The 71,102-nt window shown below is 34.6% G+C and overlaps 6 protein-coding genes across 9 annotated transcripts; 2 read left to right on the top strand and 4 right to left on the bottom strand.

Annotated features, from left to right (window-relative positions):
• Window positions 1-5,024: 5,024 nt before the first annotated feature.
• LOC117913450 (heparanase-like protein 3) lies at window positions 5,025-8,056 on the top strand. 2 transcript variants are annotated; one of them, XM_034828433.1, is made up of 10 exons: window positions 5,025-5,261; window positions 5,443-5,479; window positions 5,583-5,766; window positions 5,908-6,056; window positions 6,357-6,587; window positions 6,718-6,907; window positions 6,999-7,124; window positions 7,199-7,298; window positions 7,380-7,640; window positions 7,724-7,805. In XM_034828433.1, the coding sequence occupies exons 1-10, from the start codon at window positions 5,061-5,063 to the stop codon at window positions 7,724-7,726; spliced, it is 1,482 nt and encodes a 493-aa protein (XP_034684324.1). In that variant the 5' UTR covers window positions 5,025-5,060; the 3' UTR covers window positions 7,727-7,805. The 2 variants fall into 2 exon arrangements, with proteins under 2 accessions (XP_034684324.1, XP_034684323.1); XM_034828432.1 differs by having other exon boundaries at window positions 7,380-8,056.
• A 9,608-nt stretch (window positions 8,057-17,664) lies between these two features.
• On the top strand, window positions 17,665-20,479 carry LOC117912445 (heparanase-like protein 3). The gene is made up of 9 exons (XM_034827019.1): window positions 17,665-17,892; window positions 18,099-18,135; window positions 18,231-18,414; window positions 18,558-18,706; window positions 18,987-19,217; window positions 19,350-19,539; window positions 19,643-19,768; window positions 19,842-19,941; window positions 20,023-20,479. Exons 1-9 carry the CDS (start codon window positions 17,692-17,694, stop codon window positions 20,395-20,397), a joined length of 1,593 nt encoding a protein of 530 aa, XP_034682910.1. The 5' UTR covers window positions 17,665-17,691; the 3' UTR covers window positions 20,398-20,479.
• Window positions 20,480-21,387: 908 nt separating this feature from the next.
• Window positions 21,388-36,073, bottom strand: LOC117912759 (cysteine--tRNA ligase, chloroplastic/mitochondrial). Of its 3 annotated transcripts, none has more exons than XM_034827456.1 (9): window positions 35,672-36,073; window positions 34,739-34,802; window positions 33,861-34,022; window positions 32,100-32,270; window positions 23,904-24,185; window positions 23,661-23,786; window positions 23,143-23,343; window positions 22,298-22,426; window positions 21,388-21,927 (listed from the first exon to the last, which is right to left on the bottom strand). In XM_034827456.1, exons 1-9 carry the CDS (start codon window positions 36,043-36,045, stop codon window positions 21,694-21,696), a joined length of 1,743 nt encoding a protein of 580 aa, XP_034683347.1. In that variant the 5' UTR covers window positions 36,046-36,073; the 3' UTR covers window positions 21,388-21,693. The 3 variants fall into 3 exon arrangements, with proteins under 3 accessions (XP_034683347.1, XP_034683348.1, XP_034683349.1); XM_034827457.1 differs by having other exon boundaries at window positions 22,325-22,426; window positions 35,672-36,070; XM_034827458.1 differs by having other exon boundaries at window positions 34,739-34,806; window positions 35,672-35,848.
• A 689-nt stretch (window positions 36,074-36,762) lies between these two features.
• On the bottom strand, window positions 36,763-47,456 carry LOC117913145 (hydroxyproline O-galactosyltransferase HPGT2-like). The gene is made up of 12 exons (XM_034828085.1): window positions 47,232-47,456; window positions 45,817-45,880; window positions 45,480-45,529; window positions 45,187-45,377; window positions 44,737-44,800; window positions 44,510-44,582; window positions 41,881-42,004; window positions 41,685-41,772; window positions 39,696-39,746; window positions 38,140-38,211; window positions 37,569-37,681; window positions 36,763-37,227 (listed from the first exon to the last, which is right to left on the bottom strand). The coding sequence occupies exons 1-12, from the start codon at window positions 47,336-47,338 to the stop codon at window positions 37,205-37,207; spliced, it is 1,020 nt and encodes a 339-aa protein (XP_034683976.1). The 5' UTR covers window positions 47,339-47,456; the 3' UTR covers window positions 36,763-37,204.
• A 7,504-nt stretch (window positions 47,457-54,960) lies between these two features.
• LOC117913481 (ER membrane protein complex subunit 7 homolog) lies at window positions 54,961-60,321 on the bottom strand. Its single transcript, XM_034828466.1, has 7 exons — window positions 60,180-60,321; window positions 59,844-59,887; window positions 59,103-59,211; window positions 57,939-58,002; window positions 57,729-57,845; window positions 57,511-57,619; window positions 54,961-55,378 (listed from the first exon to the last, which is right to left on the bottom strand). The coding sequence occupies exons 1-7, from the start codon at window positions 60,272-60,274 to the stop codon at window positions 55,284-55,286; spliced, it is 633 nt and encodes a 210-aa protein (XP_034684357.1). The 5' UTR covers window positions 60,275-60,321; the 3' UTR covers window positions 54,961-55,283.
• A 2,175-nt stretch (window positions 60,322-62,496) lies between these two features.
• On the bottom strand, window positions 62,497-69,986 carry LOC117911971 (uncharacterized transporter C405.03c). Its single transcript, XM_034826370.1, has 8 exons — window positions 69,639-69,986; window positions 66,804-67,205; window positions 65,107-65,324; window positions 64,353-64,423; window positions 64,168-64,269; window positions 63,845-63,962; window positions 63,623-63,758; window positions 62,497-62,857 (listed from the first exon to the last, which is right to left on the bottom strand). The coding sequence occupies exons 1-8, from the start codon at window positions 69,717-69,719 to the stop codon at window positions 62,795-62,797; spliced, it is 1,191 nt and encodes a 396-aa protein (XP_034682261.1). The 5' UTR covers window positions 69,720-69,986; the 3' UTR covers window positions 62,497-62,794.
• Between the last annotated feature and the right edge of the window lie 1,116 nt (window positions 69,987-71,102).

Genomic DNA, 71,102 nt, shown 5'->3' on the forward strand with positions numbered 1-71,102 from the left:
CAATTTTAATTAAATGTCAAAGTTTGAACATTACTATGCACTCAAGTCAAGTCAATTCTCATGAGTGAGGACTTTAACACTTAAGTCGCATCAAGTGTTGAAAATACAACACTGTGTAGTGTCAAGGTTATGACTTGTCTACATAAGCATTAACTGTAGTTCTAATTTTATTAAATATTAAAGTTTGAATATCACTATGCATCCCAATCAAGCTAGTACGTATGAGGAAGAAATTTAGCATTTAAGTCGCATCAAGTGTCGAAAGTGCAACACTGCGAAATGTCAAGGTTATGACTTATCTATATAGGTGTTATGTGTAGTTCCAATTTTAATTAAATGTTAAAGTTTGAACATTAGTATGCACCCAAATGAAGCCAATTCGCATCAAAAGGAACTTTAACACTTAAGCCACATCAAGTGTTGATAGTACAACACCATGTAGCATCAAGGTTATAACTTATCTACATAAATGTTAACTATAGTTCCAATTTTAATTAAATGATAAAGTTTTGACATCACCATGCATCCAAAACAAGCTAATTCATATGAGTGAGGACTTTAGCACTAAAGCAGCACCAAAGGGCTCTCAAATACACCCACATTTAGGGATATAATTCCTAATAAAAGGATATAAGCTCAACCTACAAGGTCAAGGTGGCTCTAAAAAGAATAGGGCAAACCAAAAAGGGTCCCTAACATAAGCAATCATACCCTTCAATAGTACACAACCTCTTACATGCCTCCAAAGAGACAGGGTACATCCATGTAAAGTGGTCATCACCTCCATACATGGACTACCTCACATCCCAAGGGTTTCCTAATGGCAAAGGCTTTCAAATCTCTTAACCAAAGACTCTTCCTTTGTCTCAAAGCAATTCCAATAATATGCAAGGAACAAGTGTTAATAACTTGGTAGGAGTAAGGACTTTTCTATGTCATTAAATAGCGTTTTTGTACTCGATACCTCCTCATCATAAAAAAATCCAATAATGGGTAGCCCAACGTTTCAATATAAATCCTAAAAGAAACGAGAAACCTCTCCAATGGAAGTATGTAAAGTGTTAGTATAAAGACACAAACGTTCACGGAAAGCTTTTATAACATAAGCGAGACAGTCGTAGTTGAATAAGAATGCAAAGATAGCTTCATAAAGCTTGCATCTCTTAAGAAATCCATCATGTCAACCTAACACCTCCTTTACCTATTCTCAATATCCTTCTATAAGGAACCTTCATATTCTACATTTTCATCACATATATGAGAGCTCAAAATTTTGAATTAATCATAAATTTCAATGGTAGTTAGGTGAGAAGAATTTAATAATTGGATGTCATAAACAAGTTTTACTTTGTTGAATTTTGTATTACTAATATTTTTAATCTCGCAAGTGACTACTCAGGACCAAAAAGAGATGTGTAATAGATCATTTATCACTAGTAGTAACAGGGTTTGGGGGTCGAAAAATGATTTATGTGCTAGCATAGTAGTTCCCTCATCAAAGTCTTCACTATCCTCCTCAAGAGTAGTCACAATATTTCCCTTGAAATGCTTGATGAACACCATTCTAAAATCAAACAGATAAATATGAAAGGAAATACATGGGTGTTAAATATGGTTCTAAAATTTAATCAAGTATTGCGAAGTTGGATACCACTATGCATCCAAGCTAAGCTCATTCATATGAGTAAGGACTTTAGCATTAAATCATATTGAATGCTGAAAGTACAATACCACATAGCATCAATGTATGACTTGTCTATATAAGTGTTGAGTGTAGTTCTAATTTTAATTAAATGTCAAAGTTTGAACATCACTATGCACCTAAGTCAAGCCAATTTGCATGAATGGAGACCTTAGCACTTATGCAAGTGTTGAAAGTACAATACCACATAACATCAAGGTTATGACTTGTCTACATAGGTGTTAAGTATAGTTCCAATTTTAATTAAATATTAAAGTTTGAACATCGTTATGCACCCAAGTCAAGCCAATTCACATGAGTGAGAACCTTAGCACTTAGGTTGTACCAAGTGTCAAAAGTACAACACCGCATAACATCAAGGTTATAACTTGTCTACTTAAGTGTTAAGTGTAATTTCAATTTTAATTAAATGTTAAAGTTTGAATGTCACTATATATGCATCCAAGTCAAGTCAATTAGCATGAGTGAAGACTTTAGCACTTAAACCGCATCAAGTGTTGAAAGTACAACACCACATAGTGTCAAGGTTATGGTTTCTCTATATAGGTGCTAAGTGTAGTTTCAATTTTAATTAAGTGTTAAAATTTGGACATCACCATATATCCAAGTCAAGCCAATTTGCATGGGTGAAGACTTTAGTAGTTAAGTGCCAAAAATGCAACATCACTCTGCATCAAGGTCATAACTTGATCATATCAGGGTCAAATTTTAAGTATTCAGAATTTTCTTTTATAGATATTTAAGTTTGTTAAAAATTCATCTTAAGTGTTGAAAGAAAATTCATCTCTTCAAACAATGAAGATCAACACATTTAGGAACAGTGAGCCTTTTTCTACCTTGAAAAAAAAAAGAGTCAAAAAGAAAAAAAAAACAAAAAGTTTGAAACTTGAAAAAAATAAAATAAAATAAAATAAACTCGTGTGTGTGTGTGTGTTTGTATATATATATATATAGCAGCCACATATCAATGCTTTATGCACCTCCATAGCTCTATGCTCCAAGTGTCTTTAGGGGTCAATGTACCATGCAACTCCATACTCCATGCTCCAAAAAGAAAAATGAAACAAGACTTTTCATAGAAGGCTAACTTTAAGACCCACATCGTACACATAATAAGGCATGTACATGATGTGTCTTGAAGTGGGGGCATTTGTAGACATCAAAATTTTTAGTGAATTAAATTATCACTAAATTGGTATTCAAAAATTGTGGCTTCCTAATTCAACAAAATTTGGGCTCCACAAGTGATTGGTCATGGTGAATTTTGAAAGACTATAAAATTTAGTCCTGAAAATAAAATCAAATCTTTCAATTAAAGTCAAAAGAGAATTAAAAATAAATATTCTTTGGTTAGTGAATTTCTTAAGGAAACAAATTTTTCAATTGAAGTTAAAAAGAATTAAAATAAATAAATATTCTCTTATTGGCAAATTTCCTTAATAAATGAGAAGAGTTGCTAAAATCAAGGAACCAAATTTTTTGAATTAAGTAATTAAATCTTTAGGGATTCCAAATTTAATTCTTTAATTTCGCCTATAAATAATGGTGACTTCCTTTAATGAAGAAGATCGATTGACAAAATGACTCTGCACAAGAAAAAAAAAAGTTTCACAAAAAATAAAAATAAAAGACTTCACAAAATCTACCTACAAATTCGAGAAATTGCAGAAGAACTAATCACGTGTTCCTCTCCTTTTGACAAAGTCATTCTTGGTCTTTGATTGACTTTAAAGACAAAGAAAACATTTTCATCATCGTTTGTTGGATTGTGATCAAAGCAAAAGAATCAAAGGGAAGAATATTCATTTGTAAATAATATCAACATTGAGATTTTTCCCCACAATTATTTAATTTTTAAAAAAAATATTTTCATTATTTTCCCTATTATTTTACTAATTTTGTAGGACTTTACGAAGTTTGTGAGTACAACAAGATTTCTGAGATATCCAAGAATCTCGATTAGTTGTTTCATTGACCAATTTTTTTGCCCCTAAGCTATGAATGGAATTACAAATATGATAATCACTATGTTTTCTAGCTCTTCCATGATCTTCTAGCTCTCACACCATGTAAAAGAATGCACATTCTTTGGTTATATATTGATAATAATTTTACTAAAAAATATTTTGTCTCATTCAAGTCATTAATCAACTAATTAATACCCAACATATATTTATAATAACTTATCATATTTGAAATATAACTCAAATTCATAATTAACTAAGACTTGTAAATAACATAAGAAGTCTAGATAAATAACAACTCTTAACACTTCTCAAATTCCTAAAGTTCTTCTAATTTAATTTTAAGTTGGATTAATATTTTCAACATGACCCATTTTTCTAATAAGAGTGTAAGTTCTTTTCCAATAGAAAAATGGAAGAATAAGCGCTGTTCCAATCTATATTGAAGTCAAACAGAAGAAACCTAGTAGTTTGGTAGCACATGTCTTCTTAGTGAGGGGACTAAGCCATTAATGAGCCAAATTAACAAACGTAGCCGGATCGAGGAGCTACTGGGGAAGGGTTGATATGGTGAAGCTTTTCATGTTTCGTTGATGTTGAATTCAACATTATATTAGATTATGAAAGTTGACATTTTCTTGATTATCTGTCACTTTCCTCCGATCCAAAGATGCATCTTAGATTATTTTATTTTATTTTTCAGGACATGGATTTGGCCTACTCCAAGACATTAACAAATAAATAAATAAATAAGCAAAATAGTGTAAATTCTAAACTGTTTGGAAGTGGAAATGAAGATGATCTTATAATTTTTTTTTTTTTTTTTTTTGGTCTTAAAAAATGAAAAAAAAAAAAAATCATCAATTTTGTTTCTTCCGACCATATTCAGTTATAGCTTAATTGCACCTTTAAAAAATCAACATTTATGTTGGTCTTAAACATAATTGTAAATCCTATAACCGGTAATGGCATAATTGCAAATCTTAAACATAACTTCCGACATAATTGCACCTTTAAAAAATCAACAATTATGCTGGTCTTAAACCCCATAAGCTTTCTTTGACATTGCAAATCCTAAATTGATTCTGACTGGCCTCAAATGGCAACGACAAAACTTAGGAGATATGCAATAACTGGTAATGACATAACTGGAGCTTTATCATCTAGGTAAGTAGGTTCTGATTAACACATTTGTTATCAGATAGAAATCAGAAATTATGTTTAAAAAACTGTTAAACTTTATTTTATTCTTACAAAAATGAGATGGGTCTCTACAAGAGTGTGAGATGAACATGACTTCTACAAAAAATAAAAATAAAAATAAAAAAAGACATTGTGGATGAGATATGGGTTGTGTGTTGACTCTTGTAGGGTTCTGTTTATGGGTGTGCTTGATGAGTCAGAGCTCAATCCCAGTGGCTTCGCAGAGAAGTGGAGGATCTGGAAATGTTGAAGAAGGCAGAGTTTTTATTAATGGAAGAGTTGCAATTGGAAGCACAGATGATGATTTTGTATGCGCCACTTTGGATTGGTGGCCTCCTGCTAAATGTGACTATGGAACTTGCAGTTGGGGTAGAGCTTCTCTTCTCAATCTGGTAAGTTAAGCTACTTCCATTTTCATTCGACCGCTTTTTTTTAACTACTTGGTATGCTACTGATTAGGTCGAAAAGAAATTCAAACAATACCAGAGTTACGTAGAAAGCATGATTGATCCATAACCTGGTAGCTAGGGGACTATTTTTTCATTTTTCTAATTGATGAATTTCTTTTTGTAGGACCTTACCAACAAAATTTTGTTCAATGCCATCAAAGGTGACCAAGATTTTCCATAGAACTCATTAACCCTTCAAATTGCTTAATTTGTATCTTTTAGTGGCTCAAGTTACAACTCTTAACTGGATGATATGTATTGCAGCTTTTTCTTCCTTAAAAATTAGGATGGGTGGCACCTTACAGGATAAAGTAATATACCAAAGAACCGGTGACCAACAACCCTGTGCTCAGTTTGTTAAAAATAGCTCTGAAATGTTTGGTTTCTCAGAAGGTTGCTTACCTATGTCGCGATGGGATGAGTTAAACCAGTTCTTCAGAGACGCTGGGTAAAATTTTCCCACCATATGTCCGCAGTCCAAACAAAAAGCAATGTCTTATCGAATGCATTTCTTTCCTTCTCTGAACAAGTTTCTGTTTATAAATGAAACATAACAACACACTATTCTCACCAAGTTTGATAAATATAGGGCTGTCGTGATTTTTGGATTGAATGCACTAAGTGGGAGGAGTATAGGCTTGGATGGTTTGGCTACAGGAGCTTGGAATTCCAGTGATGCAGAATCCCTTATTCAGTATACTGTCAACAAGGGCTACACCATTCATGGTTGGGAACTAGGTAAGAGCTCTTATATTGTCGTTCACAACAGATAACAAAGATTTTCACTTAATTTCTGAGAAAGGCAGTACCTATTTCTTTTACAAAACACTTGAATAACAAAACTGCTTGAAATAATCAAGACAATAGATGAACTAGAACTTTTGATATTCACTTAAAAAGCAAAAAAAAATGAAAAAAAACAAAGGAAAGGCGAACGAGAAGACAATGGAGTTTGGTCTAGAATACTATGGTTTATAAAATTTTCCTCCAGTTTCTTAAATAGAGTTTTGGGTTCTGAAACTTCTTGTTTCATCTCAGGAAATGAGCTGACTGGAAATGGAGTTGGAGCAGGAGTTCCAGCAGATCAATATGCATCTGACATAAACACTCTCCAAAGCATGGTGCAAAAGATTTATGCAAGTTATGAAGCTAAGCCACTGGTCATTGGGCCAGGAGGGTTCTTTGATGCAAGTTGGTACACAGAATTCATAGATAAAACACTCAAATCTCTTCAAGTAGTTACCCATCACATATATAATCTCGGTCCAGGTATGTTGTCAGTTCTTGTCATCTCGTTACACAATTTTTCACTGTAAGTCTAGAGCGCTTATATTCATACTGTGCAGCAGCTTCTATCCTGAGAATGAGGGTTAACCTTTTTTCCATTTCTGGTATATAGGGGTTGATGATCACCTTATTGATAAAATTCTTGATCCATCCTATCTTGATGGTGGTTCCAAACCATTCCAAGACCTCCAAAGCATTCTACAGAATTCTGCAACTTCAGCAACTGCTTGGGTTGGTGAAGCTGGAGGGGCTTACAACAGTGGCCATAATCTTGTCACTAATGCATTTGCTTTCAGTTTCTGGTAAGTTAGTACTGATGTTTTGAGATGGAAAGTTCTGACTTTTGGATACTTCCTTTTCAACATTGATCTAGTTTTCTCACTAACCAAACAGGTACCTGGATCAGCTTGGAATGGCATCATCTTATGGTACAAAGACATATTGTAGGCAAACCTTGATTGGAGGAAACTATGGCCTACTCAACACTACAACCTTTGTCCCAAATCCTGATTATTACAGGTTACTTTTTAATTCTAAATTAAGACTAAACATAGTATCACAAACATATTCTTGTTGATGTTATCCTCTTGCAGCGCTCTTCTTTGGCACCGTTTAATGGGAAGAAATGTTCTATCAACCAGCTTCAATGGTACAAAGAAAATACGCGCTTACGCTCACTGTTCCAAACAATCCGTAAGTAAAATCTACATTCAAATTCATCAGCAGAAGATAAATACTCTTCAGCGTTAATTCATCTGGTTTTCATCACTGCAGCCAGGAATCACATTGCTATTGATCAACCTAGACGGTAACACTACACTTCGAGTCCAAGTTTCAACTGAAAATGATGGTAACAACAGGACTTCGACTTTACAACGTAATAACCAAACTCAAAGATCAAATTTTTCAAGCACAAGAGAAGAATATCATTTGACAGCCAAAGATGGGAATTTACACAGCCAAACACTGCTTCTAAACGGGAAAGTTCTGACTGTAAATTCATCGGGCAGTATCCCTCCCTTGGAACCTATAAGTGTAAGCTCGTTGGATCCTATAACTGTTGCTCCTTTCTCTGTTGTGTTTGCTCGCTTCCCTCATGTCAATTACCCTGCCTGTAGTAGGAGTACCCAAATGGAAATGGATAAATTTGGTTTGTTGATTGAGCTACTACTATTTGGAGTACTACAGCCAATTATTTGCATATTTTTCTGAAGATGAAGACATGCTTGAAACATGTCAAAGTCTACATAAAGATAATGAATGAAGGGGTATAGAGGCCATGATGTTTATTCTATGAGATGATTCAATCAGGCTATGATGTTGCTTCTCATGTGACATGGCATGATGTCAAAATGGAATCCAAGCCATGTCCTTTTGTATTATTATGTTCATCACTTTCCTCTTTATTAAATATTTGAAAGCTTGTCCATCGTCCGCATAATTGTCTAGAAATTAAGGGTGAATAAGTAATCCAAATATATGTATCCTAATTTTAAAAAATTTATTTTGATTTTCTTATCCTAATTTTTAACATTTATTTGTATTTTCTTAGTTATCAATTAATTCAATTAAGCATATTATAAAATCAATCAATACAACGAACTTTAGATATACATGGAAAAACTATCTATTCAATCTCCTTAAACTTTGTAAATATAAAAAGGTACAATTTTATTTGATTCGGATGTATTTACTCCAAAGATCTTATATCGATCATTATTTATTTTTTCAAGTCTATAATATAGCATCTTACATTCCTTAGTATATCACCTTAACCTTGTATTGAGGTTGGCAAATCAATGCATTGCTATCTTTTCTATTGGAAGGACTTTCAAGACAAATTCTTGAAAGGTTTGAGAGTTATGAAGTTTTAAGGAAGAGCTATGACCATCTTAGCAATTTGTGCATCAACGCCATCAAAGTGCAAAGACTAGGTTTTGATAGAAAAATCCTCGATGGTTTAATTATTCGAAGTTTAGGAAAGGTGAATTTCCAGAAGAAAAAAAAAAGTACATTTTAAAACATAACAATTCTAAAATAGGGTGAAAACATGACCAAACATTCAAACTACCTAAAGAGGGTGTTGAACTCCATAGAGACATTTGAACATCTTTTTAAGCTATATTTGAACATTCATGGGACATTTGAACACTCCATGAGGGACATTTAAATGTTCAATCTCTAGTACATTTTTTTTTATATTTTCAAGACATTTTCTTTTCAAATTTCCTATTTAATTTTAAATACCCAATGTAATATCATACTACTCCAAACACATATTTACCTTAATCAAAACTGATGTTTGAGTAGCTTGAACTTAATAAAGGCAATTAAGACCTAAGACCATAAGATATGTCCAAACCATTATATAAATGGAACAAAATTGTCAACCACCAAAAATAGAGCACTAGCAATCTCCCCCTTTTGCTATTTGATGGGAAAACTAATATTATTGGTGAAGAATTTGAAGACTAACTATGGAGGAACATAGACTCAATTCATTCTATGATACTCCGTTTACAATGAAAGAAAGCATAAATAAATAGCCTACAGATATGAGACAATTCCGGACTGGTACACTATCACCGGACGGAATTTCCCTTACATGGAAAGAGAATAAACTCTTACATGGAAAGTGAATAAACTATCACATGGAAAGAGAATAAACTCTTACATGGAAAGTGAATAAACTACCTTGCTAGAATTACTCCTAAATCAATTATAATAAAGGCTATATATTACACTAATTTAGGGAAGTAAACAAAGGGTGCTAAATATGGGGAGGAACGCACAGGATGGAAGGTGACATGGGCTTGATTTCCAACACTCCCCCTCAAGCCGCGTTGTAGATGTTGATCATTCCAAGTTTTCCTGTCAGATCTTCGAAGTTAACTCGAGCAAGAGCTTTTGTGAGAATGTCAGCCGTTTGACAGTTTGTCGAAGTGTAGCTGACTTTGAAAACTCCTTCTTCAAACTTTTCCTTGATAAAGTGTCGATCTATCTCCACGTGCTTAGTTCGATCATGATGAACCGGATTCTTAGCGATACTGATGGCAGCTTGATTGTCGCAGTATAACATCATGGGATGCTTCAATGGAACCCGTAATTCTTCTAACAGCCTGTTCAACCAGATTCCCTCACAGATACCTTGTGCCATAGCACGAAATTCTGCCCCAGCACTGCTACGGGCTACCACTGACTGTTTCTTGCTTCGCCATGTAACCAAGTTCCCCCAGACAAATGAACAATAGCCTGAAGTTGATCTCCGATCAGTCACTGAACCTGCCCAATCTGCATCTGAAAAAATCTCAATCTCTTTCTTTGTTGTTCTTTGAAAAAAGAGACCCTTTCCTGGTGTCATCTTGAGGTACCTCAATATTCTGATCACAGCAGTCATGTGTTTTTCGGTTGGATTATTCATGAATTGACTTACCACACTAACGGAGAAGCTGATGTCTGGCCTTGTATGAGAAAGATAGATGAGTTTCCCCACAAGACGTTGATATCTTCCTTTATCAACTGGCGTACTTCCATCACTTTCTTCCAGTTTGACAGTTGTATCCATAGGTGTTTCTGCCGGCTTGCATCCTAGCATTCCTGTTTCATTCAATAAGTCCAGAACGTATTTGCGTTGTGAGACTGCTATACCTTTCTTTGACCTAGCAATCTCCATTCCGAGAAAGTACTTGAGGTTTCCAAGATCCTTGATCTCAAATTCCTTTGTCAGTAATTTTTTAAGTAAGTCAATTTTCTCTTCACGATCACCTGTCAAAATTATGTCGTCCACATATACAATGATAATTGCCAGCTTCCCTTCTGGGAAGTGTTTCACAAATAATGTGTGATCGGATTGACATTGAACGAATCCGTACCCTTTCACTACCTTAGTGAACCGTTCAAACCAGGCCCTGGGAGATTGTTTGAGACCATACAAGGATTTTCGGAGTTTGCAAACCTTGTTGAAGTTTGATGTCGTCTCAAGTCCAGCAGGAATGTCCATGTAAACTTCTTCCTCTAAGTCACCATTGAGGAAGGCATTCTTCACATCAAGTTGGTGAAGCGACCAATCGAGATTAACTGCCAAGGATAAAAGTACACGAACAGTATTGAGCTTGGCAACTGGAGCAAAAGTTTCTTGATAGTCAATGCCATAGGATTGGGTGAATCCTTTGGCAACCAACCGAGCCTTATACCTGTCCACATTACCATCTGCCTTGTACTTTACTGTGAAAATCCACTTACACCCAACTGGTTTCTTACCTCTTGGGAGGTCAGTAATTTCCCACGTACCATTCTTTTCCAGCGCCCGAACTTCCTCATCGACTGCCGCCTTCCACTTAGGATACTTGAAAGCTTCCTGAATATTCCGAGGAACTTGTATCTCTGTGATGCTAGAAGTGAATGCACGAAACGTAGGTGATAGCTTATCATAAGAAATAAAATTTCCAATGGGATGCTGAGTGCATGATCGAATTCCTTTCCTCCAAGCTATGGGCATATTAAGAATATCATTTTCTAACTCGGAATCAACAATACCATTAGGAGCGTTGTTACCTGGAAGTTTGCTTGGATTAGGACCCGGTTCAGCCTCATGGGTTTGTTGAGAAAGTGCTCCTTCCTCCGTTTCCTCTTGGATGTGCTCCTTATCCCACAAGTCAACAATGGACTCGGGCTGATTAAATGACTCTGGAGGAATGTGATTTTCAGTGATGATGGGTGACTCACTGAATGACTCAAGATCCCAAAATTGATATTCCTGAGTTGAATTCTCCCCCTGAATATCGTTTTTGGGATAGTAAGGCTGGGTTTCAAAAAATGTGACATCCATTGAATTGTAGAATTTTCTTGTGACCGGAGAGTAACACTTATACCCTTTTTTATTTGAAGAATACCCAAGAAAGATGCACTTGAGTGACCTAGGATCAAGTTTACTTCGATGTTGTCGATTGATATGAACAAAAACAGAGCACCCGAAAATTTTGGGTGGGACGGTGGAGATGAGACGAGTAGTCGGAAAGGATTTTAGGAGTGTTTGACAAGGTGTTTGGAATTTTAGTACCCTAGACGGCATCCTATTGATGAGGTAGGCTGCCGTAAGGACAGCTTGCCCCCAGAATAATTTTGGAACATTCATGGAGAACATTAGTGATCTAGCCACCTCTAACAAATGCCTATTTTTCCTTTCAGCGATTCCGTTTTGTTGTGAGGTATCAACACATGAACTTAAGTGAACTATCCCTTCTTGTGCTAGAAATTCTCCTAGAATGGAGTTGAAATAATCCCTAGCATTATCAGACTTTAGAATTTGTATTTTTGACTGGAATTGGGTCTGAATCATATTTTTAAAATTTTTGAAAATTTGACTCGTTTCAGATTTTTCTTTCATGAGGAATACCCAAGTTAATCTAGTGTGATCATCTATGAATGAGACAAACCACCTAGTACCAGTTACGTCTTTTATTCTTGACGGACCCCAGATATCGCTATGAATCATTGAGAATGGACTAGACTCTTTATAGGGTTGAATGGGAAAATGAGACCGGACTTGCTTTGATAATTGACAGATTTCGCACTCAAGGGATTTTGGATTTTTATGAAATAATGAAGGAAATAAATGCTTGAGATACATAACATTTGGATGACCTAAGCGATAGTGCCACAACATAATTGCACTATCATTATTTTGACATGAAACCGAAAAAGAATTACTACCAACTGCCATTTGAGGTTGTTCTTGTGGATCATGGAGCTCCTTAAGGATGTAGAGTCCAGAGCATTCCTCAGCATTGCCAATCGTCTTCCCCGAATCCAAATCCTGAAATTCACAGTGAGTGGAGGAAAAATTAGTAATACACCTCTTTTCCTTAGTGAGTTTACTAATTGACAATAGATTACAGTCCAAGTTAGGAACAAGGAGAACAGAGTTGAGAGTAAGATCCCTTGATAGCACAACTGAACCTGTTCCGGCAACCTTTGATAGTGAACCATCTGCTATTCGGACTGTTAAATTATTTGGACATGAGCTATATGTATCAAAAATTGTCGCATCTCCCGTCATATGATCAGATGCTCCTGAGTCCACGATCCAAGGTTTTTTACGTTTCTTACCAACAGTAAAGGCACTCAAAAAATTACCTTTGTGAGCTAAGGTTCCGGAACCAATGAGCTGGTTGGAAGATGAGCCAGTTTGTGACTGTACTGACAAAAGAGGAGACAGTAGTTTCTGAAGCATCTCCATTTGCTCCTTATTAAAAGGGCTAGCTTCAGGTTGTGGCGATTGTTCATCGGTAGCCACATGATTGCCTCGTCCTTCTTTCTCAAGTGGTTGACGTGGCTTCCAATCTACTGGCTTTCCATGAATCTTCCAGCAAGTTTCTCTTGAGTGTCCCGACTTTCTGCAATGATCACACCAAGGTCTACCTCCTTTAATTTTTTGACGGTTGTCAAAAGGAGCGAATTGAGTCTTAAGAGCCGAGCTTTCTTCCATATTCAGTTGTTGATGGGATCCCATCATGAGATTTTTCCGACTTTCTTCGCGACGCACTTCAGAGAATGCCTCTCTGAGGCTAGGTAGAGGTTTTACTCCCATGATTCTTCCTCTGATTTCATCAAGATTTTTGTTCAAACCTAACAAAAATTTAAACACACGTTTCCCTTCGACAATCTTTTTATACAACAAACCATCTGTAACACAATTCCAGTTATGAACCTCAAACGTATCAAGTTGACGCCATAGACGAGTAAGAGTATTGAAATATTCAGTTACCGTAAGGTTTCCTTGACGCAAATCGTGGAAGATGCCTTCAATCTGGATGATTTCAGATGTGTTTTCCTTGTTTGAGAAAGTTTCTTTTGCAATGTCCCAGATTTCTTTGGCAGTATCAAATGACAGAAAATTTTCACCAATGTCAGGGGTCATAGAGTTGACTAGCCAGGACATGACCATATTATTTTCTGCTATCCACTTCTTGTAGGTTGATGCTGTGGTTTCTGGTGTCGCCGAAGCTCCGGTGATGTAGTCATCTTTCTCCTTTCCCCGTATAAACATTAATATGGATTGAGACCACTGCAAATAATTTTGCCCATTCAGTTTATGGGCTGTGATTGGCAGATGAGAGGTTTCCATCTGATGAGAGGATGAAGATGATGAGATGATGATATCAGAAGTAGAGGATGATGAGTTGGTAGCCATTCCAAAGGCTGGACCGTATTTAGGCATAACCTAGAAGAATAGAATTGAGTAGAAAAAAAAACTGACTAAAGATGAAGACGATGAGACAGGATTAAACCCGCTCTAATACCATGAAGAATTTGAAGACTAACTATGGAGGAACATAGACTCAATTCATTCTATGATACTCCGTTTACAATGAAAGAAAGCATAAATAAATAGCCTACAGATATGAGACAATTCCGGACTGGTACACTATCACCGGACGGAATTTCCCTTACATGGAAAGAGAATAAACTCTTACATGGAAAGTGAATAAACTACCTTGCTAGAATTACTCCTAAATCAATTATAATAAAGGCTGTATATTACACTAATTTAGGGAAGTAAACAGAGGGTGCTAAATATGGGGAGGAACGCACAGGATGGAAGGCGACGTGGGCTTGATTTCCAACAATTGGAAGTCCCATAACTTTTTAAAAGCAAGTTCATTGATCCTATACATTGTACAAGTCTTAACCATAATGCACTTGTAAATTCTCTCTTCTTGAATCACTCTCTGCATACAACTTGTAACCTTCAAACACTCAAACAACATATCTATGAAAAGTATTGTAAGGGAAAAATATAAAAATATGTATATTCTTCATAAAAATATGTATTTTTTTTTTAAGAAAAATATGTACATTCTTCATAAAAATATATATAATTTTTTAAAAGCCAAACGGGACTCCATTAGGCCTTAATATGTCTTAAATTAATATTCATTTAGGGAACATTTGGACCCATTTGCCTTTAAAAAAATGTGTATGTTTTTGTAAAGAATGTTCGTATTTTTGTGAAGAATGTAAATAATTTTCTTAAGATTGCACGTATTTTTCTTAACAATGTATGTGGGGTTCCCAAATGGATTTCAGGGTGGAGGAATGCCTCAAATCCATTCTTGAAGTTCTCCAAATGAATATTTAAAACAGAATAAGGCCTAATATGGTCATTTGGCCTTAAAAAAAATATACATATTTTTGTGAAGAATGTACGTATTTTTCTTAAGAATTTACATATATTTCTTAAGAATGTACGTATTTTTCTTAAAAATATATGTGAGGTTCCCAATTAGATTTTCAGAGTAGGGGAAAGCCTCAAATCCATTCTCGATGTTCCCCAAATGAATATTTAGACCTTGATAAAGCCTAATGGATCATGTTTGGCCTTAAAAAATTGAACATATTTTTGGGAAGAATGTATGTATTTTTGTTAATGTACGTATGTTTTAGGATGTACATAAGGTTCCCATTGGATGTTCAAATTGGGACAAGACTTCAAATCACTTCCCAAGGTTCCCCAAATAAATATTTAAGATATAATAAGGCATCATAGGTCCCGATTAGCCTTTAAAAAAAATATATGTATTTACCTTAAGAAGAAGAAGCATATTTTTCTAAAGGATGTATGTAGGGTTCCCAATTGGATTTTCGAAGTGGGGAGAGACCTCAAATCCATTCCCAATATTCCTCAAATAAATACTTAGACCCTAATTCTTTAAAAAAAATGTACATATTTTTGTAAAGAAAGTACATAATTTTCTTAAGATTGTACGTATTTTTCTTAAAGATGTATGTGAGGTTCTAAATTGGATTTTAGGGTAGGGGAAGGCTTTAAATCCATTCTTGATGTTTCTAAAATGAATATTAAAGACATAATAAGGCCTAATGGCTCTCATTTGGCCTTTTTTTTTAAATATATATGTTTTTTTTGTAAAGAATCCACGTATTTTTCTTAAAAATATACATATTTTTCTTTAAAATGTACATGGGATTTCAAATTGGAATTCGGGGAGGGGGAAGGCCTCAAATCAATTCCTAATGTTCTCCAAATGAATATTTAAACACTAATACAGACTAATAGGGTTCCACTTAACCTTAAAAAATATGTACAATTTAACAAAAATGCATAGATTGTTTAGAAAAATGCACACACATTTTTTAAATAAACAGTGACTCTACTAAGCCTTATTTGGGTCTAAATATTCGCTTATGGAAGACCCAAAATGAATTTGAGGCATTACCATACCCCATTATGCATAGTGAAGCCATAGGGGCATCTTTTAGAAAAATACCTATATTCTTAAGAAAAATAAATATATCTTTAAGAAAAATATCTACATTTGTTTTGAATAAGAGGTCCCATAAAAAATTGCTTTTATTTTTCAATACGTATACCTATTTTCCTAGGATTATCTAAATTTGAGTGATAGGGTCATTTAAAATTTAATATTCTTTTAATATTCTACTTCATGAAGGTGTATGATGAACTTTATTAATATTTTACTTCTAAATTTATATTGAGATCATCAATTATTATATTAATTAAAAATATATTATTCAACATGAAAAATTCCAGTCATAGATCGAACATAAAAAATTTAAAAGTTATATCTCTCATATATTTTAATTACTACTATGATATTGTTACAAATATGCATGACTTATAAAATTTAAAATAATGCAAATAGAAAGAAATTTGGTGATTAAAAATATTATAGATTATATAAAAAATGAAGAAAAATAAAATATTGTTTTTTATTCATAACAAATAACAAAAGAAAATTACTTTTTTTAATTGAAGTACTTGTTTTCCGATATAAAAAATAATTATTAGATTTTTACTCAAGATTTTTATATACTTTTTTATTCTTATCTTACCGTCCCGATGAATGTATAGGCACGAAAGACTATCAAAGATAGAGCTAAGACTATAGGTTGGATTTAAGTCCCTACTCCCTAGTCATATCTTTATATTCGAGGAAGTCTCACATTCTCCTATCTTTTTCAAGATTCCCATATCCTCTTTAATGGTGCAATCGTGACATCCTATCTTTACAAAAATAAATAAATAAATAAATAATAAGATAGTCCTAGAATCAAAATTATAAATTAAATATTTTTTAAAAGAACCTAAGAAACTTAAATCTGTTGTCAACTTTTACACCTAAAGGTCTTAGCTCAAACTCTCTAGCTTGCAGAATATTTTTCTTCTCATTAACTAATCCCACTTCGAAAATGGGTAAAAAAAAATATGTAGGGATTGTGGGGTATAAAAGGCATACAAGAATCATTCATTTGTAAAACTAAAAGCTTATTGGGCTTGATCACAAAAGGGATCCCTTAAGAAACATTGTCATTTTGCACCTTGTCGTTTTGGTGCAAAATGCATTAATAAAAAAAATAAAAATAAAAATAAAAATAAAATTTTAAAAAACAATAAAAATAAATATAAATATAAAAATAAGAAGAAGAAGAAGAATCCTCATAATTTGGAAGCACATGCGTGTCTTCTTGCATTTGAAATGAGCAAACAAAACTAAGTACAGGATCAAATCGGGAAAGGTAGATATGGTGAAGCTTTTCATGTTTCCAATTTTATTTGGGGTTTTGTTTTTCTAGTGCTTTCGTTTGCTGTTGACTATTGAGTTCAATTTTATATTGGATTTTGAAAATATGAAGTGTTTTTCTTAATCCTATGACATTATCTTCCAAACATGCATCTCGGATAATTTAATGTTGATTTTCAGTGGCCTCTTAAAGGCAACAACTAAAGTGAGGAACCAAGCAATAACTGGTGATGACATAACTGGAGTGATTTGTTTAGTGGGTTTGTTGGAGTTACGTTTTTCTTTATCATCTTGGTGGGCAGGTTTGCTAGAAATGTATCTCTCCTTGGTTATTAAACAGATTTGTTAGTAGATAGAAATCAGAAATTATGTTTAAAAAACTGTTTTGCTTTATTTTATTCTTAGAAAAATGAGATGGGTTCCCTACAAGAGTGTGAGATAGAGCTTGAATTCTGCCAAAAAGCATTGTGGGTGAGATGGGTTGTGTTTTGACTTTTGTGGGGTTGTGTTTATGGGTGTGTTTGATGAGTCAGAGCTCAATCCCAGTGGCTTCGCAGAGGAGTGGAGGATCTGGAAATGTTGAAGAAGGCAGTGTTTTTATTAATGGAAGAGTTGCAATTGGAAGCACAGATGATGATTTTATATGTGCCACCTTGGATTGGTGGCCTCCTGATAAATGTGACTATGGAACTTGCAGTTGGGGTAGAGCTTCTCTTCTCAATCTGGTAAGCTAAACTACTTTCAGCTTCATTCAACTGATTTTCTCACTGTTGGAAAAGCAATTCAAACGACACCAAAGTTACATAGAAAATATATGTCAACTATCAAAGAATTCCAATGGAAAATTTGATAGCTGAAGTCATGGGAAGATTGATACTCTTAAGCTGCTTTTTTTTTAATCATTTTCTAATGGATGCATTTCTTTTTGTAGGATCTTAGCAACAAAATTTTGTTGAATGCTGTCAAGGGTAATGAAGATTTTCCATGAACCTTATTAACCTTGCAAATTCCATAAGTATCTTCTAGCAGCTTGAGTTCTAACTCTAATTTGATGAGAATGCAGCTTTTTCTCCCCTGAAAGTTAGGATGGGTGGCACCTTACAGGATAAAGTCATATACCAAAGGACCAGTGACCAAAATCCCTGTGCTCAGTTTGTTAAAAATAGCTCAGAAATGTTTGGTTTCTCAGAAGGTTGCTTACCTATGTCGAGATGGGATGAGCTGAACCTGTTCTTCAGAGAGGCAGGGTAGTATTTTCCTATCATATGTCAGCAGTTCAAACGAAAAGCAATGTCTTACCAAGCATTTTCTTTCCTTCCAAACAAATTTATGTTATAAATGAATCACAGCTAAACTCACTATTTATTCTCACAAAGTTCAATAACAATAGGGCCGTCGTGATTTTTGGGTTGAATGCACTAAGTGGAAGGACTATAGGCCTGGATGGTTTGGCTGCAGGAGCTTGGAACTCCAGTGATGCAGAATCCCTTATTCGGTATAGTGCAAACAAGGGCTACACCATTCATGGTTGGGAACTTGGTAAGGGCTCTTATATTTTCATTTTCACATAAGATAACAAAGATGTTCGCTAAATTTTTAAGAAACGTGGTACCTATTTCTTTGTTAAGCACTTGAAACAGTTAAAACTGCTTGAAATGATCAAGATGATAGATGAACTAGACAGTGGAGCTTGGAAGAACCTAGGCTTCTTTGTGTTGATCTAGAGTCTAAACTGCCAAGGCCGACAAAATTTTCCTCCACTCTTCTTCCACTTTCTTAAACAGAATTTCAGGTTCTAAAACTTCTTGTTGCATCTCAGGAAATGAGCTGACTGGAAATGGAGTTGGAGCAGGAATTGCAGCAGATCAATATGCATCTGACATAAACACTCTCCAAAGCATGGTGCAAAAGATTTATGCAGGTTTTGAAGTTAAGCCACTAGTCCTAGGGCCAGGAGGGTTCTTTGATGCAAGTTGGTACACAGAATTCATAGATAAAACACTCAAATCTCTTCAAGTAGTCACCCATCATATATATAACCTCGGTCCAGGTATATTGTCACTTTTTGTCCTCTCCTTTCTCTCAGTTTTTTGCCTTCAGTCTAGTGTGTTTCTGTGTGTAATCTACAGAAGCTTCTATCCTGAGAATGAGAGTTAACCTTTTTTCCATTTCTGGTATATAGGGGTTGATGATCACCTCATTGATAAAATTCTTGATCCGTCCTATCTTGATGGTGGTTCCAAGCCATTCCAAGACCTCCAAAGCATTCTACAGACTTCTGCAACTTCAGCAACTGCTTGGGTTGGTGAAGCTGGAGGGGCTTACAACAGTGGCCATAATCTTGTCACTAATGCATTTGCTTTCAGTTTCTGGTAAGTTAGTAACTTAGTACTGATGTTTTGAGATGGAAAGTTCTCTCTGACTTTTGGATACTTCCTTTCCAACAATGATCTAGTTTTCTCACTAACCAAACAGGTACCTGGATCAGCTTGGAATGGCATCATCTTATGGTACCAAGACATATTGTAGGCAAACCTTGATTGGAGGAAACTATGGCCTACTCAACACTACAACCTTTGTCCCAAATCCTGATTATTACAGGTTATTTTTTAATTCTAAATTAAGACTGAACATAGTAATCCCAGCCATTATTGTTGATGTTGTCATCTTGCAGTGCACTTCTTTGGCACCGTTTAATGGGAAGAAATGTTCTATCAACCAGCTTCTATGGGACAAGGAAAATACGTGCTTACGCTCACTGTTCCAAACAATCTGTAAGTAAAATCTACATTTAAATTCACCAGCAGAAGATAAATACTCTTCAGAGTTATCATGTCTGGTTTTCATCACTGCAGCCAGGAATCACATTGCTATTGATCAACCTAGATGGTAACACTACAGTTCAAGTCCAAGTTTCAACCGAAAATGCTGGCAACAGGACTTCAACTTTACAACATAAAGACAAAACTCAAAGATCAAATTTTTCTAGGATGCCTCGAGTTTCTAAAATTGATGCAAGCATGAGAGAAGAATATCATTTGACAGCCAAGGATGGGGATTTACACAGCCAAACACTGCTTCTAAATGGGAAAGTAGTGACCATAAATTCATCTGGGATTGTCCCTCCCTTGGAACCTATAAGGGTAAGCTCAATGGATCCTGTAATTGTTGCTCCTTTCTCTATTGTGTTTGTTCGCTTCCCTAATATCAATTACCCTGCCTGTAAGTAGAAGTAGCCAGATGGAAATGTATAAATTTTATTTGTTGATTGAGCTACTACTATTTGGAATACTACTGCCAATTATTTGCATATTTTTCTGAAGATGAAAGACATGCAAAATGTCAAAGTCTACATAAAGATAATGAATCAAAGGGCATATAAGCTACAATGGTTATTCTGTGGGATAATTCAATCAGGTTGTGTTGTAAGATAACCATTTTTCGTACCATTTATCTAATAAATAACAATATTATCTATCAAACAGTACAGTTTGGTTACTTCTCATGTCACATGGCATAATGTCACAAAGAAATCCAATCCATGCCCTTTTGTACCATGTGCATTACTTTTCTCTCTATTACACTCTTTCTTGGGTTCTATTAAGAGCCCGTTTGAGAGTGTGACTTCAAGAGGACTAGAAGCTCTTCCAAATGCTTGGAAGCGTTTCTTCATAAAAATAGATCTTTGGCAAACTTTTGAAAATTACTTTTAAAAATATAGAGAATCACTTTAAGTGATTCATAGACAATCACTTTTAAGTGATTCTTTCAAAAATCACCTTTTTGTTATAGAAGACATTATCAAACACATCATCAAAGCACTTTTTTGGTTTATAACCAGAATTACTCTGAAATGGCTCTAAGTCATGCCAATGTTTTCTCCAACTCCATCTCAAATTTCAAATAATTCTAGAATCCCATGTGGGGTCAGATGACTAGCATGAATAAATCACAGAAATAACAACATATACAACTTCAAAAATCATTTAAAATATTGAAGATATAGATGAATAAACCAAAAACTATTCAATTAAAAAGACAACTTCAGATGCTTTACCATTTTCTTTTTCTCCATCTTTTTAGCTTTGTTTCTTCTCCTCTTCTATAACTTATGAGGAAAAAATCAAGTATATTTTAATGTCTTTTATTTCCTCAAATCCCATAATTTTTTTCCGGTGGTTTCAAACACAAAGACAACAAAAAATAAAGAAGAGGCCTCATTTGACACTAAGAATAAGAATAACCAACTATCATTATTTAGCTACAAATATATTGCTTATTTTAAATGAAAAACATCCGTCATTAATGAAACAATACTCCTGCCTCCATGATAAATAAATTTTCTTCCTAACAGTGATCATATGTCCACCCACAACAAAGAATAAATAATTCATCCTCAGCACACATGCATACCCCATTTCAAAATTCCAAAACTCACCTTAATTTTGTTTTGGAGGAGAAACTAATTTCAGAAAATCTGAATTTTGGCCACAATGATAGAAAGATAGTGTTGATGCTGTAGACACTCAAGTTGCAGCAACCTGCTCTTGCAGTGCAAGGGGAATAGCTGGTCTCCAAGTTGTCCCATCCGGGCTATCCATGAGAGCAATTCCTACAGCAGCCAAATCTTTCCTAATTGCATCTGATTTTTCATACTCTTTGTTCTTCCTTGCCATGGTCCTTTCTTCAATTTTTTGCAAAATTTGATCTTCTGTTAACTTGGAGCGCTTCAATGCCTTTTCTCTCAGCTGCAGCAAAGCCTGGCACATGAAATGGTTATTGGGACATTAAAAAATAGATTAACAGGTATAGTAGATGGATTATTGAATTCCAGACATTCACAGGACAGAAATTAGTCAGGAAAATGAAGACATGTGAGTCCGATGGAGACACCAAAATCCAACAAGAGTTTTAATATGTATATATATATGGACTGATAGATAGATAGACGGATAGTTTTATGGGAGGAAACTAAATCATGAATATTTTGGAGGAAACTAAATCATGAATATTTGGAAATTGCGCACAATATTCAAAAACAATTTGCAAATTATTATACATGCTAAAACTGGGTCATGTGCTCCTACTTAAAATGCTTGGTTAAGAAATGGAATTTCTTAGAAAACTCACAGGTTTTGTCATAATGCATTTGCATACCTCAGAGTAACTTGCAGGCATCAATCCTAAAATGGTAAGAACATCTCTGATAACCTTTTCAAGAGCTGCCAGTGATTCTAGTCGCAGTTCTTGCTTCTTTCCCTGTACAGATCATTCCGTTATAAATAACACAAAAATGACAAAATAAAATAAAATAGGATCGATAACAATTATTACAAATAGATTCATATGGGAATGTAAGAATTACTGCAATAAGAATTCCAAACTGTATATTTTTAATCAACTATGTAAGAATTCCCACAAATTGTTTATTTATCCCCAAAAAACAGAAAAGAGAGAGTTGTGTCATAAATAACGCAAAAAGGACCAAAAAATGGGTAGGATCAATAACATTAATTAGACATAGATTTGTGTAAATGGTACTGATGGGTTGTGTGGAGAATCAATACAGTAAGAATTCTATACTGTACACTTTATCAACAATGTAAGAATCCCTACAACTGTCTACTAATCTGAACACTACAGAATTTACTGTATACTAATCTGAACACTAGAATTCACTGTACACAAGGTGTCTAAACCAAGGCCAACACCCTCACCACCCCCCATCCCCTCCCTGTTCTGCATCAGTTTGGTTTTCATGCTGAACATATCAATTTAAAATCCATGAAGGGTCTTACTCCTTTGGTTAAGGTTCAATGTCAGACCAAAGCAGGTCACAGCCCATGAGATAACTCCCTAACACATCCTAGCCATTGGTGTTCCTCACAAACCATACAATCTACATTAACTAAGATAAACAGTAATAATGAGTTTACATACCCATATCAATATAAGATGTAACCATAGATAAATACCTTACGAGTATGTAGCAGATCATTGATGGTTTTCAATGGGTCAGATAAAGCAGCCAAAACAACAGGAGTATGAAGATCGTCTGACATTGAAGTCAGAAAATCATTGTAAAATTTATTGATGCAATCCAAAATATGAGGTGGGACAGAATCCTTCTTTGTCACATCATCCTGGTCCATCGCATTTTGACAGTCATGTAGCGTCTGCAACCAATGAACAACAGTAGGGACCATGTCATTGATCAGATATAAAGTCGTTGCTAAATTCAGACAGAAAGCTGTAACAAACTATTAAATTCACTCTCCAAGTGTTGCCATGTAAAACTTAGGCATCTTTTTTGTCCAGTCCCAGACAGGAACATTCAGATCAGTAAGCCAGACAGATTGGTTTGGACAGCAAATTATATTATGAGAAAACCAATGTTAGCTCAGGTGGTTTCTGTGTGTGTGTGTGTGTCTGCGTGTCTGTGAGAGAGAGAGAGAGATTTTATTCTTGAGCTGAGTTATTAAAAATTATGTACCTGATAAATGTAGAAAACACGGTCAGAGGCACTTTCAAGCTGCACATCTGAGTAGTTGATCGGGGAACGATAGTGGGTTCCTATCAAGAAAAGCCTCAAAGCTAGCGGATGGTAAATGTCTATAACCTGAGAAAGGATCAAATGCATACAATCATGAAGTAGAGACATTTGAAAAGCAAACTCAAAGATGTCAGTTGAGTTGCAATAACAGGCAGAGAAATAAGACCACATCAAATCCCCAACCTGTCGTATTGTGAAGAAATTTCCAAGGGATTTTGACATTTTCTCTGAATCAATGGTGACAAATCCATTGTGTATCCAATAGCTTATATTACTCTGTTTACAGGCAGCACAACTCTGAGCAATTTCATTTTCATGGTGGGGAAACACAAGGTCCATCCCTCCACCATGAATGTCAAATGAGTAACCCAGATAAGCAGCACTCATGGCACTGCACTCAATATGCCATCCAGGTCTCCCAGGCCCCCATGGACTGTCCCAAAAGGGTTCCCCCTTCTTTGCAGCCTGCAAATTACCAATAGATTCTGTAGCAAGAGGTACTTCATAGCAAACAAATATAGTTGGAAATATGATAACAAATAACATTTGCTATCCAACTAATAACAATTAAATGCATCTGTTTAAAATAGTTAAGCAAAGACTCATGCAAACATCAATAAGATTATAAATCAATGCAAATAATTGTCAATTCCGAACCCAACAGTGATGATGCAAACATGATTCCCAAATATAACCAACAAGACTGACAAATTCAGGCAGTCTATTTTGTATTCTCTCCTCTAATCATATAAGAACTTTTCAATATCATTGCACAGAACTTACTTCTACACCCCCTAACTCTTGGTGGGTCCTCATTACTTAGAGCTACCATTTGATCAATGTCCAAACCTCACCGTCCCTTGCCCCCAAAACATAACTCATCATGCTCACAAAATATAAGCTGATCCAATACTGTCATATCATCCATACAGTGTTTTAAATTAAAGTTTTATTTTAACTTCATAGAAAAAGGACTTGGTATTTGGCAACTATGACTAGCATGAGGACAGCTTATCCAACAGTAGGCTTTGCAAAACATTGACCTAACAACAGTTTATCAAGGATGTAAGAATAAGTTCTGCAATAGGTATAATTTGATCCTGACTCGTGTGTATGCATAAGTACCTACCCTCTATAACCAATTGGAATCGTCCAAAACTTGCTAAAACTCAAGAAGGTTTATGCAAGACTACAGACTAGAACAGATTTTAACAGCTCTAATGGTTTGGTATATGTTGCGATACACAAAGACGTTAATTTCAGCCAAAATACTCGTGTCAACACAATATGACACAGACGTGGGTGTGAGATCAACGTCAAACATGCTTATATTTCATTGGATACAGCTATTTAGCTCATGACTATTTTATCTATTTCTTTAATTTTTTTAATTATGCATATATTGGGTCAAATAAGATTATTCCGTTCTTTATCTATTAGATAATAGTGTAAATTAAATTGTAATAAAAAAATAAATACTATTTAAATTAATTTCTAAATCTTGTAAGGAAATGGTTTATCCTTTTTAATTACTTTAAAATTATAATAGATTTTTTTTTTGATAGGCAAAAGCACAAATATATTAAAAAGGGAGCTTGAAAGGCAACCCAAAGTATACAGGGAGTATACAAGAGAGACCTAAAACAAGCAACAAAAACACAAACACTTACCAGCCCTCACCTAGAACCCACCCAAACCACAAAGGAAAACAAAGATAAAGGGCCTACACCTATAGAAGAATTAGCCCAAGATAAGAGGTTACAAACAAATGAGTTTTTCAATCTTTGAGTCGACAAAGCCTCGTTATCGAAGACTATCCTATTTCTTTCCTTCCAAATTGTCCAAAATAGACAAAGAGGAGCTGCCCGCCAAACCTTTCTATGATTCTTATCCTTAAAAGAGACATGCCAACTTAATAGAATGTCTCTCACCGAAAACGGCAACACCCAATTGACCCCAAAAAGAGAAAGCAAGAGGTCCCACAAAATCTTCGTCTTAGGGCAGTGAGCAAGAATATGGTTTATCGATTCCTCTTCAACGCAACACAAGCAACATCTATTGGCTAAGATCCAGCCCCTCCTCTTAAGCTGATCTTGAGTAAGGACCTTCTCCCAAGACGCTTCCCAAGCAAAAAAACTCACCTTTGAAGGAACATACGGACTCCAAATGATATTACCCGGAAACGAGACTGCACCGCTATGATCAAGGGACTTGTAAAGCGATTTTACAGTGTAAATCTCGTTTTTCGTCCCTCTCCACTGCATCCTATCCTCCCCATCAGCCACCAGCCTCTTCCCTTGAATGGACGATAAGAGTCTCTCCACCTCCTCCACCTCCCAATCGTTGAAAGGTCTAAGGAAAAGTGGAGACCACCCTCCCACTTCCCCCATTGGATCCCAATAGTCCGCAACCCACGCATCTTTAGACCCCGCTAAATCGAACAAAGAGGGGAAAGCCTCACAAAGGGGGGTATTCCCACACCAAATATCTTTCCAAAACCTCACCCTTTTACCATCCCCCACCGAGAAAGATACATTATTGTGCAAAAGCAACCCTTCCTTGCTGATTTCCTTCCAAAGCCCAACCCCATGGCCCTCTCTAGCCCCACAAGTGCTCCACCCTCCTCTTTCCACCCCATACTTCGTACTAATAATAATCTTCCAATATGAATCACCTTCAACCGCATAACGCCAACTCCATTTGCACAAAAGGGCTCTATTAAGATTGGACAGATTTCTAATCCCCAATCCACCCATCTTTTTATGAGTACAAACAACAGCCCACTTAACAAGATGGGGCCTCTTCTCCAACGCTCCCCCTCCCCAAAGAAAATCCCTTTGAATTTTCTCAAGTCTTAGCTTAACCACTCTTGGCATGCGCAATATTGACATAAGGTAAGTTGGCATGCCCGCCAAAGTACTCCGGATAAGGGTGAGTCTTCCTCCCTTAGAAATGAATTGCCTCTTCCACAAGGCAAGTTTCTTCCTCATCCGCTCTTCCACTCCGTCCCAAACCTTCACAGACTTATGTGAAGCTCCCAAAGGGAGACCCAAATAGGTGGAAGGGAGGGATCCCACCTTGCAGCCCAGTTCAGCTGCCAGCAACTCAGCATTCTCCACGCAACCCACCGGCAAAATCTCACTTTTGTTCAAATTAATGCGCAGTCCGGAGGTGGCTTCAAACCACATTAATAACCAACTTAGAAAGGCCAATTGCTCTTGAGAGTCATCACAGAAGACCAAAGTATCATCGGCAAACAGCAGGTGCGTAACTTGGATTCCGCCACCTTCCCTTCCCCCTACCCTGCAGCCTGAGAGAAAGCCCCCTCTCACTGCTCTGTTGATGAGACTACTTAATGCCTCCATTCCTAAGACGAAAAGGTAAGGAGAGAGAGGATCTCCTTGCCTTAACCCCCTAGAACTCCGGAAAAAACCGGAAGGAGAACCATTGACCAGAACCGAAAACGAGGCAGTAGATATGCACCATCTAATCCACCCAATCCATTTCTCCCCAAAACCCATTCTTTGCATCACCGATATCAGAAAATCCCAATTAATCCGATCATAGGCCTTCTCTAAGTCCAATTTACACAAGATCCCACTTTCCTTTCTTTTCAGCACGGAATCTATGACCTCATTAGCAACTAATGAGGCATCAAGAATTTGCCTACCTTCAACAAAGGCGTTTTGGGAGGAGGACACCACTTTACCCACAACCTTTTTCAATCTATTGGCTAAGACCTTAGCGAGCAGCTTGTAGAGACCCCCCACCAAACTGATAGGTCTGAAATCACTCAAGTCTTCAGCCCCACTCTTCTTTGGGATTAAGACTAAGAAAGTGGTATTCAAGCTTCTTACGAATTTTCCCCTCTCATAAAACTCCTTGAAGAAACCCAAGACCTCGTCTTTGACAAAATCCCAACTGAATTGCCAAAAAGCTAGAGAAAAGCCGTCCGGACCAGGGGCCTTGTCCCCATTCAGGTCTGAAAGAGCCAAAAACACCTCATCTCCAGAAAAGCTCTCCTCCAGCCTGGCTGCCTCTTCATCCCCAATGCTGTCAAACTCAATATTGTTGCAGCAAGGACGCCATCCTCCAGGATCTGATAAAAGATCCTTGAAGGCCCTCACCACTCCTCTTTGAATGTCGCGCTCATCTGAGATCCAGGTGCCATTTATTTTTATCTTCTTCAAGCAGTTCCTCCTTCTATTCGAATTTGCCATCTTATGGAAGAATCCCGTGTTCTTATCGCCTTCCTTCAGCCAAATTTCTCTCGATTTTTGTCTCCATGAAGTCTCCTCCATTAAAACCCATTTCTTAAATTCCTCCCTAGCCTCCTTTCTCGCCTCTAGCTCCTGCTCATTTAAAATTCTGAGATGCTCCTGATTATCCCAGTAGGATACTTTCTCCAGGGCCAGCCCTTTGTTCACCCCCACTTTGCCAAAGACTTCCAAATTCCATTCCTTCAGCTTAATTTTCAGGGCCTTCAATTTCTCTGTCAAAATGAAGCTATAGGAACCACTATAATTAAATCCTTGCCACCAGCCCTTCAACAACTCCTTAAACCCCTCCTCCTTCAACCACATATTCTCGAACCGAAATGGAATTGGACCTCTCCTCGTCCCACCCCCGTCTAACAGGATTGGGAAGTGATCGGAAACCGGTCTTGGGAGAGAACACTGAGACGCCCCACTGAAGTGATTCTCCCAATCCTCCGAAATCAGAAAACGATCCAGTCTGGACCTAGACAGACCATTCAGCCCTCCACTCCACGTGAATAGCCCCCCATGGAGAGGCAAATCTTTTAAAGCCAACTCCTCAATCACCTCCGAAAATCTTCTCATAGACCCGGTCAATCTACCTTCTCTACTACGCTCATTAGGAAATCTGACCACGTTAAAATCCCCACCAATACACCAAGGGTCAGACCACAGCCCTCGAATGGCTCCTAGCTCTTCCCAAAACAACTCTCTATGCCGTTTCATGGTGGGTCCATATACTCCCGTGAAGGTCCACAAGAAGCCATCTTCACAATTTTTAAAGCGACAGGAGACTGAAAATAGACCCACCTCCATACCCATTAACTCCAAGACCCTGTTATCCCAAAACACTACTATCCCACCGGCTGCCCCCCTTGCACTCAAAGCACCCCAGGCCAAGAATCTTCCCACTCCAAGACTGTGAACAATTCCTCTGGACATGTCTTCAATTTTGGTCTCCTGAAGACACACCAAATCTGCTCTTTGTGACCTGATCAAAGCCTTAATAACTTTCCTTTTATCCCTATCGTTGGCCCCTCTTACATTCCAAGATATGATCTTTATCTTCATTTAAGGTTCGAGGTTCTGTCCCCACCATCTCTGCTCATAGATTTCTCCTTCCTCGCCCCTTTATAGTTGATGGACCACTCTAATTTCTTCAACTCACGATCAAACTTTGTGGACCCCGAAATGTCTTTCTTAATGTTCTGCTCCCTTCTTCTCTTATTCCTTAGGAGCAAGTTCAGAATTTCTCCTTCAAATCCTTCCGTCGAAAAGCCCAGGAACTTGCTAAATCTCGCCAGGCAACTATCATCCCATCGGCATCCTCTTCCTTCCAATTCTTGAAATAGTACCTCGAGCTCGTCCCCCCTTCCTTCGTCACCCGAGTGTCTCTCTCCCTCAAGGCCCATCTCCCCATTGCAACCATCTGCCGGAATAATGCTAAGGGGGAGCTGCTCCTCACCCTCACTCTCCGAGATCAAACCCGACGCTTCCCCCTCATTCGTCCCCGCCCGATCGGACCCAGAGAAAGGAGAAGAAGGAGAAATTTCCCGACCCCCCACAGAAGACGAAGGTAATCTGACATACCTGGAAGCTTCATCACGCAGCACTTGATCCATTTTCGGCACCACAAGGGTTTCCGGCTGCGACGCAACTCTCAGAATGTCGACGATGGGGTCCTCCACTATAAAAATCTGACTTTCCGAGCTGCAAATCTGAGCCGAAGGACGAGAGCCCGGAGATGCTTCCCCACGAAGAGAGACGGCATCACCAGAGCCTTTCTCCACGCCTGGTGATTGTGCCCTAGCTCGAGGGCTCACGATTCCTTCCCCATGTAAAAAACAACCTTCCGCTGAAACAGGCCCTACAAGCCCAACACCATCTCCCTTCTCCCCGCAAGAGCCATTGGGCCTTAAGACACAGCCCAACTTCTCCTGGGCTTCTTTAAAAGACCCCTGCCTTAGCCCACTTAAATGAGGGAGTCCCAACAGCTCTCCACGGGCTGGCCCTTTTGGCCCGAAGCTAGGCCCACACGCTGGGCTTACCAGCTTATTCAAACAGCAGCCGTCTCCCTCTCTAACCTGTCCATCAGCTGACCCTACTCTGCCCACCACTACATCCCCTGCCTCATAGAGCACAGCGGGACATGGGGAAAAATCACCTCCACAGGCTGACACGACACTCTTACCCTTCTGAGACCTCAACTGCTCCACCTTCTCCCTTTGACTTCCACACCTGAGGTCACCAACAGTCCCACCAGCCTCTTCTCCTTCCCTTGAGCTACCTTCCCCGCTGAATCTTCCCGCCGGCACCACCTTCGTGAACCAGGGAGAAGACTCCCACCAAAGCTGAAGGGAGAAACAACCCGACCCCACAACAATATTGACAGTGCTGGGCAACTCCCTGTCCACGCACCTCACCAGTAGCCTAGCCCATTGCAACTCATGCAAAGAAGATTTATCCTCGGATATGAATCCTCCACATTCATCTCCAATTCTTTTAAGCACCTCCGAGCTTCTTAAATGAAGAGGAAGACCCATCACCCTTACCCAAACATCTTTTGACGTTGGTTCCTTGCGAAGACACCCCACCTCAGGGTTCCATCTCTCCAATACTAGGACATTCTCCTTGAAGATTCTTAGACCTCTGTCTAAAACACGCTCAGCCTCATCTGGGAACTCGAAGTCAAAAAGCATTAATCCTCTGCCTAGCATGGCCACCCTCAGATTCCCCTTCAAAGCCCAATATTTTGGTGCCCAGCTACTAACGAACTCCATCTCGGGGCAAACAGATGATCTAGGACCCCACCAGCCTACCAGACACTGACTCATTTGTTCTATTCTTCCACGCACTTCTCCCTCCCCCACCTCTATCCAAATAGTCTGGCCTACCCTTCCCGGGCTTTTCCTAACAGCATCAGCATATGATTTCAGCTCCGCCCCTTTCTCCCTCCATTGGACCTTCGAGCCCCCTTTCACCCTCAGCAATTCCTCTGGCCCTTTATGACCCTGCAAGCCACCTAAGGGGATCACACCAAGAGCTCTCAGCCTCTCGGCCAAAGAGTTCCAACCAAAAGACTGACCCTTTCCCTCTGGGACAATAATGCTATGCTTCTTAGAATCAATGTCGCGGACTGAGCAGAAGATGAACCTACCTGCCCCGTTCGATCGGCGCTCCATCCTATACCTTCTATTCTCCTCCTCCCAGCCAGTAGCCCATTCACTAATGTTTGCCTCTCTACAGCAGACTTCCACTCCATCTAGAAACCGTCTTAAGCTAACCTCCCCGAATCTAATCCAAGAGGAGGCCCCTTTGCTTCTCTCCCAAATGCAACCTTTCAGCTTGCCTCCCAACTCCTCAATCAATACTTCGAAAGATTTAGCCTCCACCACGAAACTACTTCTTCCTCCCCTTAATCCACCAACTCCACCCCTTGCTCTCATCTCTCACCACCTCAGTTTTGAAATTTTTGTTTGGACCTATTCATTCTCTGATTACTTCCAAACACAAAGGAAAATGGATGTCAGAGCAAATTCCTAACACAATAAATCAGATTCGTACCTTTGCAGCACAATCTTCTGTCAAAAGAATAGAACTTGAATGCAGATGGGGATGAACTAAAGGAGGGTTCAGCACATGGTGCTTAAAATTATAATAGATGAAATTTATAGGTTGAAACAAAGGTTTATTAATAATGTGGTATAATTTTTCTTAAATATTTCTCTCAGTGTTATATTACAATAAAAGACTAATAATAAATAAGTTCTTCATGTACAATTAGTGTTAGGGTTAAGGTAAAATAAGGCTTAATATCTTGTTCAAATGGAAAAGATATAATAAATATATTTTCTAATTACAATTAACCATATAGTATCATAACTAATTTCATTGTGCATATGTTTGGTGTTAATTTATTTTTCATTAATGTCATATCCAAGTACCCACACCCATAGTTGAGACCCTTTTCACCTGAATCCTTGTATTCTAAGATTTTGGAATGCAAAGGATCCCATGCCTAGACACGTACCTGCACCTGACCCCCCATACCCGAACCTATGTAACATAGGGCATATACATGCATTGTATAAATATGACAAACATTTCTTTGTTGAAGCCTTACTTTCCATAAAGCAAAATCTGCAGGATTTTTCTTCCTAGAGTCAACAGCAACCCGTTCACCTGCTCGATTATCTTCTACTTTTCGCCCAGATAATCGGCCATATTCTGGGAATTTGTCAACCGAGAAGTACACATCCCCCTCGACTCTGTAGGCACAATCATTATCAATAATCTGCCAAGCAAGCCATCATCATGTCATAAGCCAATCTACGGAAACACATGTATCCGATGTCTGATGTCCTGTGAGTGTGTGTGTGTGTGTGTGTGTGTGTGTGAGAGAGAGAGAGAGAGAGAAAGAGATTAACACATTTTCAGCAATAATGTTTATTCATAAATAAAAAAAAAAGTGTACATGCATAGTTGAATAGAAAGAGGACAAGAAAGAAAAAATGTTGAACCCCTGAACAAGACCAAAAACAATATCCAAAAAACACATGTTTCATGGCATAAAAAATAAATAAGGTCCATGAAATTTGAATTCCACAGCATCAATCAAATGAAGTCAATCTTTACATGTTCATTTTCTCCCTCCAACACACTGATGAGCCAGAGTTAATCAAGGTTGATATTTTGGAAAAGAATTTTTCCTTTGTCCAGCCACATTAGAAAAATAAACATCTAAAAGTATCTCTCTTCAGAAGCAGCTCATTGATGGTCATGAGCTGTGAGAGTAGGATTGCCCCATTAACATTTTTTAGAGCACATCACTCTTTTTTTAGTATAGATACATACGTAGGTAATAAGAATGACAATCATTAAGCCTGTTCTAATCCAAATATCAGACTGTATACCAAGTTACCAACTGTAAACTATTGTCACAAAAACAGCAATCTATTATGACTTTTTGCAAACACATTTAACACACATCCATAGGCTCAATATTTTAATAAAAATTGATCTATATTTTCATAATGTTTTGACACTCCACTAAACATATTCCTATTTTTTTTCCTTCTTTTTTTCAATAACTTAGTGAACGATCTCAATCCCCATCCCTATATGCTATGTTTGATTCTAGGAAAGTGCTAAAGAAAGGAATAAAAATGTTAAGCAAATTATTTTCTCATATTTAGTATACCATGGAAAATAGGAAAGAAAATTAAATATAACTAAAATGTGTTAAAAAAATTATACATTTTTACATTAGTTATCTTTATATAAAAAAATAAATAAATAAGTGAAATAAGCTTGAAGCAGCATGTAAAAATAATTTATTAACTTTGAATCTACTTTTTATTTTTCTTCACTTGTTCATTCCTTCTATTTTTCCTCTCCATTTTTTCCACCGTATTTTTCCTCAAATTTTCCAAAAACCAAACATAGGGTTAAACAATTTCTACTTTTGAGTAGGAATTTCTTCCACAATGAAAAAAGCCTGCCTTTGAATCTCAAATATGGCTTCAGCTATCCCTGCTTTCTTCCATGGTGACTGAAAGGAAATAAGTGATTGGGATAAATTGGACAGGACAACATTCACCGTTTTGCAATAATTTCCAGTCAGAGATGAAGTTATATAATTGTTTAAAAAAAATCTTTAATTAATCAAAAACTTAAGAAAACAGAATGAGTTTACACAAAAACATACAACTTAACAACTATAACTAAAAAAATCAATGGTTTTCCATGCGTTTCTGCAACAAAGAGTAGGACAGGGTTGAGGAACACGGCCTTTCCACTGATGTAACCAAGTTGCAAGGACAAGAACAGGCCCTTGCAATTCTTGAAAGAAGTAACACCGCAAAATCATACTTTAGTGAAGTACCTGCTTAATCATATCAATGATTTGGGGCATGTGGTCAGAGACACATGGCTCCACCGAAGGAGGCAAGCAGTGAAGATATGTCATATCCACATGGAACTCTTGGCAGTATCGTCTGCTCAAATTTATTGGATCCTCCCCCAGTTTATTTGCTCTAGCAATTATCTACAGAATTCGAAAATTGCAGACTCAGCTCTCCTGTCATACATATGTAAAAAGCAGTTGGTACTTGGCATCCAAGTCGTGCAGCATGATAAGATCAACAAATTGGAGAACTAAAAATTCAACATTGAAACATTAGTGCTATATTTGGTTTCAACAAAGTACCAAGGAAAGAAAAAAAAATGTTAGGGAAAATGAATTTCTCGTTCAGATTTTATTATGAAAAATACAAAAAAAAATCAAATATAATTTTTTTTATAGGTAGAAAGAAAATAAAATATAATTAAAATTAGTCGAAAACTTATGTATCTTTAAATCATTTAATCTTTATATAGAAGAGTTAAAATAAATTAAATGAGTTTGAGATAGTATAAAATAAGAATTTATTAGCTTTCAATTTATTTTTTATTTTCCTTCACTTCTTTTTTTCCTCTTTGCTTTTTCTCTTAATTTTCTTTCCTTTACATTTTCTCTCAAATTTTCCAGGAACCAAACATACCCTAGAAATCATGATTACAGCAAATGATAAAGAAACACAATTTACAATGCATAGAATCAAGTAGTGAAACTTGGAAGTTAATTTTCAAGGACAGAACTAAGATTGGATCCAACTGAAACTGAAACAACATATACAATTTAAAACTTAAATATTAATTTGATTTCTTTCGCAAATGACATTTAAGTTACAATGCCATCTCAGCAGCAGTTTAGATATTCACCTTGTCATCTACATCAGTGAAGTTTCGAACATAATTCACTTCATACTCCAAATGCCTCAGGTATCTGCCTAATTCCAAAACAATACATAAATTGAATCAAATTAGTCTCCAAACATCAAACTGCAAAAACTAAACTTCTTACAACAAACAACAAAAAGTAAACACATAAAACTGATCTCAAACAAAAAGGAAAATCCTTCTTTGGTTCCTAAGAAAAATGTAGAAACAGAAAAGATATTAAATTTTTTAAATCCTTGATAAGAGGGGAAAAAAGGGTTTATTCTATTAATCTTAACACAACAATTTGGCTTATTTGAAGTGTGGTTTCCTTTTTCCTCCCAATTCAAATATAATAGAAAAACTCAAATTTTTTTACCAGCCAACCAAGAGTTCTCCATATCTTTGTCTAATTCCAAGATAACATAGAATCCCAAACTTAATTTACATTCACTTTTTCCCGAGTTTCCAGGAAACGAACAGAGGTATTCGAAAAGGAGGTTCTTTTTCCCAATTTCAAATTTTAAAAAGAAAAAAAAATAGATAGATGAATAGAAAATTTTGAAATTTCTACTTTCTTTCATTTTCTTCGTTTATTTTTCCCAGTTGTCTTGGGAAACAAACAAATATTCCTTCTTTTCCAATTCCAAAATTTATCAAAAAAAAAAAACCCATGGAATTGAAATTATATTTCTTTTTCTCATTTTTCCTTAGTTTTCTCGCAGAACAAATAGAGGCAGAAGAAAAAAAAACACATCCTTTTTCCTTCCAAACCCAAACCCATAAAATTTTCTTCCATTCTTCAGCTTTCTCGCAATAAAAATTTAAACTTTTAAAAGGAAAAAAAAAGTACTAAAAACAAAACAATAATAAGAAACCACACAGAACTAGGCTATCTAGAAGTAAGGATGGAGAGATAGAGAGAAAAAGAGAGACCTGTAGAGAACATCGAAGGATACATAAACACGAGCATGGCCAATGTGGCTGAGATCGTATGCGGTGACACCACACACATACATTCCTACTCTCCCATCTACTTTGGGCTTGAACACCTCCTTCTGCCTACTCATAGTGTTGTACAGCCACAGCTCTGCCCTCCGATTCTCAACCCCTTCACCACCGCTATTTTTCTCATCAATCAATGGCTGATATTGCTTCATAGAACTGAAGCAGCGACCTCCACAGACCTTGCTGTTGGAGAAGATGGCATGGGAGTGGTGAGTTGGGAGACGACTCGTCCGCACTGAGTTCGGAATCGGAATCAATCGCAGCGGGAACAAGGGCTTGTAGCACTTGAGAAGAGTACCCATTGGGGCAATTGCTGTTTTCTTTAGGCTTTTTCGTGGGGTTATAACTTAAAAGCGTAGCTGCGTTATCTGAAAGGAGCGAGTTTACTCGCTCACTCGGTGTGTGCTCAGTTCTGTTTGAGTGAACTCGGTATTGGGCATGTGGGTCGGGTTAAACCTTAACTTTAACAACCTAGGTTTACTCATGATCTTTACGGTGCACTCAAGAACATGATGCTAAACCTTAGTTCTAATGACAAACATAAGTCATTTTACATACTTCGATCATATTCAACATATTGATCGAGTAGAATGTTCATACGACAATGTTCCAATTAATTAAACATTCATAAAATATGGAAAAAATAAATTATATTGACATAATTAATAATATTCATTTATTTATTTATTCTCTATAAGTACTTTTAAATATTTATGTATTAATTTTATAATTTTAAATTGAAAGTAAATTAAGAGAGCACTTGTCTTCCATTTTCTTTCACATTTTCAAATATTTATTACAATTCTTTGATTAAATGTTTTTTTATAAAGCTTCTAGTTCTAGATTACCTGGTGGTGATTGTGATGGACACTACCTGAATCCCTTTGAGTCTCATGAAACCTTTGTTTTTACAAAGGGCTTGACCATGAAATGTAACTCATTATGGATTAAAAAAAAAACCATTCTGAAATCTGGATAAAAGGAGAAAAAAAGGTGAAGGTTCAGTAGACAGACAGGACCACTGACAGCACAAAAGCATAATGGAACAACAAATTGTATAAGGTTCTCAATGGTAACATGATCAGACAGCTCTGAATTGTATAGGTTCTCAAACAGCCCCTTACTAGCATAACCTCAGGGCAGTACATGTTCTCCAGTCATGCAACAATACTGAAAATGCTGGGTATAGTTTTGCATACAAAATCATCCCACTTTGACACTAACAATTTTGCTTGCCATCCATTAGTTAGTAGCATTGTGGGATTCCAGGCATGGTTATGCTGTACCATCTATAGTATGTACTACAAAATGTGTGCTGCTCGTTCCCTGATCTAAAAGGGATATTCTTTATGACATGTCCTACTCTGCCCAGTGCCAGATTTCCCAGAATGCCCACATTTTCTGAACCAACCAAGTAAGTTGGAGGCCTTTGTTCTGACGGAGAGAAGCTGCTTCTTCTGATCAAGCCGCGGAGCATACCTTATCTGAAACCAAAAGTTAAAGTTTAAACACAATCGTTAAAAGACTAGTCACACCATTGAGGCCAGAATTTCTTATTTGGCTTAGGAGGGTAATGCAACAGTTTGAATCTTTCCAGTTAAATCATTTTCCCACCCCTCAAAAGAAAAAGGTTTGAATGAAAATAGAGCAAATTTGTTACATATATAACGCAGAGTATCTAATTATTATTCCAAGCATGGGAAAATATTGGATATGCCAAAACAAAGATATATCACATGAGCCACAGAAAGACTAGTGATGTTGGATAGCAATGGAAAGAAAATCATTTGTCAGGAAAAAAGGAAGAGCAAGTGAGTGAATTCACCTTGTCGGGAGCTACTGCAGCACAAACGATTGTCATCTATATAGGTTGCCTGGATACCCATCATCCACGACCCCACAGATATATCATCATGAGCGTAAGTCATAAGTGATGCACTGCAAAAACAAGCAAATTGAGATTTGAATGGAAGTCATGAAAATGAATAGAAATGCTTCTTCTAAATCTAAGAAAAGTGAAAAATGAAGCAAAATACATGGAGTGATACTGCTTGACCATCTGGTTCAGCTCATAGCTGCTCATGATTTGCAGAAAATGATTTACTTCTACCAAAGTTCCATCAGTGAATTGAATCTTGAGGTTCATCTCACTTTATTATAGTACAAAGAAGTTGAAGTTCATGTTATTTGTGGACTATATATCCTTATAATTTTTGTAATTACAGCTTCACACTACCAAACACAAAAATGTAGTGTCTTCTTTTCAGCCAAAATAGTGAAACACAATCAGCTACTTCTCAATCATAACACCAATAAACCCATCAATTTCACTACTTAAAAGATAACTTCATATCCAAACTAAATTTTTCTTTCCCCAGCAGAGGCATTAAACTAACCTGTTTATGTTAACATACTGGACCAAATTTTTGGAGAGTATAATAAGTGAACCACCTGCATGGCGGAAGTACCTGAAAAAAAAGAAATTTGATAAGATTTCTATATTGTGGCCAGAGCTGTAATCAGGATTAAGATATAAACAAAAAATTTACACTTCAAAAGAGATTTCATTCTCTGCCAGTCACTTCACCAACAATACAACACCAGCAAACTAAAAGAAAGGGATTGAAGAACCAAAATTACAACTAGATATTTTGGCATAAATTTTAAACAAGAAGCAAAATAATTTAAGCCTCTATAGAGGTTTTCAGCATTTTAACCTAATTATTAAAAAATTTTAAAAATGCAAACAATGTAACCTTCTCGCGATGTCCAACCTAATTCAATTTTACAAAATACAAAAGAATATGTAAATTTTTCAGAAGATAGCAAACAAGCCCAATTTACTCTGAATAAATAAATAATAACAGCTTCCAATAAATCTAACTTTTGCTATTAACCCCAGCTTCCAGAATATTTAGTAACATTTTGTAACTTTCCATCCAAACTCCAGAACCTCCACATGGAATGGCTCCTGAATTCCTACCTCGCTAATATGTTTGCAAGGGAAAAATAGCATATAACATTCCATCAAACATTAGTTTCTCTTGCAACTTCTAGATGCAAAACTGAACATAATATGGGGGAACTAGTCGTTTCTGTCCTCGATAGATAACCTCCAAAATAATGAATGGCAAAGTAACAATATCAACCAGAATTTTCTCTTTATAATTAAGGATCTTTATTATATGCCTGCATAAATAACCTTTAAAGTTAAACAAGTAGTCCCCAATACAAGACAAACATCACGCCCACTCTTCAAGTAAATATTCAACAGTTGTTTCCACACAGAAACTAATGTATAATAATAAATAATAACACATATCCTAGTATGTAACACTAAATTATATTAATTCACCTAACCATTGGTGGTGCTTAAGAAACCTATGCTGTCAGAATCTCTTTGTAGTGCTCAAAGTACTAATAATTCACAAAGGCGGTGTGTACAAATATGATAATTTTCATTTATTTATTTATTCAAATACAGGCTGCACAAATTTCTAGATTCTGATAAAATAAAATAAAATACTAGAGCATAAAACACTGTTGGGCTCTTCATTTGTGAGGTTTTCAAGTTATTTAAATCAATTCCAATGTCATCATATTCAAATATAACTGTCACTGATATGACCCTGCTTCCACCTTATTGACAGCCAACAGATTTAGTTATTTGTGGGAGAAATCAGGATAGTAGCCTATGAAAGGAGGAAAGCAATTGTAGGAATCCAAATATCCTTTTCTTTCCTTTATTGTATTCGCAACCAAACAGACCTTAAGAGAATGTAATTAGGATCAGAGGATACTGACAATAAAAAAAGAAATAACTAAGATATTAAAAATGAAAGAAAAGAGGCGACCCACGCTCAACAGTGCAAATAAGACTTTCAAAATGTATGACAAATATAATTTAGGTGTATATAACACACTATTCTCCTACACAAGCAAGTTCACTTACGATTTCTCATCCCCGAATTTCCACCATTCAGGTTCATACCACGGCCTTCCCCTGAAAAATTAACCAAGAAAAAAAGAGAGATATTAAATGCTAAAAAGCAGAAGTCTAATCTCACAGTAAATCAAAGGTGAATACATTAGGAATTTAAAATTTACTTTTGAAATAACATGCTTCTATGGAGAGCTTAAACCCTATTAAATAATATGCAGATACAAGCATGGTGTATAAAACATAGTCATTTCCCCAAACACAAACACAGGATAAAGCTATATATGTGTTTTTCAATTTATCATATTGAACATATATGTGTTCAAATTTAATTCCAAGAATAATAACATATGGTAAGGCCACCAAACTACTCATCTTTAGGCTAAGACAATGAATAAGGCAGTAATTAAGTTGACAAGTACAAATAAAGTTCTCTATTTTAAATATCTACCAAGAACGACGACAATGTCATTGGCTCTGAATGGTGAGCAAGCGATATCAAGCATGTCCAGCTTGAAGATTGCTCAAGATTACATCATGGTCAACCAAGAAACAAAAACAAAAGAGGTTGCATTTTTGTGTCATTGTCAATGTTATTAAAGGCAACAAGCGATAGCATCTGGTTTTGCCTTAGGTGAAGGCAAAAAAAAAAAAGGCAATGGACTGAGCAAAGCAAGACAAGCTTGTCCAACTTGAAAGGTGCCGACTAAGAAACAAAAATAAAAGAGGTTGCATGTTTGTGCCATTGCTAATGTTATCAAAGGAAAAAGGCAATAAGACCCTATTTAGTCTTAGGCAAAGGGTGAAAAACAAGGTGATAGCCTGAGCAAAATAAGGTGACAAAATGTGTGCATGTGAGTTTGTGCCAGCAGCCATACTTGAACAATACAAAATCATCTTCACCATCATTTTGATGATGAGGAGGCGGTGATAAAGTGTGTGTGTGTGTGTGTGTGTGTGTGTGTGTGTGTGTGTGTGTGTGTGAGATACTTGAACAATACAGAGATCATCTTCATCATCATTTTGATGACAACAATGATGATGATGCCGTTCAATAATCAACAAGCGTATGGCCACTGCCTTACTTGAACAATACAAAGATCACCTTTGCATCATTTTGATGATGACAATCATGATGGTGTCATTCAATACTAAACAGGTGTATGGCTACTGCCATACTTGAACAATACAAGGATCATCTTCACATCATTTGGATGATGACAATGATGTCATTCAATAATCAACACTATTAAATCTTCATAGCTTATGGTGTCTGGGAGAATTTACAAAACAATAATAATAATTGTTTGAAACATCAGATGTTATATCCCACATCATACAAAGCTTCAAATTCGTCTAGATAAAAAGTTCATATTATCCACAATCCATATTATAATTTACCAAACGTCAAAAATAAATATATGACTAAATAAATAATTCAAAATGAAACAAAAACAAGAGAGTGAATATCGTAGAGACATAATCATCAAGGGAATTCCAATTATCATCTTTGTGTCCTTTTTTTCCCAACATCTTGCCCCCTCTTCGAAGAGGCACTCACCTCAATCACTTCAGCACCTTAGCAAAAGTGATCACCTAGGCCAAGGCATTGCCTATGCATCAGCTTTTTGAAGATGCCTCACTTGTGTCTTCAAAAGGCAACAAGCCTTGGCTTTGCCTCACTAAATTGCTAGGCTAAATCAGGTGATTGCCTTTACAAAACTTGTATTTGCAACTTTAAAATGATAACTAAAAATACCTTTATGATAAAATTCCAAAAAGTACAAGTGATGGATAAGGACAATAAACCAAAAACGATCATGAAACATAAATCAAACTAATGCAATTGTGTCACATAGCTTGAGAAGATAAGCTCTAACACCTTCAATTCAGATTTATGAGTGCTATACAAGGGTGATGCAACATTAAAAGTAAGATCTTATATGAAATTTAGATATGCAATCTTGCATAAGCTGAACTAAGATTTGAGAGATAAATTACGCTTCTGTTATCACATCTCCTGACTTCATGCATCCAATATAAGCACTATCTTGACCACGGCGGCTTTCAAGAAGACTAATTAAACCATCTGAAACACCAAAAAAGAAAGCAAATGATCTACATCATCTACTAAGGAAAGAATACAGAATACCAAGAACTAATATTCTTTATAAATAGATCAAAACAAAAACCCTACCAAGATCAAGGTCTATCTTGTCATCAACTTTCACATAAAATTCTGCATCCCAATTTTGAAGCGCTGTACTGAAGAACAACTTTGCTTTCTTAGGCAACTCTTCTTGGGCCTCTTCATGACCATCCTAAAGAGTTCAACAATGACGGATATTCATATTTCATGCTTTGCCTTTGTTTTGAAATCTAAGTGATCGATTGAAAGATAAAGAAAAAAACACTCAAACTTGAAAGATGACATACCCAACTTAGAAAAGAAAGAAAAGATTAAGAGTTTTATTTTGCATCAACGGTTGATTCTTTTAGTTAACTAACATGCTATGTGGTAACAAAATCCAATCAATGTTTTAAAAGGCTAAATGTGGCCTAGAGGGCTTTTGCCCAAATGAGGGGAAGCAAAAGCCTCGAGGCAGAACAAGGTATAGGCCTTGAGGCGGGAAAAGGCATAAGCCTCAACTTAAACAAAAAATAAAATAAAATAAATTTAAAAAAGAAAATAAAAAATCTCAAAAATAAAATAATAATAATATTAATAATAAAATCTCATGAAATAAATAAGAAAAACATGCAATTCATAACAATCAAATTAATCGTATGTCATTATCAATAGTTTTTAATTTAATTCCTTCCTCTCTCTTCTAAAATCCAACTCTCTCACATGGCTTCAATAAATAATCTTTAAAACTCACATCACTATCCCTAGTAGGATACTTCAATGAGTCTTAATTGTATCCAATAGCTTTATTATCTTTTCCATCAATATCAATGTACACACATTCTTCCTCATCTATTAATTGCAATAATATTTTTCTTTTATCTATCAATAGTATGATGATTATGCATGAACTTAACACAATAGTGGTCAATAATTCCTTTATTTCTTCTTCTCAATATCTTCTTTTCCTTTCCATTTGAAAGGTTAATCGGTAGCCAACTAAGCCCTTACTTTCTAAAAGGTTTAACCCTAGTCTTGGACACAAGACAAAACTTATAAATCCATACCAAAACCTCGCAAAAGCACAACTCATTAAAACCATTGAATATTGAACTTAAGTCTCTTATAAAATATATACTATGAAGTAAGGCTAATTAGATTAAGAAAAAACACCCAAGAGAGGGGGTGAATTGGGTGACTAAAACTTTTTTGAAAACCACTTCAATTAAGCAACTAACAAAGCAATAAATGTAAATAAAGAAGATAAGAGAGACGCAAACTCTTTTTTATAGTAGTTCGGAAAATCCCTCCTACGTCCACTCTCCTCAAACTCTTTTTTCAATGAGTGTTCCACTAAATCAAGGCTTCCAATCCCAAGCCTTCAAACTTTACACTTAGATTCAATGGCTCCAATAGGCACTTACAAGTCTCTTCAAGCTCAATGCTAGCTTGACACTCCAAACACTCAACCTTTCACAAATATAGGAAGTTTAACAATACTCACCCTAACTCAATAAAGGCTCAATACAATAAAAGCAAGGATGAACTCAAATGGGTGCACTAGGATAGATTTGCAAGTGGAATAATCAACGCACTAGAGTTTGAGAGCTTTGAAAGAGGGAAAAGAGTAATTAGGCTATTCAATATGGGTGTTCTCTTCTTAATAAGTATATTGGAGCTCTCAATTTATAGAAAACTAACCTCCAACACCCCAAACTACAAAAGTAAGCCTCAACTGGTCAAACTCCGATTTAATTGGTTGAGTAGTCATTGGGCATTAAATGCATTGCAAGTGGTCGTTGGTCCTTTCTAAGCTTCAACCGACTCTTAACTAGACCTCAACCGGTGCTCAACCAAGAAAGGCAATGCCTCAACTGGGAACACAAGTCTTCTAGAAGAAAGAGAAAGTCATTTGGTCCCTTGGCCAATCCTCAACTGGGAAAAGACAACCAATTGAACCGATACTAGAACACCCTTGAACAATTAGACCTAAAATGGCCCAAATTACTTCCTTTTTCAATCAAAAGATTTATAAGCATTTAACTTCATTTTTATGAAAACTAAGTATGAATGAATGTATGAAAAAAAATCTAAATCCTAAGTGTACCCAAAGGATTCATCTTACAGAATTATCCTATACTTGATGGGTCTTCAAATATCCAAGTCTTCCAACTTCTCAAATCCCTTTTAAGTGAACTTAAACTTCTCTTTTAATTTTCTTGTTAAAACCTAAAACTACACTTGATTTAAATTCGTTAATTCACTTAACCTTGTTTTATTAACATCAAAACTCCTTAGGAGAACCCTTGGGCTAACATATATAAAATCCTATCAAAATCCTTTGAATATTTGAAGCTTAAGCCTTAATAGCCTCAAGGTTATAACCTCAAGTTTGTAAGATTACCCTATATTGAGACCATAACCTCACTCTAAGGCAAGCCTCAATGGCCTTTTAAAACAATGAGTCCAATAATGATAAATACTTCAATCATTAAATAAGGATAAAAATTTCTACATTCATTCTTTTGTTCTAACTCATAAAATAATTTTGATTGAAAAAATCATCTCATCTCTGTGGAGGTGTACTACTACTACAAGTCTCTTTCTAAGATAAAAATTTTGGCAACATGTCTACTCATGTAAAAGAAAACAAAATAATGAAATAGTTGATTTTGGTAACACTGAATCCATAACTTACAAGAATCAAGAAATCCTTTGTCAAGCGATTTTCCACATCAATATTGCGATCTAAGCTATCACCTCGATTAGCACTGCCATAATTAAGTTAAGATAAAACTTTCTATAAAATCCACCATAATCATAATGCTTGTAATGCAAAGATAAACTAAGCTAGTTTTATAAGGAGGAAAAAAGAAAGGAAGTGCCATACAAATACAAAATGAAGATTTAAGTGTGTGGGACAACCTCCGACCAATTACGAAACGTATGACCACTCCTCTTTCCTCAAGTTTTTTTAAAGCTTCCTCACCTGCAAAAGCCATGAAACTTCACATGATATATTGTTTGTAAACTCAATGCATAGATTCTTGATAGCCACTGCACACAATCTGAAACCTATGCAATTAAGCCATTACCCCTGGCGTTACATGCAACAGCATAACTATTCACATAAAAGTAATAAAAAAAAAATGAATCGAACAATGATAAGTTAAAATGAAAGATAATATAAACCCCAAAACTAAAAGAGAATAAGAAACTTGAGAGCATTTATACATACAAGCTAAATAAAGGGTGCCATGGGTAGAAATTGTAAACGATGTGAATGGTGAAACCCCATTGAACCATGACTAGATATGCTAAAAACATTTGATATGTACTACTACCCAGTACCAACATTTCAATATCTCAACTGACCTCTTGGCATCCAAGACCCTCTAAACACATTTCGCTTCAGATGACTACCAAATCCAGTATAAACTCCAATAACAGCAAGAAGCTTCTTGTCGGAGGAAGACCCACTTTGTTTTAACTGGCTCTTGAGGTACCCTTGACTCTTGGCCAATGTCAAATCCATCTCAGCTTCCACAATCCTCTTCTCCAAATCTCTGTAACATCATCATCAATGCAAACCTTCTATATACCATCCTCCAGAAACATCACCAAATTATCAAAATTAACTAGAAGGAGATAAAGTGAAGAAAATATACTTGCATCCTAATACCGTCAGCTTGTCTTCAACTGTAAGAACTTTTGGTCTCTATCAGCCAAGAAACACGAAAAAAATGTTAACCAGAGGTAAAAAGTAAAACAAACATCACCAATACACACCCTCCTTATGGCTGATGAGAAAATGTAGGAAAGGAGAAGAAAACTAAATCTTTTGAGTTGCATACTTTCCGCTGTTTTCATCTCCAAAAATAAAAATAAATATGAAAATCCAGGTAAGTCAAATAATTTTATTAGGCTACACCTTTTTTTTCTTGAATGCCATATAAAACAAAATCAATTTTCCCAGCAACCAAACAGAGCCAGAAGAAAACAAACCCGGACAGAATTCTTCATAAGAAGGTTAGCTAGTATATTTCTGTTCTCTGCATCTTGCCACAATCTGATTATTGAAAAAATACATGATTCATTAATTATACATGTACAGAGAAAGAAAAAAAAAGGCAGGGAAATGAGAGATTACCAATCTTCCAATCATAATAATCAACACAATTTTTTCCATAGTTTGGTTGGTGAGAATATATAAGAGGAAAAAAAACTTGAACCTTATATATTCTATTTCTCTGAACCGGAGAGAAGTTGAGTCAACTCCCTTGGCTCCTTTAATGGACTTTCTTAGTTATGAGGAAAAAAGTATGAACATCCTGGACCAAGAAATCAAAAAATTCGGGTGCCTAATACAACTGTTTGTGTTAACTAAGTGGAGTTGTTCTGATTTTGAAAAACCAAAAAATCTACTTCAGTCTAGGATTCAAATTTTGTTTTATTTTCTTCACCCAAGTTTTCTCAGCAACTAATCAAAGGGTAAATAAATTCTTACCCTGCTTGGTTCACAAGAAAATGTCAGATATAGAAAAGAAAGAAAAAATTTAGATTTAAGATATCTCACTGTTTGGGGCCCGAGTCTCATGACTCAAGTTACCTTAATGCAATTATGCAACCATCTCTCTTAGTCAAATGGACTTCTGTTCAGTTTCCCAGAGCACCACAACAGCAACAATAACTCAGGATTCTCACTTTTTTTCCTCACTTTTTCTCAGCAACCAAACAGATAGTCATTGAAGATGAAATTAAAGAGCTTTTCATTTCTCATTAAACAAGACAACCTAAAACATGAGATCCACAAAATGTCACTTCATTTTCTTTTCATCACTTTAATCCGTTAAGAAAACAACTCGCAATCAAATACCTAAAGCCCCATTAATACCCCAAAATAAAAGAAACCAAAAAAGGTTTGAGTTGTTTCACATAAGTAAAATTCAAAATTTTCCTTTATTTCCTTCCGAAAATTTCTGATATCAACCAGAGAAATGGGATCATTCTTCAAACCCAAATTTTCCTTTCCTTCCGAAAAAATTTGATATCAACCAGAGTAATGGGATTATTCTTCACACTCCCAAGTGCATCTAAAATCCACTTTTTCGCACATTTTCTTAAGCCACCAACAGATGCCCACACAAAAACGAAACAAAAAACTTATATCCCACCACCTTCCATAAGCACAAGAACATCACACACGAGATCCACAATTTCCCTTTCTTTCCGTTTCCTCCGTCTTCCAACATTTCTCAGCAACCAAACAGACGTATATGTACATAGAAAAAAAAAACACCAAAAACAAAAACAATGGAATTGCCTTCCAATTTGCGAACAAAAAAACAACATAAACGGAAAAAAGAGATGAGATCGAATAAATTACGATTCAGCGGAAGGAAAGAGAAAAGAGGAGAAACCTGCCGGCGACGTAGAGCCAAGCGAGGCAGGAGAAGAAGGCCATGATGAGAGAGGGATTGGAAGTCTGAAGAGGCTTGGATCTCCATCGGCGTGATGCGTTGTCCATCTCCGATCAGACTTCAGAGACAGAGAATAGCAGATGGAGACAGAAACTACAGAATTAAACAGCAGAACTCATCGCCATCCTTTCCATTCCTTCAATTCTAATTCAATTCCCACCCTGTACGGTTCCTTCCATGTACAGCTTTTCCTTTTATTTTATTTTATTCTATTTTTTTTGCCATTTGGCATTAATTAAAAGGACATTGAAAATACAAATTCAGCCAAAAAATGACTTCCATTTTTCCAAATATAAAATATAACCTTTTTTTACATAAAAATGTCCTTCAACAATTTTTAAACCCTATTTCACTTAAATACTTTTTACGTAAAAAAAATTAAAAATAAAAATATAAAATTTTTGGGTATTATCTTGTCCTTCTAATGTTTTTTTTATTTTATCGTTTTTCAACTTAAATCTCATTTATTTATACTCTAATCTTATATGTTTATGTCAGTGATTAATTATCCAAATTTTATTGTATATTTGTAGCGGGTCAAATTCAAAGTTTGATGATAGTGATATGGTAACTACTATTTACTTTAATCTCATTTATTTGTATTGGACTATATATATTTATATTTGTTTAACAATCCAAATTAATTTTGTCATATATTTTCAATCGTCCAAATATTTTTATTTTTGTTCAAACAATCCACATTTGATTATATATTCTCACCCAGAAGGGAAAAAATAAATTATTTTATGAAAAAATAAAAGAAAATCAATAAAGAGACTTAAAAAAAATCAACTTGCACATTCAACGCTTTACCATTAGGATGTCGTATATCTCATTGCATTTTATATCTTAGGATATCATGTTCATTACATATAATATTTAAAAATATCATATTGCATTACAAATAATATTACAATAAATATAGGATATGATATCTTATGATATTCATATCTTATTTTATTTTGTTTAATCAAACATAGTTTAATAGACAAGATATAACATAAAATAGGATTTAAAAAAAAAAGATAAATCTCATATTCGGTTGCCAATTAAATAAAATCAATTATCTCACCACTTGCCGTGTTTTATCTTCAACTAAATATGAATAAGATACGTTCTCAAATATTGTTGAATGATTTTCGATAGTACTAAACATGAGAAAATTTTCACATTTTTTAATAACAAAATTATAATGCAATATAATTGTTTTTTTAAACAAATATCGAACGTTAAAAAATAATGTTGTTCTTTCATTTTATAAACTAAATCTAAACATGATATAACATATCTTGTTGGATTTCATACCTTAAGATATCATATATATTACATATAATATCCAAGAATATCATATTTCATTGAAAATGATATTATAATAAATGTATATCTTATCTAGTAAGATATAATATCCTACAATATTCATATCTTATTTTATCTCGTTAACCAATAGTTTAAGAATATGTTTAGTTAATACGATATAACATGAGATAGGATAAAAGCCGAGATAATAGATCTCATATTTGATTGATAATAGGGTAAAATCAATTATTGCATTAGATATCGTATCTCATCTTTAACTAAATATGAGTAGGATAAGTTGTGAGATTTATTATCTTATATTTTCTTTACATCAACTATCTATGGGATATGATAAACCCAAGTTGAAATATGCAATATACAAATCTATGAATCATAAATTTACAATTTTTATTCATTTTCTTCATATTTTTATAAATTTATATATTATTCATTTTCCAAAACAAATAATTTTGATTAAAACAAAGGTTAAACTTATAATTTAAAAAAACTAAAAAAGTATGCATAAAATATACTATAAGATAATACTAGTATATGTATTATTTTATATAATCTTTAATACATACATATTATTTTCTAAATTAAATATTTTAATCATAAATTTTTTAATAAAAAATCCCAATTAAATTATAAATTATATAATGGTTTTAAATAACACTAAGTATGTGAGATTTTTCCCTTTTTTAACAACAAATATTAGGATGAAATACAATTTTCATTTTAAATAACTATTCAAATGAAATATATTTTTTATTCTATCTTTTTATTCTTTTTACAAACCAAATATAAGGATAACATAAGATCTTTTGATAGATATAATACCTTAAAATATTATTCCATAAGATATAATATCCAAGGATATCATATTTTATATATATAGTCTAAAATCATATTTGATTGGTTGGATATGATATAAGATAAGATAAGAGATGAGATAATATATTTTATTTAATGTTTGGTTGATAATTAGATATTCAACCAAATATGGGAAAGAATAGATAGTGAAATACATTATCCTAACATTTTTTTTATATATATATTTTTACATGGAATATGTTAATCCTAGTATTGAATATGCCCTCAACTAATATCTTGTCCTTCATGGAAATCACTTACTAAGGATAGGGACAAGTCATCAAGGTTGGATTTATCTTCAAAGCAACATAGAAATAATAACTAGAGAAGAAGAGGCAGACTTGTGTGAGCTACAAAAATAGGAGAGTAGGTGAAAAACTAGGGAGCGATGGGTTTAAATAGATTCCACATCATAAATGTTGGGATGTAACCCTTAAAAATATGACATAATGTAACAAATTCAAAATTTATTATTTATTTAATGTTATTCTAACTTTACTTTTATATATCCTTATTCTAACATTATACTTTATGAGTATTCTAACCTAACATTTTTTTACATTGTACATGATTTGAGCACACTGGAAGTTACATAGAAGATCTAAGTCATGGATTACTTGCAAGTAGATAATTAGTTCACAACCAGTTATTGGATTTAGACAATCTATTTAAGTCTATAGTGCACTATCTCCTAATTAGAGGAATGAGTCTTTGCCATCGAGATGAGATTCTCATGATGAGTGTAATAGTATATACGATTACACATTATACAGGACTTATGGTAAATCATGACATAAAGTTATTAGGTAGTCATGATTTCATCAAGTTGTTATATTGTATTATCTCTCAAACTTGAGAGAATACTGACCTTGTACATAAGTTTGCAATGGTTTTGACCTAAGGGTGAGATCCTAAAGTGATCATATATTCCTTATGAATTAGGTCACTATTAATGGAAATCTATAGTAATAGGTATTCTCAATATAAACACCACAATATCTCATGCACTTTAAAACAATATGTTCCCTTGGGTGATAATAAGAAATTTGTGTTCAAGAAAACTATAGTCATAGTAGTTTCCTAAGTGGACCTTAACATAAGTTCTTTATGAAATAGGACATATCAGTTAATTACACAACAAGAGGACATGTAACTCAAGGGTGGTAAAGGTAATCTTAAGATACTGATAGCATTCACATTGTTAGATTATGGACGTTAGTTTAGCCCGAGACTTCATATAGTAGATGGTAGGTCATGGACCCGAGCACCTTGTGTCGCAATATTATTTACATAAGGCATTGGAGTGTAGTTGACTCTTTGTAGTGGGATGTTAAATCAACTTCGAAATTGGATTATAAGGGAGTTAGTATTGTCCAATGGGTCCCAATGGTCTTTACTTAAGGTCATATTCCTTGACGACATAATTTATGAGGGTTAGCTTGGTTCTTAATTCACTTATGTGCATAAAAGCAGTTTGGTAAATATAGAAGGTTGCACAAAGTTAGTGAATGGTCTGTTTGAACTGGACTAATTGATTAATTAAAGCTCATTTGGGTTCATTAATCAATTTAGACTTTTTTTTGAGTTAGATTAAATGACCTAAACCTAAGGTGAGCTCTAGTTACTTAAACCCATGGGAAGCTTATAAATACACCTTTAAGGGTTAGGACCTCAAGTTTCTTCTATTCACTTTCTCTCATATGTTTCAAAGAGAGAGAGAGTCTTAGCCTCCATCATCTTAGAGATTTCCACCATCTCAAAGCTAAGACTTAAGGATAAGTCATCGGGTAGAAGATTAATGGGTTAACAAGATCTACGACAACTACTCCGAATTTGACACTTGTCTTTCTCGAAATGAATCGGTCTAAGAACATCTAGATCAAAGGTAAGCACACCAAACTTATTTTTTAGATCCACAAAAAGTTTTAAATTTTTGTCTTACTTTCATTAGGATCTAGAAAAGCCTAGGAAGTTTTGGCATGCACCTAACTAATCTAGACCTTGGAAACGGAGTAATCTAGGTTTCCCTACAGTTACCATGGTGGCAAAAGTTAGTTGGACATAATCTAACCTACATAACACATTATCAACATCTGGATATGATAAGACAATGTCTTGTATTACATGGAGTTGTGCTAGCTAGTCATCAAGGGTAAAAGTGGAATAAGAAAAAAATTATTGTTTTTCTCACTTATTTCATTAATTACTTTTGAAAATGAGCCTCAAACAATAAATCCATTGATTTTAAAGTTAAGTATAAATTGATAGTTTATTCAAATCGAGTCAATATAACATATATTTTGTTTGAAAAATTGTCGAATAAGGTGAGTTATAGAAGGGCCATTTATCTCCCAAATTCCTATGAAATAATAAAATTATTATTGGCATTTTTTCCCTTTGAATGACTTTTTACCCTATGACTTGTTAGAAATAACGAAGAAAAAAAATCTTCCTTCGCTTCACTTCATGTTTACAATAAAACCAATATACAACTTGTTAGAAACAAAAGAAAAGTAAACCACAATCAAGCTTTAAGTTCTAACCTTCTAGACTTCTTGTCATCATGGTCTCATTATCTTTGTACAACTTAAGAAACTTTTCTTCAAAAGGTACGCTAATTTCTTTCTTTCCATAGACATTTTCATTTTTGTTTAAGAATTTCTTCTTACAATGATTTCAATTTCTAAGGTTTCATTTTGGTATATGAGAAATCATTTGCAGGGATTTTAATTTCTAAGGTTTCAATTTGAGTATATGAGAAATCCCCTTTTCTCAAGATCCATTACAAAATCAAAGTAATAAAATTTAAAAATTTTGAACTTTGATTCTCACATTTATAGAGCTGACAGTTTTATAATTCAAACCTCAAATGTTTACATGAATAGTTGTAATGTTTTTTGCTATATTATATTATTATTGCTATCATCATTTTCATAATTTGTTCTCTTCTTGCTTTAATTTTCAATTCTTTTTCATGAATTCCCAGAGGCCACTTGACATTTCAACTCTATTCTTTTCCATTTTCAAGGGTTTTCCAAGTACCCATATCTAAATTTAAACTTTCCTGGTTTAATTAATGTCTGTCTTATTTTTCAATTTGTCATTTCAATGTTTGGTAATTGACATACTTGTAATTTAAGTATATTGAGCTCTTACAACTAGATAACAAAAATTTTTGAAAACTAGAATTCTTTGAGGTCCTCAAGACTATTTATTTCAATAGAAAATAGTTCTCTTTCCAGCCTTTTTTTTTCTCCCTTTAAGGCTCCATTTATGAAATCCAAGTTAAAGAAATTTATCATGCATTTTTAATAACCTTAGGAATAAAATATGTATTTAATCTTGAAATTTGTTTATAAATTTCCTATATATATATATATATATGCATACCTAAATTAGTTGCAGAATAACTTTAAAAACCTACTACTTATTTTTTTGTAAATAAATAATATGAACCGTTAATATTCAGTATTGTAACATTTAATGGCTATCAGTCCATTTAATATAGGTATGGGTCACTTAACACACTCATTTTTTTTTTTGTTACAAAATATGGGTACGACAACAATACACTATACTTATAATATAAAATATTAGTATTACATTACGATAGGACCTAATAAGAAACTTTGAACTTGTTTATGAAAGTGACAATTATGGGTTATCATGTTATACTCCCTAACATGTTTTATACACAAACCTTAGAAGTATAATATAGTATCAGTTTAAATTCACAAGATATGTAGGTTTTTTTTCTAGTAAAAATCATTAAGTAATAATTTTAATGCATCGAGTAAATGTTGCTCATACGTTCATGTGTTATGTTAGATGCCAATAGGTATAAATGCATTTCTAATAATGCTACTTTTATTATAAAATTTTGGTACAACAAAATATGTTACACTCACAATATAAATACACTTAGATTACAATATGACTTAATTTATAAATTTTTGAACTTTTTTATGATATTGACAATTGATGCTCCTATCATGTCTTATGTCATAAATCAACCTTAGATGCTATTAAAGTACCACTTTGAATTCACAAGGCAGGTTTTTGAAAGAAACAATCGAGTGTTTTGTTGGAAAGTATAGATCAATCATAACCTAAAAATGTTTTCTTGTAATTTTCAAGAGAAAATGGCAAAATAAAAACAAGATAAAGCCTCTAATATAACTTATAAAATCATATAATAGTGAAGTTTGAAATACCATCAATTGGTGCATGGAGCATGCAAAGTCTATGATGCCCTCCCAAGGCTTCGTTGAGATTGTTTGAAGATAAACAATGTTGCAACATTTTGCATATTAATAAATTCATTGTAGTCTATTATAAACTAGTAAACTTTTCCTTTTTTATTCTCTCACTATGTGGGTAGTTGATTAATATGTTGCATCTTCAAAGAAAATGATCATCTATAATAGTTTTGTAGATGTCTATTAATACCCTATTGACATTTGGTAGGAACACATCATACCAGTGTGTTAGCATCATTCATTTTTTAAATTGCTTGATGATTTTTATTAAAAAAAAAAAAAAACTTATCAATCTTGTAAATTGAAATTAATTTTTTATTTTTAAGATTGATTTATGACAAAAGTCATGCTACAATGTATAGTCCAATCATACAAAACTATTAGTCATGTAAAAGAATTCAAAATTTTTCAAATTAGACATCTTCGTAATATATTTTAATATTAGTATGTTTATTTTGTGAATATAATATATTTACATAGTGCTTATAACCTAAAACCGAACTAATAATCTTAAAAGATGTCTTTTTGGGTAATTAAAGGGTATTTTTTATGTTTTATAATTATTTATCTAGCTAGCTTTTGAAGGAATTTTTATATTTTATCCTTACCCTTCACAAGACTTACCAAAATAAGTCCACATTTATTCATAATTTTCCCTATTTTATTGCTTTATTAAAATTGATGAATTTCACACGCCTCCTAAAGTTTGAAAGTCATCAAATACTTTTATGTATATCATCATTTATTATTTTCACTCGCTTTTCATTTAATCCAAAATAAAGAATGTGGTGGTACCAGAATTAGGTACATGCCGCCTAAATACCCCAAGAAGGACATACCAGAATTAGGTACACGCCACCTAAATACCCCAAGAAGGACACAACTCAACCTCCCCCACCCACCCACCATCACCTGACCGTCGATGATAAGGCCATGCTAGCAGGACCACATTTCCCAATTTGGCATTTAGCTGAAAAAGTCTGCAAACACCCCCTTGATCATCTTAGAAAGTTAATATGCAAAATCCCATGGAATCAAGTGTTGTAAATACCATGGATAAAAAATAATTCATGATTTTGCTGACTTGGTTGAGTATTCTAGACCTGGATATTGAGTGTTTCACTTGTACTGCTTCTTGCTTCTTCATCAACCAATTCCAGCTATATACATACTCACAACCTGGAGAACAATATGAGCTTATCCATGGATATGGCTCTCCCATTTCAGTAGTGGCCCTCGTCTCTTCTTTAAACAAACAACACTAGATCATGATCGAATTTTACGAAGCATATAAATTGTGGCCTAAGGCTACAACACACACAAAAAAATGCCTCTTAAATATTTTGAATTTCAAACAGAAAACAAAAGGAACTTGTGATGTTCACAGATGATTAGCTTTGAAAAGTAGTTAATCCCTATAGATTATCCCAAAGGGAAAATAAAAACTTTCCAGCCAAACCAAGATGCTTTGTCCTGTGAGAACATTGTCCAGCAATTCGGTTCTTGAATGACTGATGTAGTGCCCCATTTGAATATTGGGGTCACAGTTGCAAATGTAAAATCTCTAATTGGCCCTGCCAGCTCCAGGTAACAAACTTGAAAGAGAGGGAACCCCCTGGTTTCTCATTTCCTCTTGTGCCCGCCTCATTTCTTCGGGATCTGAGGCCAAAACAAAACAGATGGACGTGATCAGTAAAAGACCCAGAACCATACTGACAAAAATTATCCATCTGTTGAAGTCACCCAAGGATCAGTAAGACATGTAGGCAAAAAGCAGATAAAAGCAGCTTGAACAAAATATCATTCCATCATATTTATAATCTGAGAAAGATAAAGCATTAAACAAAAATAGAATGTGATACGATGGAAAGAAGCAACAACTCTCCTATTGGCATTATGATTTTGGCATCATTACCAGATGGTAATGTGGTAAGATATGAAAGTTTGGAAGGCAAATATAAAAGGGATTTGGAGTACCAATCAATTTAAAAATATTCCATCCAGCTAAACTATTGGAATGACCACCAATGATTTAGAGTACCAATCAATTTAAAAATATTCCATCCGGCTAAACTATTGGAATGACCACCAACTTTTTGTAGCCATGCAGTATCTCCTACCCTGGCTCCACATTAGGTAAGGTCCAAGATTCAACTCTTACCATTCAGGGTGAGGAGAGAGTGTGGGGTGGGAGGTGTACACCAATGTTCTCAGAACTAGTCCAGTAATTGAACAAAAAAAATTACTAGGTTATGATTCACCAGTCAAATCGCTGGTTCAATCATGATCAAAGTACTGTCAGCATAAATTCATAAATATAAAAATTATATATTGTTAAAATTAAAATAGTCATAAAAATTTAAAATTTTAAAAAAAATAATAGAAATGTTGAACACCCCCACTTAATCTCTCTTAACCCTTACCACCTCATTCTCCCTTTTTTTTTCAAATAAAAGTGAAAGTGAAACAATACTTTTTGTCCTCTTATTCTTCTTCTTCCGTAACACTAACCCTAACTTCCCTCTGTTCTTCTTTTTTTTCCCTAACCCTAACATCTTTTCTTCTTTTCTCTTCTTCTTCAGTTTTTGTTTTTTTGCATTTTTTTTTTCTTTTGTTTAGCTAAAACATAAATTGAAAAAAGAGGAAGAGAGGGCTGGCAATCATGGCATGCCACTGTTCATAGTTGTGCCTGACGGCATGCCACCCCTCTCTTTCTATCTCCTTTTTGCTTTAAATTTTTCTCTCAAGGTTAAATGAGAGAGAGAGAGAGGTGGTGGCCATGGCATACTAGAGGGCATTGCCATGGTCACCCCCCTCTCTCCCTTGTTTTTCTCTTTATGTTTTAGATAAATAAAAAAAACAAACAAAAACTAAAGAAGCAGAAGAAGAAGAAAAATGGAAGGAAGAAGAAGAAGAATATAGGGATATTTGGGTTAGGGAAAAAGAAGAAGACGACAAAATTGTCCCTTCACTTCTTTTTCATTTTTTTTAAAGAACAAAGAAAATGAGGCTAGAGCATTTAACATTTCTCTAATAAAAATAATTAACAAAAATTTTAAGAAGGTGTACCTCAGGATGGAAAGAAAATTTTATTATTTAATTTCATACACACATTTCAAAAGTTATATATTCTATCATTTTCATAATTTTAAAAATTCTTATATTTTACCTGTATTATTTGCATAGCTGTTATCTTAAAAATAAAAGCGGATAAATATTTATATTTATTTAATGTTTTTAGGCAAAATAATATGACAAACATTTGAAAACAAACGAACATGCCTTTATGTATTTATCAATCCTATCTTTTAATAAAGATAAGTGTCACCCAATGGCAACAGCATTTTATGGTTTTGGGGAGGTCTATCGTCCAAATCCCCTACCCCGTGCTTGATTTTGAAGATAGAAAACAAACCAATTTTTGGAAAACTGGCCACTCGTCTGGTTGGGTGGTTAAATCGATGGGTTGCCGGTTGAAAGAGAAAATGGGCTAAATACATGGCTCAGACTGGAAAATGGTCCAGTTGACCAACTGGCAGTCTGGTATGAGTTAAAAACATTGGTGTACACACACATGTGAGGATTTAAAAGAATCTTGTCATGATGATCCACATGTACGTCAACAACAAAAGTCAATGTACCACTTGGGCTAAGCTTATGAAAGCCCTAGTAAGAGAATGGGCTTGCCAATCTCCATAAGCCAAGTCAACCTGAGTGAGTCCACAAAAAGGCAGAGCTGAAGGCAAAGAGAAAAACATAAAATATTCTGAACCATATTCAAAGTACTTTACCCATGTTCTCCACAAGTTTAGGCATTAGAAACATGACGATCAGCATGAATCCCATCATTAGACCCATAGGGCTTTTCACAACAGACATTATAGAGAAGGGTTCCCTTATCTGCAATTGGAGAAGTTAACATACAGCCAACCATCAGTAAAACACTAAACTAATGATTATAAACCACGGAAAATAGTAAAAGGCAGCTTATAATTAGTCCAAACACAACCTCATAATACTGTTCATCTCTTAATGGCTCTAAAACCAACTCAGTCAGACCTTTCCTGTTCTCTGTTAGTGCTGCTTGAATCTTGCCAGGATTTCTGGCACTGACATCAACTCGAACCTGGACATATAAAGGAAATGGAATCTTATGAAATCTGGTTCATGGTAATTTGATGATCAGGAATCAATAGAAGAACAGATGGAAGAATTCTACCGGAGAAAAGAAATAGCCAATTGCAGCCACTTCAATCATATGAGTCCCTGCTGACACATTATGGCTTTAAGCATAAAGGTTAAGGAATCATACATGGCCTACAGAGTAATTAAACTACCAATCTGCCCCACAGCAACAAACTATACACCAATTTCTTGTTATGAGCCAGAGTCCAATATCAACTATTTACAACTAAAAAGAAAAAACAGTTCAGATAAAACTTTACATCATAATATAATAAGCTGCACATATGTACTCTATGCATCTTTGAGTTTTCCTTCAATCTTTTAATACAGCAAGTGATTGATCTTATACCCAAATTCATAACTTCGCTTTCTATAATTTATATTCCTTCTTAATAAATAATGTTTAATAGAGAAGTTTTGCAACTTTTACATTCAACTAATTTTCCTGCCTGCTGCCCCACAACATCTAAAGTTGGGAAAGCCTGATCAATCCAATCCAGTTCACTTTTATTAATTACTCAAGCCTCCCATCACTGAAGTATGTATGTCAGTTACAATGTCACAAATTATACAGACTCAGACACCATATCTTCAATCTTATATTCATCTCGAAACCATGTCTTTAAACAAATAAAAGTAAAGAATCTATATGCAGGAGAAAAACAGACAGACATAGAAGGCAAAGGAGTCCTTCAAAGAAAGATTAAAACAGAAATAAGTTAACTAAGAGTACAAATCACTCCTGGCTCAAATCATCTTGAGGGTAAAAATACCCCCCTAATTCCCCAAGCATAAGAGTCCCTCGTTTGCCAGAAAACCTACATCTATATTGGCAGGCCCACCCAAAGAAAGTCGCTCCATCATAGAAAATCCATCTCCAAACCTCCATCCAATGCTCACAGCAACACATAAAAGAACCAGATAAACAAGCTCAATCCGGAACTTTTTTTTTTTTGATTGGCAAAACACACAATAAACATATAAGCTCAATCCGAACTTAATATTATATCTGTTGCAAAACCTCCTTAACATGCATTACTCAACAAAAGATAAGAATAAATTTTTTCAGCATCAATATGCATCTGATCATGAAAAAAGCAACCATTCAAGTTGTAAAGTGTAACCAAAAAAATACCAAAAGTGTCACAAATCAAGTTCTCATAGAGAGTCAGTATGTTAAAAAAGAATGGTAGGATACAATGAGAAGTAACCATCAGGCCTAAGAAAAGTAACCCATTGGCCACCATTAAGTATGACTTTGACATTTGATGTTTTTCCAGGAAGACCAAATCCTTTCACTCCAGTACCTGCCATACTAGATCATCAACAATCTAGAAGAGCCAATAAATTGAACAAAAAGTACATAATTATTAAAGAAACATAGTGAGGGAAAGAAACTGAAACACATCATGATAGCAAGTTTGAACTCCAGTACAAAAAACAAAAGCACCAAAATTTATAATTGGTGACAACAGTTACCTGGCAGTTCAAAACTTGAAACAAATGGTCCAGAAAATCAATCAATAAGCCTCTAATGATGTCAGGGGTTCAAACCTCTGGTAAGGATGATAGATTAAGAAGACACTAATGATTGAGTTTTCCACTTCTACTGATCAAAGTGCTGCAGAGGTGATTACTCAAACTCTAACAAAGGTGAGCACTAAATACATTGTTTTAGCAGGAAAGAATCAAACTTCACCAATAAATTCCATCTAATATCCATTAATCTGTCAGCACATATAGCTAATTCAATCAAATTGTCCAAATCTTACGCAACCTAAACCAAAATAGTAAATCACAATTTTAAACAAAGAACCAATCCATAATTCCTAGTTCAAATACAAAACCACATCCCTATATAAACATGAACAAGAAAGAAAAATTCAAAAATTCAAAAAAAAACCCAGAAATGCCAATGAAAGGGGGCAAAATAGCATACTTTCAATCTTGACCCGACCGTTAATCGTGTAGCCGTCACTACTCCTGCAAGTACCCAACGTTCAAACAGAAATTACATGTGAGAACCCTAAAAATGCACTAATTCTCGGTTAGGTTTTTTGAGAAAACACAGGAAAATAAAATAAAATATGTGATTGGTTTTCTTTCAATATAAAGTCCACCAACCAGAGAGTTGCATAAAGCTCAACCCAAAAAATCAAATTTCAAAATGATAATTCAGATTATCTTCCCACGTTTTCTAAGCAACCAAACATACAGAAAGCTAAAAGTTAGGGTTTTTCACAATTATGAAGATAAAATTGAAGCAGAAACGTACCCAGATGAGATGGCGAGCGTAGTTGAGAGAAACGAAAAGCATAACTGTAAGAAAAGTATGAGAGGGATCGGACTCGATCTCAGAGTAGACGCCATTGAAGCAGAAGATCTTGGATTCTTGGGTGCTCAGTGGGACTAGTTGGGTGTATCCGTGTATGTACGTTTGTTTGTGCTCTTGGTTTCTCCGTTTTGTGGAGAGTTCTGATCCTGAAATCAAGACCGTTGAATCTAAATATTCAAAGGGCCACCAGATTGTTTCCATGTGTACAGTCTGATTTTTATAAGGGTTAATTTTATTTACCTCCTGATATTTTGGCTAAATATATTTAACCCCGTAAGTTCGAAATTTTTTCATATACCTCCCTAGTTTTGAATAAAATAACTAAATAAGAGATTAATGAAAATAAGAAATGAAAAATATTATAAAGGTATTTAATGAAATTTCAAATTTATGGGATTAGATATATTTAACCAAAACCTCGAAGGTAAATGAAATTAACCCTTTTTAACAAATATAAAATTAATTTTACTAATAACTTTAACTAATAAAAAATATATTGGTTAAATGGATTTATGTATGATACAATAGGATGGTCAAGTTGATAATTAACTTCAATCTAATTTAAATGAAGAAACAATCAATTCAAAATCAACTCAATCTCATTTTTCTAAACTCAAATTGATTGAATTAAACTCGGATTGGTTGGTTATGTTAAACTCCAATTGATTGAGTTAAACTCGAAGTTGATAAACATTATTCAAAATTCATCGATCGTGGTTTGTATTTTTTTTTTTATATATAAAAAATCTATATATTTATAATAATATTTACATAGTAAATACTAAATATGACAAAATTTTAAAATAATAATAAAAAGTAAAAATAAACTTTTATATATATATATATATATATATATATATATATATATATATATATATATATATAATAATTATAATATGATATTTTTTCTTAAATAAATATTATTATATAAGATATAAACATTATAAATATTATAAAAACAAAACTGAAAGAAGGCATAACTAAATTAAAAAGAAATAATAAAAAATAAAAAAAATAAAAAAGAAAGAAAGAAATAGAAAGAAGAAAAGTGACCAAGGTGTGAAAAAGGAATGATAGATGAAAAAAAAAAAAGACCAATGTTTTCAAAAATTAAAATTACAGTTCATGGTTTACTGGTCGAATCGGTAACGTCATAAATAATAATTTATATATTATATAAAATTTTAAATAATTATAAGAAATTAAAATTATATATAATTACAAATTTTAATAATATTTCATTTTTATATTTGACATACAAATTAAATGATGAAAAGAAATATAAATATATTAATATTTTAAATGTTATTAAATAGAACATTTATAATATTTAAATATAAAGATATACTTAAAATGAATATATATATATATATATATATATATATATAATATTTAATTTTATTTGCATGTATTTTATTATTTTAAAATTATTATATTATTATTTTTAATTACATTATATAATTATTATAAAAATAAATGTGAAAGTGTTTTATACTTTTATACAATAAAAATTTGAAAAAAAAATTAATTTTGTCATATATTTTTATTTACAAATACAATATAATGAAGAAGTTTCGTAGCTTAATAATTAAGCTTCAATTTTTACACCTGAAGGTCCCAAGTTTGCAAAATTTGTTTCTTCTCACTTAACTAATCTCACATCCAAAATTGATAAAAAATAAAAATAAAAATAAAATGTATAGGGATTATGGGGGTATAAAAGGCATGGAAAAATCATTAACATAGTACAGCTAAATGCTTATTGGGCTTGATGACAAATGGGCCGGATGGACTCCTCATACAGTGATCAAAATGTTGTCATTTAATGAAAATGCATCAAAATGTTTTTTTGGTTTAAAAAAAAAAGGTTTTTTGGCTTATAAAAAAAAAAAAAAAAAGTTGAACCAGCCGGTCTAACTGCCGGTTCACCTGGTCCAATTCCAGTTCAATCCTTGGCCAGCTCAATTAGCCGGAGCGAACCGTAACCATGACCAGTCGATTGTCGGGTTCAGTCCGGTTTTTAAAACCATGAAAAAAAACTTTTCAATACTATAATATGACTCTAATACATCACGTACTATGTGGAAGTTCTGAATTCTGGAAAAATCTGGAGTCCATTAGCATGGAAGTGAGCAAACATGTGAATTTAGTAAGTGACTGAGCAGGACAATGTGGAGAGAAAGGGGTACAAAAACAATCATGGAATTTGCAGCATATAATAAATTCACAAAAGAATTAATATTTCTTTTTACCAAAAAAAAAAAAAAAACCTTTTATTATATTCAGGGGTCAATACTCAGAAAACAGGAGCATAGTGGGAAAACAGACCTCACCATGGCATCCTATTTACACAATCAATTCCAGCACAATTCCATCCTTCTTTTTCTTTTTCTCTTCTTTATAGAAGCCAACACCACCTACCCAAACTTTAAGTAGAGCAGCACCTTGTACACATTCAATCAAACCGTCAGCTTCTAATAACATTGCAGAGAGACAAATGGCCCCAAACAAAGAATCATAATTGCTATATTCAGCAACAATGATCAAATGAAATGCTACAATCCCAACTTTTTTGAAAACCAATCTGATAGATTAGCGATTACAAATCCTGCAAATACCTGCAACCCACCAAAGGAATATCAAAAAATTGAGAAATTGAGCTCCATAAAGTGTTTAAACATTCCATACGGAATTTGAATCACTCCAGTGTGTTTTACATAGCACTTGGGGCTCCCTATATAATATAAATAGCTTTCATAGGTATCCCAAAAATGGTCTTGTTTTGAAGCAAATCTCCAAGAGGATGATTTCTCATAGAAATAAGTGGAACAAAAATAGAGATTTTGAATATTATCACTGGCCACAAATAGTGGTATCCAGCTGCTTCACCAAAAGAATTTTGGAGAGATTGAGGATTGAAGTAGAACCAAGCAGCTGAAGGTAATGGGATAGGATACAAGCCTATTACTAGATATCAGGCTGGTTACATCCCCCCAACCCAAGCAGGATTCTTTTTTCTTTCTCAAAGTTGACATATCAAATTACATCCATAAGCATGTAGCTTGTACATCATTTACCAGGACTATACAAGATGGGTTCCACACTTTTCCCCAGATATTAGGAAGAACACAGAAACAAGATGCTTTTGAACCATACGATCTTACCAATATATTTTGGATGCTGATTTTTTAAAACAGGGTGAAGAAAGTTCTAAAATCAGATGGTCTAAATAATCAATCAATACAAAATATCACCTATCCTAGTTTCATCTTTGTAGATTCCTTCATATCACAGATTCCTAGCTAAGGATATTGAAAACACATCCTTCATCTTGTAACTAAACACAACTTATCACTTTTTGCATACTTGTAACAAACCATTACCTGAGCTGAGCCAAGAATGTAAATAGCTGAATAGTGCCGACCATGGATCATCATGTCAGCTACCATAGCAAGTGGGATAGTGAGAGACATGCCCAAGGTGGCAACCAGTGGAGTTGTCCAAACAACACACAATGCCCTAAAGAGAATAGGAAATTCATGTTAAGAAGAGAAAAGATATGTGGATACATAAAGCATCAAGCAGAGAAGGATTGTTTCCTATACCAAAAGTAATCAGAGAGGACACTCCCAACAAAGCCATTGGCAATAACAACTTCATCCATTTTAGCCGAGTGAGGAATTGTAAACTTGGGTTCAATCCCTAAGGCTGTCAAAGGCCACACTAGAAGGCCAAAAAAAGAAGAGAAAAATAAGTTACTATAGAATTCTCCATAGGAACACCAACAACAAAAAATAAAATGAGTTGTAACAGTGTGTAAGTAGTATAACTAGTGGCCTGTGCAAATTAAAGCAAAAAGAACCCACCAGGATTAGAAAATGGAAACCAGAATGAGTGGCTAGAAAATTACTAATCAAACAACACTTACCAAGCCACCACAGTGCTACCAGTGTAAATAATCCAATATATCCAAACAACTTTTGCACATCCACCCTTTCTCCTTCCTCACCAGCAAACTTTTTAAGAAGCACTGCCACATTAATTGTAGAATGAATGAGAATATTATATGTAATCTAAATAGTTTTTCCAAATAAGATTAAAGATAAGGCCAACCAGTAAATAGTCCATATGACATGGCTGAGAGAAGGCCAAAAAGATCTCCAACAAGAGAGCGTTTCCCATTTCTGGACACAAAAATCCAATGTAAGTGCAAGCTGATAAAGAAGCCTACCATGATAACAAAGTCTTTTTTGAATATGAAGAAGGCAGCCCACCAATGTGCAAACAGCAAGTGTCTTCCCCAGACCAACCCTCCCCAGAAAAGTAAAACAAGAAAAGAAAAGAAAGCCAAAAAAAAGCCCTTTTTACATCATAAAATTAAAATTTTTTTACAAGACATTTCTTTTAACAAAATATTATAGAACATCATCATAATGATACAGTTCAATGGTAAGGAAAGAATGAAAGCTATGCTGTTACAGGGGAACAGTTTGTGAAAACCCCCACCATTCTACCTATCAAAAATTGTGAAACCCCACCTATTGGATTGTTTTATTCGATTTATGAAATCTAGCAGGGTATTCGCAGCAAAAGAGATACAGATACTTTGATGATAACAAATTCTATTTGTCTTCTGAAATAAAGGAATTTTGCCAAGGTGTTGTGGATTTAGGGAAAGGCACCAGATACAAGCCTCTCTGTCTCAAAGTTAGTTCAGTTATAATGTAGTAATATCACAACCAGAAGACTGCTACACCCAATAGCATTGTGAAACCCTTAATTTCGTCTCTCATCTAAATAGAGTATGTAATAAAATGAAAGCAAAAATTAAATTTGATATAACCAATGAAGTGGAGAAAAGACTTACAGAGAAGCACTTAGTTTTGACTCATCTGTGGCCCAAGTTTTCCCCATAGTTGTCATAGCAACACCAGCCATGCTAACAAAGACAGCAACTACTTTTGCTACGTTTAAAGAATCTTGGCCCAAAAGTGCACCAATGAAAAGAGTGAAGAGTCCTGAAGTTGAAGATAGGACGGTTGTACTAGCAACACTTGTACGTGCAAGTGCAGCATTTGAAAAATACTGCAAAAAATAGAAAAGCACAATCAAGTACTCTCCCTGAATTCCTTCACATAGGACTTTAACCTGGACTACCATTGTAAAATAGAATCCCTAAAAGACATCTCTCATTTGATAGCAAAAACTGTGCACATCAGTAATGCAACATAAAAGTACCTAATAACAAACTACTTGAACATCAATAGCATAAACATGGAGACATGCAAGGATGAAAAAGGACTGTGCACCAAAAGAATTATGATAAGAAGAACTAGTTTCATGTGTGTGGGGCTATGTTGCATGAGTTCAGGTATGAGCATTGGATGCGGGCATGTGTCTTAAGTGTCTGATCCTTCACAACTTAAATTTTAGAATATAAGGGCCCGACTAAAAAGGATTCAAAAAAGGGCATAGGTACTAAGATATGGCATAATAAAAGAAAAATCAATTAAAAATAAATTGGAAATAAAGATATCCCTTTTAAAAACTCTCAACTTTTCTCTCTAATCCCTTTTTATCCTCTTATCCCTAAATATTCTTACAAAAATTCACTTTTCAAATAACTCTTCTTTTTCTCTAATACAATAATTATACTAAGAAGTTGAAAGAATAAAAGGATATCAATAAAAAAATCACATATCCACGCCAAAGTAAAATAGGAGTGTCCAACAAGGATCCTATACCCACAATCCATGTCATGTTGTGTCAACACCGGTACATTGGATTTAATAGGAGGATCCAGATATTATAGGTTTGAGGCATAGGGAACATCTCTAAGCTTGAATGGGTTAATTCAAATCCCAGAAAATTGGGCTTATTCGATGAAGCAATTTTTTTGGATACAACAACTGCCACAGTAAAAGCTCACTCTCAAAGGCTCTAACATAGATGTAAGATCTCAGCTATCCATCTAGCAGTGTCCTGAAACCTACACCATTCATCTTGAGGGCTTTGCGAAGAATCAAGCAAGTAATGCAACATCCCCAAATCATGGAGCTAATAGTCCAAAACCTGCCACTTAGCACAGCATAGATTCCTATATGGTTTCATGCAAGGAATGATAGATCTGTAACAAGGTATGAGGCCGAGTGACAGACATAGTGCATGACCTATGCATTACATATCAGAATCCTGTATCACTCCCAAATGCAAAGTCATGGTGAATGCCATATTTAACCCTTGGGTTCAAATATCCACTCTATTGAGAAAGAAGGTTACTAGAAGACATGTTCATTTATTATGTCCATACAATTGAATTGTGTCATCTAAACATGATTCAACACCAAATGAACATGTGCTTAAAAGTAACAAAGTATTAAAAACCCCAGAATACCCATCATTATATGTATATGCCAAGACTAGTGACATGCAAAGAGCTTTATATATATATATACATATATATATATATATATATATATAGACACACACACATAAAAAGGAAACATTTCATAAACAAGATTGGTGGTCAGATGCTAAAAGAAACCAGCCAATGCAGCACCTTACCTCGGTTATAAACCAGATAGGGGCAATATAAAATCCATAAATAGCAATTTGCCGGGTTGTAAGAGCTTTCTCTTGTTTCAGCAGGTCCGTGTCATCTCTGCGTTTAGAAACTAATGGCCTTCCCTCTTCATAAGCAGAATAATCAGTTTCGCTGTCTTTTCTAGGTAAAGTCCCCAGATGTTCCAATTCAAAAGTTTTCTGCCCTCCAATGTGTTTTAGAGGAGAATTAAGTCCAGCAGAAGACTCATTCAAGGTTTCTGCATTTTTACCACTTTTAGAAGACCGACGTTTTAGGGAATTACATAACCAATCCTTAATGAATGCTATTGGGAGATAAACTACCATAAGAGAAGCTCCAAGATATGTCACCGCGAATGGCTGCTTATAGTCAATAAATATACCCTGTTCAACAGATACGAGTCAGTTGATATCTGGTTTAAGCACTTTTTTAAGTCAACAAAGAAGGAATTATGCATAAGCACAAAAATTAAGAAAAAAATTGACAAACAGATGGATTGAATATTAAAACTCATAGATAAATATATGGACATGCTCAGAATGGAGAACTAAAAAAAAGGAGATAGGCTGATGTATTTTGTTAGCACATTTTCTATAAGCTTAAGCTTTTGCGGTAAGTGCTAGTTTAGCTTTAACATGGTATCAAAGCTCTGATTCTTGGATGTCTTGGGTTTGAACCATTTTTGTCTATTTGGTTATTTGTCTTCCCACCTGCAGGTTGGGACTACACTTGAAGGAGGGAATTAGCTCGATATAAATTGTAAGCCTGTTCCCTACAAGCTTAAGCTTAAGCTTTTAGGCAAGTGGTAACAAAAGGAGCACTGCCTGAAATGAAAACCCTGTTGAATTTTATTAAAAGTTCTTAAAGCATCACACTTCCAACAGGTTTTATACATGGATTCAAATCTCTCAGCGATGCTTCAAGAAAACTAACAAATAATCAGAAAATCATTTGGAAGGAGGGGGGTGAGGACATGTTATATGGAAGCCATGAAAAAACACAATTTCTACAAACCCCAATATTTCCAGAGCAGTTGAAGAACATGAGAGGAAAATGTAAGAAAATCATCAGTCATGATAGAGAGCAAATCCAAATTTTCATCTTTGAAGCATTTTTTTCTTCGTTTTTATGTGATCGACTCAAAGGGTATCTGGTCCTCCCAGGGTACATGGTAGACTCTTCTATTTTGAATTATAAGCAAGCTACAAAACTAAACTTGATGTTTCTATATTTGGACGCTTAAAAGGCAACACATGCATGAAGCAATGTGCATGCCCACACCGAGTGCATACATTTATCAGAACACAAATTAGTCAACAGGGAAAAAAAATCCCACAGCCTCACACGCATGCACATTATTACAATACAAAACCCTCAGATGAAAGAAGTTTATGGGTAGGACTCCAAACTGCATAACTCTAGGTATGGTAAAATCTGAGTGAGAGGCATGGTGAACTCAAATCATATATCTTCTTAGCCTTCTGCCTTTTAAGTGAACTCTAATTTCGCTCCATCCAGACTTCCATATTCATGTTGTTCAATACTCAAACAGAGGAATTAGACATGTGATTCAAGCTGGGTTAAAAACACAAAAAGGATTAATAGTCTAGGTGCCACTATTCGGTGGGAATAAGAATGAAAACATGATGCAAATAGAGGTGAATCATAATACCATGTAGAAGAGAGGAATCAAAATCCTACTAAGAGTGGCAATGAATTTTTTTTATTCATATTCTTATTTAAAAAAAACAATCCAAACAAATTAATGAATGGAAATGGAATTGATTTCTCATTCCCATTCTCTATTCCAACATTCCAGACATGGCCTAAGTGTAAACCAAATTCATATAAGCCTGACATTTGCCCCAAGTGTAAACCAAATTCATATAAGTCGTGACATTTGCATTCTTGTGTTACAAAACAAATCAAGTTCTTCTCAAATACAATTGGATACACATTTATCACACAAAAAAGGGAAAAAAAAAATATATATATATATATATAGTAGTCAGTTGGTGTTGGGAAAATTCATTTACAAAGAAACACTTTTCAATTTTTATCAGTGGGTATAGTAAGCTTCCCCAAGGTTTCATAGAAAACTAAGGAAAAGAAATTTGGAGTCTTGCATTTTGTGTTGCTTAGTTCATTAATAAATGAAAAATTCAACTCAGCCAAGTAATTACAAAGAGTTCATCCATTCTTCTCTCATTTTCCTGGAAACCACAATGTTGAGATAATATTAAGCTTTCAATTTTCCTTTTGTTTCCTCCAAATCCCACAACCACACCATGTCGGTTATTATAAAAGAGAAGTTCAGTTTTTTTGTGCAACTTCAAAATAAAACCCACAGTTTCAAACTCTAATTTCTCAAAGCACCAAAGGGATATTGATAAAGTACATGTTAATTTAAACAAATGGGCACGAGTCTAAATCAAATTTCAACCATTACAAAATCCAAAACACCAAAACCATGAAGTTCTCCGCTGAAGAACTTGCCCTCTGTTCGGTTGTATAGAAAATGAAGGAAAAGAAACGAAGCCACAGCTTCAATTCATAATTACACGATGCTTGGACCGACTCAACTGAGCCCACTACAACTCTCCTTACTTTTGAGGGAGTTTTCAGATTTTTATTTTTTTTTCACAAACCAAAATACCATTAAGAAGCAAGATTCAAAACGTTCCTTTCATTTATTCCCCACAGCTTTCTCACCAACCAAACACAAACAAAACGCATCACTATGAATCAACAACAGAAACCAACAAACCAAATGGGCAAAACGCTCTGAGGAAAGGAAACAAAAAGAAAAAACAGACCTGGGTGACTTCTGCGGAGGTGACCCATATAACGACAACAGCTGCAATCAAGAACAAACCAGCCCTATACTTCCAACTCATAATGAATCGAACAAGACCCACAACGAGAAATTGAAGAAACAACCTAAGATCTATGTGGGTTCCCTCAGATCTCAGAGGTCTGTGATTTTCCCACTGGTCAGAGGCATGAGATTTTGTGGGATCTTGGGAGGTTCCCTGAATCAATGCTCAGTAAACAAACAGAAAGAAAAACACCGAGAGAAAAATGCCAAAAGATTGGAGAAGAAAGAGAGGGAAAGGAGGTAGAATGGCTTAAAATTAAGGCTCGGTGGTTATTAGTTGATTTCTCTCTCTTTCTCTCTCCCCATTTCTTTTGATTTGAAAAAGGAAAACTCGCTTTCATGTTAAATTATTTTGTGAAAATTACCAAAAATAAAATAAAATTAGTCAATATTAATTATATATATATATATATATATATATGGAAAGGAAATTGTCCATTTATAACCCTTTAATAACTTTGGGAGTTATTTTTAATTCATTGAAATTTCTTATAGAAATAGTTGAATATTCATCCAATTAAGACCAATCTTCATCAGATTAATTTGTATTATTTTAAAGAAGAAAAAGCTTATTTTGATTCAAATAACTCTTTGAAAACCCGTCAATTTTACGAGTATTGTATTCCATAAAAAAAAATCATAAAAATTTAGAAAAGGGTTGTAAAAAAATTATAATTTTGAAATCATTATTATTAGAAGTTTTTTCATGTTTTACACACACTCACATTTGGTATGAGGCTTGAGGTTGCTTGTAAAGGAAGGTTTACTTTTTAGGAAAGCGTTTTAAGGAAGAATGAGGCAAATGGGGTCATGTGGTTACAAATAGTTATTTCTCGTGGTGGAGTTTCCAAGGGCTTAATGGATTCATGACCTAACCCACCTTTCAATGCCTCCAACGCTAAATCCCAATATCTTTATTGACTTATTGATATGAAGTGTATCACCAAAGGTTCAAATTGGTTTTGATGTGCATGAATTGGAGAAAAATATTCCTTTTTTTATGTGAAAATATTTGTTTTTTGGGAAAAAATGACGTGGATTGCATTTAATTCACTTTTGTTTACATTTATTTTTTGAGAATTAATAGCTGTTTAATAACTATTTTAGAGAATGGTTTTATGTTTTCGCCTAACAAAAAAAATATATTTGGTAATAAAAAATTATTTTCTATTTTAAATAACAAAAAATATGATATTTTCAAATAATATCTTTTAATTATTTTTTATTATTTTCACGTGTTGTTTTAAAAAATAATTATATCGTAAGTACAATGATTAAAAATAAATTATTTAATATAAAAATTATTTTTAAAATATTAAAAATATTTCAAATTTTCAAACAAACATAAGATAAGTGAAACTTAAAGTTGGGGTGATTAATTTTAAATCATATTGTTAGCATC

Source organism: Vitis riparia, chromosome 4 (assembly GCF_004353265.1).
Source record: "Vitis riparia cultivar Riparia Gloire de Montpellier isolate 1030 chromosome 4, EGFV_Vit.rip_1.0, whole genome shotgun sequence".
Classification (NCBI taxonomy): domain Eukaryota; kingdom Viridiplantae; phylum Streptophyta; class Magnoliopsida; order Vitales; family Vitaceae; genus Vitis; species Vitis riparia.

Excerpts from the sequence above, each read along its gene's own strand:
- LOC117913450 (XM_034828432.1), top strand. The coding sequence starts at position 5,061 with ATGAGTCAGAGCTCAATCCCAGTGGCTTCGCAGAGAAGTGGAGGATCT. Across the intron at positions 6,057-6,356 it reads CATTCATGGTTGGGAACTAG|GAAATGAGCTGACTGGAAAT; the intron begins GTAAGAGCTCTT and ends GTTTCATCTCAG. Across the intron at positions 6,588-6,717 it reads CATATATAATCTCGGTCCAG|GGGTTGATGATCACCTTATT; the intron begins GTATGTTGTCAG and ends TCTGGTATATAG.
- LOC117912445 (XM_034827019.1), top strand. The coding sequence starts at position 17,692 with ATGAGTCAGAGCTCAATCCCAGTGGCTTCGCAGAGGAGTGGAGGATCT. Across the intron at positions 17,893-18,098 it reads GAGCTTCTCTTCTCAATCTG|GATCTTAGCAACAAAATTTT; the intron begins GTAAGCTAAACT and ends TTCTTTTTGTAG. Across the intron at positions 19,769-19,841 it reads CCAAATCCTGATTATTACAG|TGCACTTCTTTGGCACCGTT; the intron begins GTTATTTTTTAA and ends GTCATCTTGCAG.
- LOC117912759 (XM_034827456.1), bottom strand. The coding sequence starts at position 36,045 with ATGGGTACTCTTCTCAAGTGCTACAAGCCCTTGTTCCCGCTGCGATTG. Across the intron at positions 34,803-35,671 it reads TCCTTCGATGTTCTCTACAG|ATACCTGAGGCATTTGGAGT; the intron begins GTCTCTCTTTTT and ends GGAATTAGGCAG. Across the intron at positions 23,344-23,660 it reads GTGTTTTCTACATTTATCAG|ACGCTACATGACTGTCAAAA; the intron begins GTACATAATTTT and ends CATTGGTTGCAG.
- LOC117913145 (XM_034828085.1), bottom strand. The coding sequence starts at position 47,338 with ATGGACAACGCATCACGCCGATGGAGATCCAAGCCTCTTCAGACTTCC. Across the intron at positions 45,530-45,816 it reads TTATGAAGAATTCTGTCCGG|AGACCAAAAGTTCTTACAGT; the intron begins GTTTGTTTTCTT and ends CTTGGCTGATAG. Across the intron at positions 37,682-38,139 it reads CAGTATGTTAACATAAACAG|TGCATCACTTATGACTTACG; the intron begins GTTAGTTTAATG and ends TTGTTTTTGCAG.
- LOC117913481 (XM_034828466.1), bottom strand. The coding sequence starts at position 60,274 with ATGGCGTCTACTCTGAGATCGAGTCCGATCCCTCTCATACTTTTCTTA. Across the intron at positions 59,212-59,843 it reads CGGTCGGGTCAAGATTGAAA|GTACTGGAGTGAAAGGATTT; the intron begins GTATGCTATTTT and ends CTAGTATGGCAG. Across the intron at positions 57,620-57,728 it reads GAGATGAACAGTATTATGAG|ATAAGGGAACCCTTCTCTAT; the intron begins GTTGTGTTTGGA and ends CTCCAATTGCAG.
- LOC117911971 (XM_034826370.1), bottom strand. The coding sequence starts at position 69,719 with ATGAGTTGGAAGTATAGGGCTGGTTTGTTCTTGATTGCAGCTGTTGTC. Across the intron at positions 63,963-64,167 it reads GGTAGCACTGTGGTGGCTTG|TGTGGCCTTTGACAGCCTTA; the intron begins GTAAGTGTTGTT and ends TTGGCCTTCTAG. Across the intron at positions 63,759-63,844 it reads GTCCTCTCTGATTACTTTTG|GGCATTGTGTGTTGTTTGGA; the intron begins GTATAGGAAACA and ends TATTCTCTTTAG.